Raw genomic sequence first — 72,089 nt, 5'->3', positions numbered from 1 at the left:
ATGGTCAAAGTGACACTGGATTAGTGCACTAGCTAGGTTTCCATCCAATTGGCGACAGATTTTCATGCGAATATTGTAAAATCTTCTTWAAAACAATATTTCAGAGTTTCGTTTAGGAAATTTTAGCGCCGGACGTGACAGGGAAGATTTTGGCCAAATGAGCCACATTTAAGTGTCGTTAAAAACAGCCTATAACAAATTACTATTCCTTGTGTTTCGATGTGCAGCATACGCAAAACGTTATAGCCTATTTGTTATTGTTTTTATGCTACTTTCCTAAAACAATAATTTTGCACCTCGCGGTTCAGCTGTTAGGGATTTGAGCACTACATGTATCAGGGCTTCGGTGTCCACTGTATAATATTACATTTTAATAAATGTTATATATATATGTATATATATATATATATATATAGCCTATTTGAAAGAAGATAAGCTTAGGCCTAACCCCAGAGAGCTAGATATAAATAAGCAGACATCGACATGCATTTCTTTATGTGAGATGGTCACTATTTCTGGTATACAGTTATAGACATTCAAGAGGCTAATTAGTTAATTTTCGATCATAATATTTTCTATAAAGATAAGCATTGTATTGTTAGGAGTAACTCTGGTTGGCCTGAAACAGTCTTCCTCATCTCAAATTCAACTGTTTGAGTCAGTTGGAACCCCTGTGCTCTTTCAATTCAATTTCAATTTAAGGCCTTTATTGGAATMGGAAACATTTGTTTACATTGCCTAAGCAAATGYAATAGATAAACAAACATAGGTTGTATTTACAATGGGGTTTGTTCTTCACTGGTTGTCCTTTTCTTGTGGCAACAGGTCACAAATCTTGCTGCTGTGATTGCACGCTGGTATTTCACACAATAGATATGGGAGTTTATCAAAATTAGATTTGTTTTCAAATTCTTTGTGGGTCTGTGTAATGAGGAATATAAGTGTCTCTTGCACATAATCAAAGATTTCCTTAATTTTGGATCAGTCACAGTGGTCAGGTATTATGCCACTGTGTATTCTCTGTTTAGGGCCAAAAAGCATTGTCATGTCTTCTCCCGCTCCCCCTCACCGGGCAGGTTTACTAATCACTGGCTTTGACATCCATCAGTACGCACACCTGGCACCATCGTTACGGTCACCTGCGCCTCATCATGAGACACACCTGGACTCCAGCACTTRACTGATTACCTCCCCTATAWCTGTCACTCCCTTAGTGTTGTTCCCCCAGGCACTATTGGTTATGTGTTTCATATCCTGATGGTATGCTTGGTTTGTATTGTGCAATGGTCATTGTGTTTTTGGACTCACCACCTGCTTCTTGACTCCCAGTGTCTCTGTTACAGAATACTGCCTCAACAAATGGAAGCAGCTGGAAATCAGTCCACCTTGCTGATGTTTGATTAACAATGATAACTTCTTTGTCAACACCATGACCAGRTGGTGCAACTGGGGACAGCTATGGATAAGGTTCTTTGTGGTCTTCAACATCTCAAACATACCTGAGGATACTAGCGGAGGATACTGTACCACCAGTTGAGCCAGCACACCAGCCCATCCAACAGTCTGCCCAGGTCAGCGACGCCTGTTTGTCCCTCCCTGACAAATGACAGAACCTCCATCTAAATGCTGTGGCTTCTACTCCAGTCTCCCTCTATTTTTGCGCACCAGATGGGAGCCCCCACCACAGAGGTGACGGTTGCCACTGTTATTTCTCTGCTTACTGGGTGAGTGTAGGCTACGGCCATCTGGGAGAGAAGTTGCGCTGGCTTCTTATGAGGGGTTCATGGCACTGTTCAGAGGAACCTTCGCTCATCCACTGGAGGGCAGAGGGGGTGAGTACCTACTCCAACTATGGTGGGATGCCCAGAACGCTGCTGAGTACACGCTCACCTTCCAGACAGTAGCAGCATTCAGCAGATGGAATGAGCCGGCGCTCCGTATGCTTTTCAGAAGAGGACTGTATGAGGAGGTCCAGATGGAACTTGCATGTCAGGAAGACAACCTCCTTGGATGCACTCCTTGCAATAGCCATCAGTCTGGATAGCTAACTTCGGGAGCATCGGTGCCATCGCTTCTGTCCTTCCTTCAGTGACCACTCTATCAGAGCCTGAACCCTTGGAGGTAGTGGTCACACGCCTCCCCCTTAGTGATGCAGACGGCAACCGCTTGGGCTCTGTCCCTATTGTCGTTAAGGGGAGCTTCAGCAGTGTCCGGTACGTCCCAACTCYGGATCCACGAGAGCAGAGGGACGAACGTGTGCTCTTCCACCTCCTGGGGCAGGTGTGAGTGTTCCATTTATCGCTTTCTACCAAACCCCTTCTTTTTGTGTCAATCCCACAAGTTGGCTGTCCCTCATGTACTGTTTCTAGAGGGCTCCCGAGTGGCGCAGCGGTCTAAGACACTGCATCTCAGTGCCAGAGGCTTGAATCCAGGCTGRATCTCAACCGGCCGTGATTGGGAGTCCCATAGGGTGGCACACAATTGGCCCAGTGTAGGTCGTCATTGAAAATAAGTATTTGTTCTGAACTGACTTTCCTAGTTAAATAAAAATGTATTTTAAAATGCAGTGCTAGTGGATTCCGGTGCCCCGGATCTTTATTGACTACAGTCCCTCTCTGAATGTCACCTCATAGCCGGTCTCCTCTGTTTCCAGTTCAAGACCTTGATGATCGGCGCATCTACTAGGATCTGGGACCCCTCACCGTGGAGTCCATCATGAGAACATTCCCTTCATTAGTGAAGGATGAGGATGACAATCACAGACTGGGCACTAGAATGCTGGAGGACCTGCTTTTCCGTTCCATGTCGGTTGAGTCCTGTGGTTGCCTTTTAGCCCAACATCCTGGAGGTATACCAGGACCTGTGGAAGTTTTTTTCCAAAACCCGCGCCACCTGTCTCCCTCATCGTSKCTGTGACTGTGCCATTGACTTGCTTGCGGACTCTGCGCAGACGCATCTATCCTGTCTGTGGCTTAGGCCATGGAGGATTACATCTGTGAAGCGATCCACCAAGGTTTCATCCACATGTCCACCTCTCCTGCTGCTGTGTGGTGGAGGATTACACCTGTGTATTGATTTGAGTACTGAATGAGATCACCAAGTACCAATACTATCCCGTTGGTGCRGGTAGCTATCGAACAGCTCTGCGGGGCCTGGTTCTTTACCAAATTGGACCTGCGGAGTGCATACAATCTCATCCGCATCCGGGAGGGGGATGAATGGAAGACGGCTTTCAGGCATTCGTCAACGAGGTGTTCCGGGACATGCTCGGACGCCAGGTGGTTGTCTATATCCACGACATCCTGGTCTGCTCGGCTACCTTGGCGGCTCACATCCGAGTAGTCCTGGAACGTCTCCTGGCCAACCAACTATATGTCAAGGAAGAGCATTGACAATTTCATCAGGAACTGTCTTTTCTAGGCAACCAGAACCACCCGCAAGGAGTGACGTTGTCGCTGGATATCCAGGTTTTACTCGTTCTACTCAATCCATCTCCAAGAAGTATTGGTGGTCAACCTTGGCGAGGGATGTGATTCACTATGTTAACTCCTGTCCCATGTAGTGATGCACTGATATTACATTTTTTTTACTGATATTTTCCTTGCCAAAAAACGATACCGATTTTAAAATTGGGCAGTTAAGTGTTCTAGTATAGTTAAAACACAGACGCAGCGGTCTGAGGCACTGCATCTCAGTGCAAGAGGCATCACTACAGTCCCTTGTTCGAATCCAGGCTGTATCACATCCGGCCGTGATTGGGAATCCCATAGGGCAACGAACAATTGGCCCAGCATCATCTGGGCTGTCATTGTAAATAAGAAATTGTTCTTAACTGAATTGCCTAGTTAAAGGTTACACACACCATACTAACCAAAAATGTATTTTTCTTGGCATTTGTATGTCCCCGTTACAAGTTAAACATAATCAAAACCTATTTTTTTCACTTACTTGCTGTGCTGTTTCGTAGTCGTTTCATCCTCAAACAGGACTTCTATGGGACGCTGTTTGGGTCTTTGGTCAACAAGTGTTATTTGACACGCAATCAGGATCTTGACTGACTGCACGTCACATAATTTAACACGTTCATTAGTGTAACTACGTAAATTATCACTTGTATTCTATGTCGCAACGATTCATCGATACGTATGCTATGATGCTGGGAAAGTTGTCTCGCGCACCTGCCCTTCCTCAAGCTCTGAACAGTGCTGGTCGTAAAAAAAGCTAGCAGCTGATGGATTTGATGCAAACAATGTTCTTTCCCAAAACACGCAAAACGACATCTGTTACAGTAGCTTTAGTTAGCAACTATATAGCTAGGTGTCATCTAAAATAACCCTAATTTACAATATATTTCTTATTTGATTAATGGTGGTCGGACCCATCTGTGAAGCTAGCCACAATAAGGATTAGACGCAATAGTGGACTTTGCGGTTAGCCTTCAAATTAAAAGTATGGCATAATTTACTTTTTCAATATCAAATCAAATCAAATTTTATTAGTCACATACACATGGTTAGCAGATGTTAATGCGAGTGTAGCGAAATGCTTGTGCTTCTAGTTCCGACAATGCAGTAATAACCAACAGTAATCTAACCTAACAATTCCACACTACTACCTTACACACACACACAAGTGTAAAGGGATAAAGAATATGTACATAAAGATATATGAATGATGGTGGTACAGAACGGCATGGCAGATGCAGTAGATGGTATAGAGTACGGTATATACGTATGAGATGAGTACTGTAGGGTATGTAAACATAAGTGGCATAGTTTAAAGTGGCTAGTGGTACATGTATTGCATAAAGATGGCAGATGCAGTAGATGATATAGAGTACAGTATATACATATGAGATGGGTAATGTAGGGTATGTAAACATTGTATTAAGTGGCATTGCTTAAAGTGGCTAGTGGTACATTTTTACATAATTTCCATCATTTCCCATTTTTAAAGTGGCTGGAGTTGAGTCAGTATGTTGGCAGCGGCCGCTAAATGTTAGTGGTGGCTGTTTACAAGTCTGATGGCCTTGAGATAGAAGCTGTTTTTCAGTCTCTCGGTCCCTGCTTTGATGCACTGTACTGACCTCGCCTTCTGGATGATAGCGGGGTGAACAGGCAGTGGCTTGGGTGGTTGTTGTCCTTGATGATCTTTATGGCCTTCCTGTGACATCGGGTGGTGTAGGTGTCCTGGAGGGCAGGTAGTTTGCCCCTGGTGATGTGTTCTGCAGACCTCACTACCCTCTGGAGAGCCTTACGGTTGTGGGCGGAGCAGTTGCCGTACCAGGCGGTGATACAGCCCGACAGGATGCTCTCGATTGTGCATCTGTAGAAGTTTGTGAGTGCTTTTGGTGACAAGCCGAATTTCTTCATATTTGCATTACTATTTGCATTATTGCATTAATTACATACTGTAATGAAACGGGCAGGGAGCAGGCCTCGAACCCTCGACCTTCTAGCCCGAAGTCCAGCGCGCCATCGACTGTGCCCCAAAAGCATGCTCCTGCGGCGGAGTCGATATCCGCGCTTGTAAACCCAGGGTCGTTACAATACCTTTAATTTGAAGGCATTAAGCAAATTCCACTTGTGCCTTATCCTTATTGTGGCTAGCTTCACAACCCGGTCAATCCTCACTAGCCAGATGAAACTAGCTAGGTACCAAGCAGTAGCGGACTGAGCCCCAGGAGAATTTATGGTGGACAAGTCAACCTCTGGGCCGGTGGGCCGCATAAAAKAWTTTTATACATTTTTTTATACTACTTGTCAAAAAGTTGTCAGAAGGTTGAGCGACACGGGCCAACCCTTTCCCCCAGGCCCGTTGGTCTATTCCAAACGAACGTCTATGCAAACTTTAGCCACGCCCCTTTTGTCTCGCTCACGTTGACACTGACAGCTCAAACTAGGTACGATTTGAAAATGGAAAAGCAGAGTGAAAAATGTGAGGGTGGGGCTGACAAGTTAAGAGACGAGTCAAGTCTTCACTCAAATGCAAGTGAATGGAAAAAAACGAGCCGACTTATTCGGTGGTAGTAGTACTATTGACACGGACGCTAACATTGAAGTGCTAGACCGGCAAGAGGAAGATGGCACAACCCGGTTTGCGGGCGAAAGAGTAGACTGAGAGGACAGCGAAGCCAAAGATGGGCACATATCTACCGTTTCGGCTGCACTAAATGTGTTCCAAATACAACATGTTATATCCGAATTTGAGTGAAATGCAAATACTATTGGTCAGCTACTGCTGTGTAAATGTACCAGAAGAAATTGAGMTAAAGACGTTCAGTAACTGGGTGTTAAAACCGGATAGCGGAAAAACTCAATTTGACGCCTAGCAACGCTCTGGATCCCTAGATTTCGCCGACTTTGGTTGCAAATAGTGTACATATTGTAAAACCAATCAAGTCCTTTCCCTCTCAAATTCATATTTTGTGCGGGAGAATATGGTAACAGTGATTTGCTAACTATGATCCTCATCGCCACCGGTTAATACCACTTCCCCTCTTTCTAGACAATGCATTGAAACTCACGGTGTGAATGGCGAGTGAAGTCACACAAAAAAATCGTGTGTTGTCATTCAATCACTTGATATGAAATAGTGGGGCGGTGTTTTTAGTTTTAAAAAATTGGGCCTTTTTTATATTATTTTATTCATATCCAGGTTGATGATAGGTCCGTTTCAGTGGAAGAGGGAGCCAGGGAASGTTAGACCAACTTTTGATTATTTCAAGAGACCAAAGTCAGATGACCTAAACATTGTTTCTACCCTATGCAGGAATCCAAAAATTCTGTGGTACAGAGGGTTTTCTGTTTTAAAGACGGTACCAATCGAAAATGGCTGTCATACAATCAAAGCTATGTGTAAACCTGTTCAATTTGTATGGCATTTGCGACGCCTACTAACAGCAGTATTTTTATGAGTGGAATGACGGATTGGAAACATGTTCCCCAAAGGGTAGAAGAGCTTGAGAAGAGCAACATCCACAGAAGTAGTGCTGAGGCATACTTTTTAAGGTCCTCCAAAGCAGACATTCAAAGTCTGCTCAGTGACAGTCAGGTGTCTGCCCACAGAGAGCAGGTACGCAGGGGAAGCAGTGCTGGAACTTGTCGTAGACATAGTGAAAGTCATTGGCAAGAGGGCGCTCAGTTACAGGGGGATGCAGTCTGAGGCTGCGTATGCATTAGAGGACACCAGTATCGATCACAGTAATTTCTTGGAGATGATAATACTGCTGGGAAAGTATGTGTTCTTGAAAGAACATCTCACCGAATTCATTGAGAAAAGCAAGAACCTACATCAGTCTGGGGCAAGAGGTTCTCTAGTCACACTCCTCTCAAAAAATACTGTCATTCACACAATTCAGAGCATTATCCAAGAGACCATGATAAGTGAAATTGAGCAAGCTGGAATGTTCTCTGCCCAGATCGACACAACTCAGGACATAACTTCTCAAGACCAGTGCTCTGTCATTGAGATGTGACAGATGTCGTACAAGAGAGGCTTGTGGCTGTTGTGAAGTGTGAGGCATCCACTGGACAGTACTTTGTCTGGTTGTTGACAGATGTRGTGGATAAAATCAAATTAGACATGAGCAAGTGCATTGGCAATGCTACGGATGGAGCATCAAATATGCAGGGCAAATATAAGAGTTTCTCTACTCTGTTATCCTCAAAGTCCCCCAATCAAGGGCATGTATGGTGCTATGCACATGTCCTGAATCTGATTTTGTCTGACACAACTGAAATTGTCTTAACTGGGTCACTGTTTGTGCTCCTTAATGACATTGCTGTGTTACTCGATGAATCCTACCAAAGGATGGATGTGTGGGAGAAGAGCCAGGACACGCGACACAGATGCCTATCTCCGATCGGAGAAACACGCTGGTGGACTAAGGATAGTGCTTTGATGAAGGTCTTTGGAAAACCAGACCAGGGTCTCTATGTTGAAGTACTCCTCACGCTATCAGCCATACAAGGACAGGCCAACATGAAGACAACTGTTTGGGTGAAGGAAAGCGGATTTACTGAGGCTCTTCTCCGGTATGAGACGACACTGACGGCTCAAATATTTCTTTGGATATTTGAGAACACGTCACCGCTGTCCAAATACCTGCAGACAAGTGGAATGGACATCCTGTCTGCCCATCGAATGGTTGTGGCTACACAGGAACCCTGAAAGGCATGTCAAGTGACTTTGACACCCTTAAGGCAGCCACAGACACATTTGTTCAGTTTGCAAATAAGAAGATCAAAGAACAGGATGAGGACAGAGCTGGAGGTGGAAGCCACTCTGCCACAGAAAAGGGCAAGAAAGAAGAAAATCATGTCCGGAGAGATGGCTCAAGATGAAAATTTGACAGAGGCAGATAGTACCTATAAAGTTCAGGTCCACAATCAAATTATGGATAAAGTCACAGATAGTATCCACAGGTGATTTCTGTCTCATGACACCCTTCTGGACCCTAGAAACCTCTCCCAAATAACATCCAATGGTCTTCAAGAGCTCAGTGTCACGATCGTCTTTCTGAGGAAGAGTGGACCAAGGCGCAGCGTGATATAAATACATCCTCTTTTTATTTACGAAGAAGATGAACACGAAACGAAACACTTTACAAACAAACAAAACAACAAACGACCGTGAAGCTACAAAACAAAAGTGCACACACAAGCTACTAACGTTTAGACATAGACAATTACCCACAACAGCCTAATGCCTATGGCTGCCTTAAATATGGCTCCCAATCAGAGACAATGAAAGACAGCTGTCTCTGATTGAGAACCACTCAGGCAACCATAGACATACCTAGACACCTACACTGAACACAACCCCATAAACTCTACAAAACCCCCTATACAATACAACCACCCAAGACGAGACAAATACACACAAACATCCCCCCTGTCACACCCTGACCTAACTAAAATAATACAGAAAACAAAGATAACTAAGGCCAGGGCGTGACACTCAGCAAATGTTTGCTTCGATATGATAGCCGAGCAACTGACAATTTGCAGTGTGAGCTGAGAAGCCTCGCTGTGCAGTGGAATAGACGACTGAAAAGTTCAGGATTTGAGGAATACATGACCAGGAACAGTGGAGGATGGCCCTAATGGAAATTAATATGTGGTGGAAATGAAGAATACATGCTGCTCATCCTGCAAATAATGTCCACTGTGTTACCAGATGCTGAGATTCCTACTCACCCTCTCAGTTGCCCAGGTAGCTTGTGAGTGGAGTTTCTCTACCTTAAAGTATATCAAGAGCAGACTCAGGAGCACTCTCTCACAAGAACACCTAGAGGCCTTCATGCTGATGGCCACTGAGAAGGACTTCCTAATGGCCCTGGATACTGACATGGTGATCGATAGAGTTGCAGAGAAAAGCGAGCTGTTGAGAAAATTGCTCCTCCAATAAGGAAGTTGAGACATGTCTTATAACTTGCTTACTTACCATTATTTTACTCCTATATTTCTAATGTCACTTTTTCCTGTCTAATGTTGCTGTCCAGTACTTTGACAGAGTGAAGCCAGCCAGCTGACCCTGAGCGGCAGTTAGACAGTTCTGTTTCAGTGAGTATTGTGGATATTATAGGATCTTTTTCTCAAGGCTTCAGGTGATGTAGATGACTCGTGATGGCTTGTGCTGCTCTCTTACAGGTTACTTTCTATTTTTGGAGAGGTGTTCAACCATTGTTTTTTTTTTTTAAAGGTGTACTCCCATGACTTAAAGCCAGCCAGCTGACCCCGAGCAGCAGTTGGACAGTTCTGTCTCAGTGAGTTTTGTGGATATTTTAGAATCTCTTTTTCACTCTAGCCTTCTTGTGAGGTAGTTCAATCATGACAAATTCAGTGTGTTCTGTAGAAGTTTTATAACAATGTGCAATGTTTGTGTTCTGCAGCCTTTTTAAAGTAGTACTGCAGTAGTGATCAATGGTTGTGATGCAGCTAGGTGGTTGTATTCGGGGCTGGTCGTGTGTGTATGTGCGTGCATTAGCAGTGCGGCCGTGGTGGAGTATACAGGGTGTTGTCACGTACCTACATTATATAGGTATGCATGTCAGATTTGATATCGGTTTTGCACATCGGCGTTAAACTAGACATCGGCCGATATTAATGTTGTCATTTTTAGCTAATCGGTCTATCGTGCATCCTTAGTTCCATGTTTGCATTAAACTCACCACCAGCTTCTCGACTCCCATCGTCTCCGTTCCAAGCATTTGATTAGACTTTATTTTTTTGAATTTTTTTTTATTCTTTCCAATCGGCCTCGTAATTCCCTTTGTTTTCTCATGATTTGTTTGGATTAATTGTCTTGCTGTCTTGGGACTGGTGTCTGTTTGTGAACATATGACCAGCTTGCTTAGGGGGATCTTCTGTAGGTGATGACTTTGTTATGCATGGTTTGGGAGTCGCTTCCTTCCTAGGTGGTTGTAGAATTTAACGGCTCTTTTCTGGATTTGGATAATTGGCGAGTATCGGCTGCATGCATTATTTGGTGTTTTTATGTTGTACACTGAGGATATTATTGCAAAATTCGGCATATAGTAAATTTTGTCCCATTTTTTAAATGAATTCTTGGTTGGTGAGCAGACCCCAGACCTCGCAACCATAAAGGGCAATGGGTTCTATAGCTGATTCAAGTATTTTTAGCCAGATCCTAATTGGTATATTGAATTTGATGTTCCTTTTGATGGCATAGAATGCCCTTCTTGCCTTGTTTCTCAGATTGTTCACAGTTTTGTGGAAGTTACCTGTGGCACTGATCTTTAGGCCAAGGTATGTATAGTTTTTTTTAATGTGTGTGTGTTCTAGGGCAACGGTGTCTAGATGGCATCTGTATTCGTGGTCCTGGCAACTGGACCTTTGGAACACCATTGTCTTACTGAGATTTACTGTCAGGTCTGACAMAATCTGTCATGGAAATACTTCTTAAAAACATCTGACACCAGAGCTTGTGAATTCAATAGACTTTATTACAAAGTAACAAGCCGAGCTGGTCCATGGAGCAACTGCCGCTACCAGACTCGGATCACTTTATATACAGTTTCAGTTTGAGACAACATACATATTCACTTCTCTTTGTAAATGATCCACATCTTTTGGTAGTCTGCCGCCACTGTTTCCTAATCTTACTTCTAGTCTGTCTGCGCCCAGCTTTACTTGGTCTCCTCCTCTTCTTGGCACATACTTCAGGGAATAGATTATATTGGTGGCGTAACCATAGCAACGATACAAAAGATAATAGACATTCATAATGCATGTCCAAGGACAATCACAGGACTAGGCAACGGCCTCCCTCAAGCCCACAATGGCTCAGTCACACAAACACACAATGGCCTCCCCCCAAGCCCACATTGATTGTGTTCACCACTCAGACGCACAACACATGCACTGGAAAATCCCCCATATCTGTGCAGAAGATCTAGGTGCTGCTGTAGGCCCTCCTTGGTTGGGGACAGAAGCCTCAAATCATCAGACATTTGACTTCAGATTCTAGTAGGGTGAGGCGGGGTGCTGCAGACGGTACTAGTGCCCTCGCCAATTCATTGATATATGTTGAGGGTGGGGCATAAGCTGCATCCATGTCTCTCTCCCACCCCCCCACCCCCCGGCCCTGTGGAAAGAAGTGCTTTTTTTGCCAATTGTAACCGTACACTTGTTTGTCTATATGGATTTGTGTTTAAGCCCCCAACAGCACTTTCCATCCATTTGTATAGCAGGCCCTCATACCAAATTGAGTTGAAATCAACAAATCATGAAGACTTTGCCTTTGTTTTCGTTTGTCAATTAGGGTGTGCAGGGTGAATACGTGTTCTGTCGTACGGTAATTTGGTAAAAAMCCTATTTGACATTTGCTCAGTAGATTGTTTACGCTGAGGAAATATACAAGTAATGTTAATGCATAGGATTTCCCACTAGCCAGATGAAGCTAGCTGGCTGATTATAATGTTAGCTTTGGGCAACAGGGTTAAGTAGCTGGCGAACAAATAAGTGGTCATCTAACTAATACTTACTCACAAGGATTCCTAAATCATTGTTAAGAATAWTGAAAATGACTGCAGTTTTTACTGGTCATTGTTTTCAGGCTTGTTGTATTGGTGCTAGCTAGGTACCAACGCGGTATTGATAACACGTCGTTCGTGGCCAGTGTGTGCTTGTTTACATACTTTTTTTGTACAGCTTTGACAGTGCTACTGATAGTAGTGGTGGCGCTTGGCTTGCACATGCAAATTCATCACACACAACATTCTATAATATAATTGTGTTATTTGACGTGTCAAATTAAAAGCTTATTTATTTGACGAGTCAAATAATGGGGATTGGTCAAGACTCCAGTAAAAAGTGTGATGTTACATACATGTTTTTTATGGAAGTCTAAAAGGTTGAAATCTATGGAAGGGCCTTCCATAGTTTTTTCATAATTCACCCGCCCCTTAATCTCTAGTTGCGAGCAAAGAACGAAGACTCGCTGGGGACGGCGTTTTCTAAACTACGTTGTGTGAACAGTTAGAATTGGAGGAAAAACAAACAATCAAACCTTACTCGTGTGGCGGCGGTTCGGCACAGCTGTGCTGTGACTGGGTTAGAGATGGTAGGAGATAGTGATGGAGAAGAAAGTGAAGCAAATATGGAGCATAGTGGTACAAATAAAGGAGGGAGTAAGAAAAAGAAAGCGGGAGAGTAGGGGAGCGAGCGGTCTATGGAGACAGAAAAGGAAGTTTGAGAAGAGCAACATAGTTTCTAACGCTGGGGGTAGAACGTGTAGAGTAAGGGGAAGATTAGACAGACGCGAGTGGAGCATGGAGGTGAGGAGGAGCATCAAGTGATTCTGAATTTAGGGAGGAAGGGGGAGTAGGGGCGATGAGTACGATAAAGGTTGACGGCTGTGATAAAGGAGTTGATAGGGGAAGTTGTAAATGCTAAAGTGTTAAGAGATAGGAGTTGGTGTTCTGTAACGACATGACGCAGAGGGAGAAAGSTCTCGGAGTGAAGCAAATAGGGAAGTGTAAAGTGGTGTCGAGCAGATGGAATGATCAAACAGGGAAGCAGTGGATTAAAGGGGTGATAACAGGAGTGCCTGTGAGCATTAGCATTCAAGAGGTAAGAGACCATTTGAGAGGATGCATTCTAGTGAATGTTCATAGATTGCAAGCAACAAGGGGTGGAGTTAGGGCAGATAGCCCGTATATTCTGTTACACTTCAAACCGAATGTGGAGTTTATAATACAGGGATATGTTGTGGTTCGTTTGGTCAGATGTGTGTGTGTGGGGGGGGGGGGGTGCCACCCTCATAAAGCAAGGACTTCCCTACAGGATGCTAGGCGAAGGTATTGAACAGGAATATGTGGTGGTGGAGGTGTGGTTGAGAGTAGGGATGATAGTGGTAGTGAACTACTATAATCCGTGTCAGGTATTGGACCGAGAAGAGTTGGAGAGGGTGGAGAGCCAGGATAGAAGTAAGGTCATGTGATGTGGGGATTTTAATGCCCACAACACGCTCTGGGGGGGACGGACGGACAACACGCTCTGGATGGATGGAAATGGCCAAGTGATGGAAAATCTGATCGAAGTTAAAGATCTGGTGTYCCTGAATGATGGCCGAGGGACTAGGATTGATGTAGTTACAGGGAAAGAGTCTGCATTGGGCCTCACTCTGGTATCTAGTGCGATGGCAGGAATCTGTGAGTGGGAGGTATGGGAGGAGTCGACAGTAGGAAGTGATCATTACCCCATAGTATGCACAGTAAGCCAGAGGGAGGAGGAGGTATCAGTGGATGGAGTAGTGTTTGAAAGGGCAAAGTGGGATCAGTTTCAGGAGTTAAGTGAGCGGGTGATGGCTTGGGTGGATTTGTGAGGGGAAGTGGATAGTATGAATAACTGGGTGAAAGCAGCTTTAGTGGGGGCAGCTACTGAGGTGATACCTAAGAGTTCAGGGAGGAGGAAAGCAGTCCCACGGTGGACGGAGGAGTGTGGGGCAATGGTGAGGAGTAGGAACAGGGCATTTAGAGCACTGAAAAGGACAACTTCCAACATCTGATTCAGTATAAGCAGGCCCAGGCTCTGAGGAGAACAATTCGTCAGGCAAAGAGGTCATGTTGGCGTCGGTTCTGTGACACCATTGGAAGGGCGACACCAGTGGTAGAAGTGTGGGGGATGATTTAAGAGGATGAGTGGGGTCAGAAGGGAGTGGGATTATCCAGTGTTGACGAGTGGGGAGGATGTGGCAGTAACAGATGAGAAGGCAGAGATGATGGCCAAAGCGTTTGTCCAAGTGCATATCTCGGCAAATTTGTCAGAGGGGCAGAGCGAGAACAAGAAAGAAGCATCCTTGAGTGCTGGATAGGAGGGAGGATGTAAATGATGCGTTGAATGCACCATTTACAATGGCAGAGGTGAAAAGGGCAATATGTAAGGCTGGGTTAACTTCACCTGGGAAAGATGAGGTGTGCTGTGTTATGCTGGCCCATCTTAGTGATGAGGTACTGGATAAGGTATTGGTGTTGTACAACAGTGTGGGAGGAGGGGAAACTACCAGGCAGCTGGAAGGAGGCAGTAGTGGTACCAATCCGGAAGCCGGGGAAGGACCCAACGAGGCATACAAGCTATCGGCCAAAAGCCTGAACATCACATGTATGTAAGATTATGGAGCGTATGATAACGGAGAGGCTAACTTACTTCCTGGAGAGCAGGGGGTTAGTATCGCCACATCAGAGCGGATTCAGGAAGGGTAGGGGAACAATGGACCCAGTGCTCTGCTGAGAAGCAGAGGTCAGGAAGGCTCAGGTGAACAAGGACTGTTGTAGCTGTKTTTTTTGATGTGTAGAAAGTGTATGATGTGGAAGGAGTGGTTGTTAATCAAGTTTGATATTATGGGGGTAGGAGGAAGAAKGTACAACTGGATAAAGGATTTCCTGTTTGGAAGGWCTATCCAGGTGAGGGTGGGGAAGTCTCTCAGGCAGCTACATGGTGGATAATGGTACAGCACAGGGGAGTGTGATTAGTCCTCTGTTGTTCTCAATCATGATCAATGGTGTTTACTCTCCGGCACAGCTGGATATTGGGAGGTCGTTATTTGCAGATGATGGGGCCTTATGGAAGAGAGGAAGAAATGTGCCATATKTAGTCAGGAAGGTACAGGAAGCAATTGATGAGGTCGAGCGGTGGGCATTAATGTGGGGATTCAGGTTTTCTGTAGAGAACTCGGACAGTGTTCTTTACCAGGAGAAAGGTYGGAGATGATGTATGCTTGAGGTTATATGGGAGAAACTTGGAGAGGGTGGGGGCCTTCAGGTTCCTTGGGGTATACTTTGATACTAGAATGACTTGGGCAGAACACATTGAGAGAGTGGTGGGAAGTGTAAGAAGATACTAAATGTGATTCGCTGTCTGACAGGGAAGGAGTGGGGGGCTGGGTGTGCCTCATTGAAGACCATATATGTTSTATTGATCCAATCTGTATTAGACTATGGAAGTATAGTGTATGGTTTGGCAGCCCGTACATCATTGGAAAGACTAGATGTCATACAGCGACAAGGACTCAGAATATGTAGTGGGGCGTTTCGGACGTCCCCAGTGGCTGCACTACAAGTGGAGATGGGGGAAATGCCATTGCAGATTAGGAGACAGCAGCTGGCAATGAATTATTGGGTCAGCCTACAGGGACATGGGGTATCTCATCCTGCGAAAGGGATTTCAGGCATGCTGGGAACATGAGCGAAGACAGAAAACGAGCTTTGGGTGGGTGGGTAATACCCAGGCGAAGGAGATMGGACTGTATGGAAGGGAGTTTAATCCAACGGTAGCTATCCCTGTGAATCCACCATGGCTACTCCCACCTCCAGTAGTAGATCTAGCAGTATTGGAGAGACTAGGGAAAGATGGGGASGGTGTTGATCCATTTGATTTGTTTAAGAGATGTCTGAATACTGTGTATCAGACTTTTGTGGCCATATACACAGATGGTTCAAAGGATCCAAGGACAGGACGTACTGGGTCAGCATTTGTAGTGCAGGAATGTGGGGTGAGAGTRAGGAWACGTATTACAGATCATCTGGCTGTATATACGGCAGAGATGATGGCCATACTGTTGGCCTTGCAGTGGGTGGAGGAAGTTAAGCCAGAAAGGGTAGTTATTTGCTCAGATTCATGTACAGTGCTAAGGAGTCTCCAGTCCTTTATATCATGTAGCAGACGACCTGCTTTATGAGGTGCTACAAACCCATGGCAGGAGTAAACAAATGGGTATACAGATAATATTTACATGGGTCCCAGCTCGTGGGAGTGGAGGGGAACGAGGCAGACGATGTACTGGCTTAACAAGCACTAAGTAGTGAGGATGTTGATGTGGTAGTTTCAATGAGCAAGGCAGAGGCAAAAAGAATGATATGGACAGTGATGGTGGCGAAATGGCAGAGCAGMGGAATAGAGATACTAATGGCAGGCATTTATTTCAAGTACAGAGAAAAGTTGGGGAGGGGAGAACGGCAGGAAGGGACAGAAGAGAGGAGGCTATATTTACAAGATTAAGGGTGGGACACAGCCAGTTTAATAAGACCTTGCATGTGATTGGAAAGCATCCAACATTGGAAAATGTGAGTATTGCCAGGAAACAGAGACCGTAGAGCATGTATTGATACAGTGTGGACATTATTGGAGGGAAAGGGAGAGCATGAGATATGAGGGAGAAGGGGATACAGGAAATTAGTTTAAAGAGTATATTGAGTAGGCACATCATTAGATATAGTCTAAAATATGTTGTCTTTTTTAAGAGCAACGGGGCTTGCAGGTAGGATTTCGTTTCTCCCTGTCTCTGGCCCACACTCCAGTACAGTAGGTGGCGGTAACGCACCATAACGTTGGATGCCAACCGCCGATAAACCCCACCGAAGAAGTTAATCTCTAGCTTGTTTGTGCCTACAACTCTATTCTGAATGGTTGTTTTATAGCTACAGTTTCTAACCGACCAGCCGTTGAAGATGAACTCCACTGTATTGCTATTATTGACACTGTTCGTTGTATTCGGCAAAGTTGTTGGAGACAGAAGACTGACATTTGTAACTGTGGTGAGTATGCTAGTTATCTAGCGTATATAGTTGAAATGCAAGTTGACTTGTCTAGATGAAGTTCGCCAGCAAGAGGAAATAACGTTAGCTAGCAAAACATGTTTTGCTGTTGGTTAGCCTTGGCTCTGTTAAACAATATCGAGTCTGGACAGTTAGTGCTTTGTATCTAGCTAACGTTAAGCTAATAAGGATTCACCGTTGRCTGTTTTAGGTCTGTACAATCTAACGTTAATTGTGTGACCCCAATGACTATTTCACGTAACGTTAACCAACTGACTAAAAAGGTCACAAATAAGATTCACTTTTTTTATTGGATGAACCACGATACTGGATTGTTACTATGTTGAGTTTGCTTTAGTAAGTGTGGCGATGTTAATGCAAGACAAAATACACATTTATTAAGTTTAGCCTAATTGTGGTGTGGGTTTCGCTGGACTTCTTTATGCTGCTTGTGCTGGAAATGGAACAGCTAGTCCAACCAGTTTGTCACTTGCCTAGAATATCATGTTTGGGTGACTTTAATAGATGTTAAATGTTGAACTATGTCTGTATCCTATTACATTTTGTACCTAGCTTTARCGTCATGGTGACCGATCGCCTGTCAAAGCCTACCCTACTGATCGCTACCAGGAGAGCTCTTGGCCTCAGGGCTTTGGACAGCTCTCGCAGGTAAAGGCCAAAAATGTATTTTGACTGAATAACACTAGCCTAAATTTCAGAACCTGTTTTGCTAACATTCCACTACTTGTACRCAGTGTCATGCTAATGCCATGTTTAGCTTTTCATCTTTTATATTTAACTGGGCAAGTCCATTAACCTTGATTTATTTATTTAACTAGGCAAGTCAGTTAAGAACAAATTCTTATTTTCAATGATGGCCTAGGAACAGTGGGTTAACTGCCTTGTTCAGGGGCAGAAGTACAGATTTGTACCTTGTCAGCTCGGGGATTTGATCCAGCAACCTTTCGGTTACTGGCCCAACGCTCTAACCACTAGGCTACCTGCCAACTTGATAAGGAGTGGAATGATACCTCTAACTTTTACCTAAGCTAGAATGAGTGTTGAAGGATCCTGATGCACTGACAGGTGTGGTTCCTGTTGTACTAATAGCACACCGTTTCTATGATCCCTACAGGAAGGAATGAGGCAGCACTTTGAGCTGGGACAGGCGCTGCAGAAACGCTATCAGGGTTTTCTTAATGATACCTATGACCGACGTGAGGTAATTTATGGTTTAGTMCCTTGTTGAAACTATGATGGTACTATCTCTGTCACACAATCATTTCAATGAGAAAAGTGAAGATAAAGATTTGCAAATTGTATTGTCTGTATCGCCCATGTTAAACAAACTGTGCACTCTGTCCAAATAATGGACTCTCTTCCAGTAATGCACTAGGTCTTGAAGTAAGTAAAACCAACTCTAGGCTGTAGCCACAACTGCAAAAATAAGTATCTTGTTTCAGTGATAACCACTACCCCTCCTATTGTTCATTGTCTAGATTTCTGTGAGAAGCACAGACTATGACCGGACCTTGATGAGTGCAGAGGCCAACTTGGCTGGATTGTACCCTCCCAATGGATCACAGGTCTTCAACCCAACACTGGAGTGGCAGCCTATTCCTGTTCACACTGTACCCCAGGCTGAGGAGAGGGTGAGCAGGGTGCTGAGGTCTTGGGTGACATCCAAAGATGGACAGCTGCCACAAAATACATTCTGAATATGATTCTGTTTTAAAGAGTAAGTTATTGACTACCTCCATACTAATGTTTCCATCTAAAATGTATTTATATTTCAGCTTTTGTCGTTTCCCATTCCGGGTTGCCCTCGTTATAAAATCCTCATGAATGAGACGGAACGCTCAGAAAAGTACCTCAACGTGACATTTCTATACAAAGTAAGTGTCACTGAAATTAAGGTGAAGACTGGCTAATGAGGCTAGAGACTTATTCCTATGAAAAGTGATTACCTTTTCGTTAACTGTCTATGGTTTGTGAGGCACAAACCGTTAGTACATTTGTATTTTCGTTCGTCACACGCAATATCAAAGGCAGCTCTGGGTCGATTTTGATGAAACTTCTGTGAATTATGCATCTTGCCAGAGATCTGCATTTACAAAATTAAACTGATTGGCCAGATGGTGGCGCTATAACAAGTGATTGAAAAATGCTAACTTTAAAAGGTCACGTCRCTAACCCCGTTTGACCTAAAGTCATGAAATTCTGGACATGGGTGCCTCTCCTCACAAGGATCAAATTTGCCTCAGGGACCTAAGATGAATTTTCTGCCACTAAGACATTTTTGAAAAACGCTACTCTTCTGGCACCGTTTGATCAGCACGAAACATGATATGTGGCCTCTATGGACAAAGGTCTCAACGCAATACTTTCCAGACTAGTACCTAAAACATGGCCGCTATTGCCCAGTAAACATTCATATGGGTGTGGTCTGGCACGTAAATTCATATAAATCAGTCAAGGATATTCGTGTTTTAACAAKATTTWGTACACGTTTCAAACACTGTCAAGACTCAACATATACAATAACATTCATATCGACCACAAGGTGYCGCTAGAATGGGCACGTTTACATCTCTTGATCTGTTTGACTCCGAGTGTTAATTTCGGTACACGTGCTCAGGGATACAAGTCTAGCTAACCCACGTGATATTTCAGAAACCACTTGCCCGATTTTGACGAGACTTGGGTGAATAATGCGTCTTGCCATAGAGATCCGTCATTTACAAAATTACATTGATTGGCCTAGGTGGCGCTGCATAATTTGTGGGGGACGGCATGTTTGCTGTTGCCTTGTTTTTACCTTGTTTTGAATTTCTTCTCCATCACTTGCCAACCACACATGTTGACACAGGTCATCAATCTTAACTTTGAATGCCCCTTGTCTAGATTATCATTGTTTGATCCTTTGCTCTTACAGGACTTAATAACAATGATACAGGAGAGAACTGGTCTGAAGAACACCAACATTGAGACTGTTTGGAGTGTCTATGACACCCTTTTCTGTGAGGTAAGCAGCTTGTATTAGCTAAAATAGCTATAATTCCTTACAGTTTTATCACTTTGCTTACTATCCATGCAGAATATATTTTGAGAAATGTTACAGAATTTCCACCGTACAGTTTGCCATAAATCATGCAGATTAAGTGAATGTTAAACTTTTAAGTTAGTATGTGAAATGTTACCACAGGCAAAAAATGTTGCTAGTGAGGAACCACAGTGGTTTATGAAAGTGAATACAGAACTGTGAGCTGGTGCTGTGGCTACTCAGCCTTAAGACTGTTGAGAGGTGCGGGAAGTCATATGTCCGTCTACTCTGGTCAGCTGAAATCAACCTGCCATGTAAAGACATTTGGAAATGGTTGGGGAGACAAATGCAGCAATGTGGTCATAGATTGTTTCCGGACAGATCAAAACAATTATTTGTATATCAAGAAATGTGTTCAATAAGAAATGTAGCTTCTACTTTCATTTTATTGGTGGTAACCTTGTTTTATTCGATGTTCTACACTGTAATGGTAGCAATATCATGCTATTTTACTTTAGAGACAACAGCATGTAGATTGAATTGTATTATCTTACAAACATTGTTGTGTAATTTCACCTTCATGCAATGTCATGATTATATTGGGCTTTTAGTTTTCATTCTCCATCCATGTAATTTCAGGCAAGGCACAACATGACCGCTCCTGACTGGGTGACCCCTAACATCATGGATGATCTGAGGAAGCTCAAGGACTTTGGCTTTGAAATCATGTTTGAGGTCTACAAGCATCAGGAGAAAAGCCGGCTCCAAGGAGGTAATGCCAACTGTCAGAATGGGAAGGGCAGAAACTTGTTTTAGCTTAGCTATCTACATTCCCTTTGTATGTGCTATTTAGTGATGGCCAAGGCTGCGGAGCTGTAGGTAACTGTCCTGTCCCACCTCTCTGGTTTCCTTTTCCCCACACCTGGGCCCAGTTTTTCAAAAGTTCTATCTGGATTTCACCTGTCGGATAGGTTTAAATGCATAGAAATGGAATGAATAGAACAGACATGTGGTGGAAATTCTATCTATAACTAATAATGAGGAGAGGCAAAGTCAATAATCAAAATWTCACTTTTTTATTAACTTATTATAATGAGGCTGGTTGCACCACCCACACAGGTGAAATGGAGTGAGAGCCTCCTGTACAAAGAGTACCCGGCCTTATATAGTCAAGTTATCCCATTCAAGCATCTGCAAAAACACGTGACCCTATGTACAGTGCCTTGCAAAGTATTCATCCCCCTTGGCATTTTTCTTATTTTATTGCATTACAACCTGTAATTTAAARAGATTTTTATTTGGATTTCATGTAATGGGCATATTGGTGAAGTGAAATGAAAAATATAACTTGTTATAAAAATTCTAAAATATAAAAAAAACGGAAAAGTGGTGCATGCATATGTATTCACCCCCTTTGCTATGAAGCCCCTAAATAAGATCTAGTGCAACCAATTACCTTCAGAAGTCATAATTAGTTAGGTTGCACACAGGTGGACTTTATTTAAGTGTCACATGTTCTCAGTGTGAAAATATACACCTGTTCTGAAAGGCCCCAGAGTCTGCAACACCACTAAGCAAGGGGCACCATGAAGACCAAGGAGCTCTCCAAACAGGTCAGGGACAAAGTTGTAGAGAAGTACAGATCAGGGTTGGGTTATAAAAAAATATCCAAAACTTTGAACAACCCACGGAGCACCATTTAAATCCATTATTAAGAAATGGAAAGAATACGGCACCACAACAAACCTGCCAAGAGAGCCGCCCACCAAAACTCAGACCAGGCAAGGAGGGCATTAACCAGAAAGGCAACAAAGAGACCAAAGATAACCCTGAAGGAGCTGCAAAGTTCCACAGTGGAGATTGGAGCCGTACACGCCGCAGAGCTGGGCTATACGGAAGAGTGGCCAGAAAGAAAAAGTAAGCAAACATGTTTGGTGTTCGCCAAAAGGCATGTGGCAGACMCCCCAAACATGTGGAAGAAGGTACTCTGGTCAAATGAGACTAAAATGTAGCTTTTTGGCCATCAAGGAAAACGCTATGTCTTGCGCAAACCCAACACCTCATCACCCTGAGAAAACCATCCCCACAGTGAAGCATGGTGGTGGCAGCATCATGCTGTGGGGATGTTTTTCCATCGGCAGGGACTGGGAAACTGGTCAGAATTGAAGGAATGATGGATGGCGCTAAATACAGGGAAATTCTTGAGGGAAACCTGTTTCAGTCTTCCAGAGATTTGAGACAGACAGAGATTCACCTTCCAGCAGGACAATGACCCTAAGCATACTGCTAAAGCAACACGAGTGGTTTAAGGGGAAACATTTAAATGTCTTGGAATGGCCTAGTCAAAGGCCAGACCTCAATCCAATTGAGAATCTGTGGTATGACAGATTACTGTACACCAGCAGAACCCATCCAACTTGAAGGAGCTGGAGCAGTTTTGCCTTGAAGAATGGGCAAAAATCCCAGTGGCTAGATGTGCCAAGCTTATAGAGACATACCCTAAGAGACACGCAGCTGTAATTGCTGCAAAAGGTGGCTCTACAAAGTATTGACTTTGGGGGGGTGAATAGTTATGCACGCTCAAGTTTGTTTCACAATTTAAAAAAAAAAAATGTCCATCTTCAAAGTGGTAGGCGTGTTGTGTAAATCAATTGATACAACCCCCCCKAAAAAAATCTATTTTCATTGCAGTTTAAGGCAACAAAATAGGAAAAATGCCAAGGGGGATGAATACTTTCACAAGCCACTATGTGTGTGTGAGGGGAGACAACTGGGTGAAAAGGTTGCCTCAGTCTGTTGCAACTGAGTGAGGACAATAGAGACCAGAATGACAGAGGAAGTATGTCTGGAGTTACTTCCTAACAGTAGCTCAACMGTTRCCCCAAATTGGGAAAGCATGTGCCTTTCACTTTACGGACAGTCTGTGCTCTACCCGTAGAGAACAGGCTACTCTGGCAAATGGTGCTTGTTTACTAAAGTAAGATCAAAGCTGAATCAATGTCTGCAAGAGCACAGAATGATAGTATTCTACATAACAATTTAATACCATTGTATTGAAGTTAATGTAAGACAAACAACCGGTCCAGATGGTCCAGATGATGTATGGTCGTACCGGTCACACACACACAAAACATTAATATTTCGCCCAGAAACAGGCTCCAAACAGAATAGCTTTATCATTGGTGTGCAGGATATAACCTTTACTGTCTCCAGTTAACTTAAGAGGAACCAGTCCGTTTCTGTCAATTCTTGGCTGAGTGCCCAGACATCCTGGGGTCAATCTACACACACACAGAACAGTTAGAACAGGCCTCTATTAATGCACACACTCTTTGCTATCTTATGAGTTTAAAGAAATGAACTCAAGCACAATGCCTAGGCTTAAAGACAGTTATTTTAGTACAAAAGCATTAGTAAGGTTTAACAGAAAATGCCCTCACACAAATCCTTGGCAACATGAGAGAAATGTGACCATTTGCACAATCATCCTAAAATCACAAAAGAAATGAGGTTGTATTTGCTGTCTTGCAGTAACTTCAATACAATGGTATTAAATTGTTATGTAGAATACTATCATTCTGTGCTCTTGCAGACATTGATTCAGCTTTGATCTTACTTTAGTTAACAAGCACCATTTGCCAGAGTAGCCTGTTCTCTARGGGTAGAGCACAGACTGTGCGTAAAGTAGAGGGTCCTGCACATGCGCAGAAGCTTCGGGACCTTTATCTGTCGGGAAYAGGGGTCCATAAAAGTTGGATCGGCAGCCACTCCGTTTAGTTATTGCAATTATTCGTATGGCCATCAAATATTTGGAYGAGTGACTAGAGATTTGAATATGCACTCATACATATTTGAGTTGAACATACTAAGCCAAACGGTTAAACTACTTTGCACATCATCGAGATAAGAGTAACCCCACACCCACCATTTGATGTCAGCTGATGTTTTATGTAATGCCAATAGCACTGAAGGAATGAGATAAGAGATGGTAAAATCTTCTCAAATTGTCTAGAAAACTGCTCACTTATATGCTTTTACTACTCCATCAAATAGGTGTCCTATTGGGTAGCATTGTAAATAACATCTCAGAGTCTGCACTTCCCGACTCTAATCGCCGTCTGAAGATGATGATGCTCTCTGCGGTAAGCTTTTAAATCTTGTGCATGATCTCCTTTTTATGTGGATGCTTTAGCCTGTTTGCTGGAAATTGTTAATCTAATGCAGGGACGGGTAACTGGTGGCCCATGCGACCGCTGTTTTGTAGGCCCGCGGATCAATTTCAATTTTGATGTAGGAGAACTCAATTGGGGTCTCATCTTACTGTTTAGAGTTAGAATAATAAAATACATGGTGGACTTTTGAAATTTGGTTATGCATCAGCGGTCACTCAATTAGCCCATGTTAGCYAATTTTTTTTGTGGTAATTTAGTCTAGTGGCCAGTCATCTAAACTTGTAGTAAGCATGGCCGAATTATCGACCGTGGTGGGGCCATTGCTCTGCCCCATGGCAAAATGTGTAGAATTGCAGGGGGGGCAGTGTAAATGTGGGTACTCATACCGACGAGCCACTGTGGCCCCTCATGATTTTTTGTTGTTGTGTGTGTGTGTGTGTGTGTGTGTGTGGCCCCCACCCCCATCAAAGTTGCCTATCCCTAATCGAATGCATGAGTCTTTTGTGTTACTTTTCAGCATGACACCACCATTGTGGCTTTGCAGTCGAGTTTGAGTGTCTTCAATGGAAAGCAGCCGCCCTATGCCTCCTGCCACATATTTGAACTCTATCAGGAAGACAACGGGTAGGTTGTAATGTGATGGAATAAGACCCAAATAGCTATTCCAAGCTGTGTGTAGTTATACTGTATTATCTGGGATAAGCTAAATTCAGTCAAAATAAATATATATCCGATTTTGAGATCTGCTGTCAGTCTGATATAGAAAGTTTAACTCCTCTTTAGATCATTCACAGTGGCCATGTTTTACCGCAATGACACCAGAAGAGCGCCTTACCAACTGGCTGTACCTAGCTGTGACCTCTTCTGCCCCCTGGAGGACTTTGTACGCCTCACCAAACCATCCATCCCAGAGGATTGGGACAAGGAGTGCATGGTGGAGTCTCCTACAAAGGATACAGGTATGATGGTAGTATCAAGGTCCGTTTGATAAAGAGCCTTGAAGCCATAGAATGTGTTGAAGGGTCATTCCACTTTAAAGGGATACTTCAGGATTTTGGCAGAAGCCGTTTATCTACTTCCCCAGTGTAAGATGAACTTGTGGATACTATTTTTTTGCCTCTGTGTGTAGTTTGAAGAAAGTTGCTAACTAGCGTTACCCATAGACTTCCATTCATTGCACTAACGCTGGTTAGCATTGGCTTGCGAAACTACCTCCTACTTCCTTCATACTAGACACACAAAATAGTATCCACGAGTTCATCTGACTCTGGGGAAATAGATAAAGGGACAAAATCTCAAAGTATCCCTTTAATTAAAAAGATGTAAGAAAGAAGATTTTGACACCCACTGTCTCAGATTGTTCTGAAATGGTTTCTGTAGTTAGAAATGGAAAAGATAAACATTCAGTCAACATTATTTTGTTGAAATGTCATTCGATCTCTGAGAAATTAGCCTAATTAAATTGCACCTAAATTGGCAATTTTAATTTATAGGGTTCATATAATATTCAATATAGTACCCAACATCCAACTTGGACCAAACTTCTTCCTRCCAATGAGTAAGGAATTCAAAACAATTGTCTAAAGCCACCTATAGACCCCCCTTCCCCCCCCAACAACCAGAATGCATTTTTCTTTGGGATGTATTAATGCAGGGGTTCCCAAACTCTTTCACTCAGGCCCCCCTTCCAGCATTGGGGAACATTCAAGCCCCCCCCCTGCACACGCCTCGTTTATTTCTATCTGCTTAAGCACGATTCATGACACACTGTTCACACCCCTCTTGTTGGTGGAGAGAACATTTTGCAGGTTAAACGCTCATTTTTTTTGCAATTCTATACATTTTGCCATGTGTGTATTCATGGGATATTRCAGTGACTCAAACATTACAAAATCTATGGGTTAAAAAACCTAGCTAAAAAACYTTAGCTGGCATGAGCTAGTTGATTTTTACATTTCTGACAAGTTATAAATGGCTCTCTAAGGTATGTAATGACTGACACGAGAAACAGATGATGCACTACCCATTTTTGGAATTGCACCTTTTGCGTTCTACTATTACAACTTTAAAGAGCAAGTTCAAAGCTGCAATAAATTCCTGTTAATACCAGTATGTATGATGGGACATATATTAAACGGGCCTATTTATATAATGAATATGAATTCTGAGGGCAGAAATTATTAAATATTAAAGCATTAGACCTCTCACTAAAGGCATCAGTCATGCAAAAGTTATTCTTAAATCAAAACTGGTTCTCTAGCAAATTAGTAAGTATGTCTCACCCCATGTTCAAGAATGACCTTTTTTCCCTTTATTCAGATTATAACCGCTCACTTTCGATTATTTGAAAACGAAATAATCTCCAAAATGGCGTTTTTTTAATTTTTTAACAAGCCATAGAAAGTTGCAATTTCAGTTTAATCCCCTCTGAAAAGAGAACAAATAATACAACAAATATTGTGGTTAAACTCAAATATACTAATTGATTTTTGAAAAACTATATTTTTTTATAAAATGTTGTTGTTTTTGGGGGGGGGGAGTATCTTTGTAAAATTATTATCATAAATAGGACTGGTGGAGTTACGTCACACATGCAGCTAACACAGATATATGGAAATGTCTGCTCTTCCCAAAATTACAACCTACTAATTGCAGCATTACCGCAAAAATGGAAGAGGCAAGTGGAAGGGGGGAAAAGTAAGGAATTTCTGTCGGCCCTGCATTAAAGACCAAAATTGGTTAAAGAAAATGGTGATACATTTAAATATACCAGTTTCATTTAAGGACCAAAAAATGGACAGCTATGTCATATAAATTGCTAAATAGTTGGTGAGAGATTTTATGTAAAGTGGCTTGCGAATGTATTCACCCCCCTTGGCATTTTTCCTATTTTGTTGCCTTACAACCTAGAATTAAAATTGATTTTTTGGGGGGTTTGTTTCAATTGATTTACACAACACGCCTACCACTTTGAAGATGCTAAATATTTTTTATTGTGAAACGAACAAGAATTAAGACAAAAGAACAGAACTTGAGAGCCACCTTTTGCAGCAATTACAGCTGTAAGTCTCTTGGGGTATGTCTCTATAAGCTTGGCACATCCAGCCACTGGGATTTTTGCCCATTCTTCAAGGCAAAACTGCTCCAGCTCCTTCAAGTTGGATGGGTTCTGCTGGTGTACAGTAATCTTTGTCATACCACAGATTCTCAATTGGATTGAGGTCTGGCCTTTGACTAGGCCATTCCAAGACATTGAAATGTTTCCCCTTAAACCACTCAAGTGTTGCTTTAGCAGTATGCTTAGGGTCATTGTCCTGCTGGAAGGTGAATCTGTCTGTCTCAAATCTCTGGAAGACTGAAACAGGTTTCCCTCAAGAATTTCCCTGTATTTAGTGCCATCCATCATTCCTTCAATTCTGACCAGTTTCCCAGTCCCTGCCAATGGAAAAACATCCCCACAGCATGATGCTACGACCACCATGCTTCACTGTGGGGATGATGTTCTCGGGGTGATGAGAGGTGTTTGGATGGCACCAGACATAGTGTTTTCCTTGATGGTCAAAAATATCAATTTTAGTGTCATCTGACCAGAGTACCTTCTTCCACATGTTTGGGGAGTCTGCCACATGCCTTTTGGTGAACACCAAACGTGTTTGCTAAATTTTTTCTTTGAACAATGGCTTTTTCTGGCCACTCTTCATTAAAGCCCAGCTCTGCGGAGTGTACGGCTTAAAGTGATCCTATGCACAGGTACTCCAATCTCCGCTGTGGAGCTTTGCAGCTCCTTCAGGGTTATCTTTGGTCTCTTTGTTTCCTCAATGATTAAAGCCCTCCTTGCCTGGTCTGTGAGTTTTGGTGGGCGGCCCTTTCTTGGCAGGTTTGTTGTGGTGCCATAAACTTTCCATTTTTTAATAATGGATTTAATGGTGCTCCGTGGGATGGTCAAAGTTTTGGATTTTTTTTTTATAACCCAACCCTGATCTGTACTTCTCCACAACTTTGTCCCTGACCTGTTTGGAGAGCTCCTTGGTCTTCATGGTGCCACTTGATTGGTGGTACCCCTTGCTTAGTGGTGTTGCAGACTCTGGGGCCTTTCAGAACAGGTGTGTGTGTGTATATATATATATATATTGCACACAGATAATTAATTGTGACTTCTGAAGGAAAAACACCAAGGGGGATGAATACTTTTGCAAGGCACTGTACCGATTCCATGGTTTATGAATTGACATGCAAAACGACACCGGATTCATTTTTTAAATTTATTTTACAAACATTTTGTAACCAGTAGAATGTTATATACTACCGCTCAAAAGTTTGGGGTCACTTGTTTTCCATGAAAACACACAGGAAATTAGTTGCAAAATAAATAGGAAATTTATGGTTTTTAATAGAAATAGTAATTGTGTCCTTCAAACTTTGGCTTCGTCAAAGAATCCTCCATTTGCAGCAGTTATAGCCTTGCAGATCTTTGGCATTCTAGTTGTCAATTTGTTGAGGTAGTTTGAAGAGATTTCGCCCCATGCTTCCTGAAGCACCTCCCACAAGTTGACCATACGGTCAAGCTGCTCCCACAACAGCTCAATAGGGTTGAGATCTGGTGACTGCTGCCCACTCCATTATAGACAGAATACCAGCTGACTGCTTCTTCCCTAAATAGTTGTTGTATAGTTTGGAGCCATACTTTGGGCCATTGTCCTGTTGTAGGAGGAAATTGGCTCCAATTAAGTGCCGTCCACAGTATATGGCATGGCGTTGCAAAATGGAGTGATAGCCTTCCTTCTTCAAGATCCCTTTTACCCTGTACAAAATCCCCCACTTTACCACCACCAAAGCACCCCCAGACCATCACATTGCCTCCACCATGCTTGACAGATGGCGTCAAGCATTCCTCCAGCATCTTAATTTTTTTCTGCGTCTCACGAATATTCTTCTTTGTGATCCGAACACCTCAAACTTAGATTTGTCTGTCAATAACACTTTTTTCCAAGCTTCCACTGTCTGTTCTTCTGCCCATCTTAAAATTGTATTTTTTGGGGCCAGTCTGAGATATGGCTTTTTCTTTGCAACTCTGCCTAGGTCAGTCGCCTCTTCACTCTTGACGTTGAGACTGGTGTTTTGCGGGTACTATTAAATGAAGCTGCCAGTTGAGGACTTGTGAGACGACTGTTTCTCAAACTAGACACTCAAAAGTACTTGTGCTCTTGCTCAGTTGTGCCCTGGGGCCTCCCAGTCCTCTTTCTATTCTGGTTGGAGCCAGTTTGCGCTGTTCTGTGAAGGGAGTAGTACACAGCGTTGAACGAGATCTTCAGTTTCTTGGCAATTTCTCGCATGGAATAGCCTTCATTTCTCAGAACAAGAATAGACTGACGAGTGTCAGAAGAAAGGTCTTTGTTTCTGGCCATTTTGAGCCTGTAATCGAATCCACAAATGCTGATGCTCCAGATACTCAACTAGTCTAAAGAAGGCCAGTTATATTATTCTTTAAATCAGGACAACAGTTTTCAGCTGTGGTAACATAATTGCAAAAAGGTTTTCAAATGATCAATTTGAAATTATAAACTTGGATTAGCTAACACAACGTGCCATTGGAACACAGGAGTGATGGTTGCTGATAATTTGCCTCTGTACGCCTATGTAGATATCCCATAAAAATCAGCTGTTTCCAGCTACACTAGTAATTTACAACATTAACAATGTCTACATTGTATTTCTGATCAATTTGATATTTTAATGGAACAAAAAAAATGTTTTTCTTTAAAAAACAAGGACAATTCTAAGTGACTCAACTTTTGAACAAATGTATGTATATTATTATTTTATTTTTTTACCCCTAAAAAATAATATATGGGGGATTGGAAATGATGCAGACAATTACATTGATGGAAGCTACAATCTATCTGCAATGTGAAAGCTGAGCCACCACCTAGAAAATATTTTTTWAAAGAGGACAATATATTTATTAAATATGAATTCTATAAAAAAATTAAATGGCTAATTTTGGGTGCAATTAGCTGAATTTTTTTCAGAGAAATTATATTTCAACAAAATAAAGTTGCAAGAATGCTTATGTTTCTAGCTGCAGGAACTATTTCAGAACACTCTGAGATGGTGGGTGTCATGGCTTGCTGAAATGACATGGAACGACTAATATTGTGTGTTTGTCATATCTACTGTCTTCTCTGGTCTCATCAGAGGTGGTCATCGGACTAGCAGTTTGTGGCTGTTTGCTCTTCCTCCTTATCGTCCTCCTGCTCGCTGTGCTTTGTCGGCAACGTGATCCCTCCAACGGCTACAGTCAGATTCACAATGAGATTGAGTCTTGACAAATGTACAAACTCCACCATAGGCAGGATTCATGGGATAGTGAAGATGTTTGAATGCCTCAGTTCTGCCCTCTGGTGGGGATGCAGGAAAAGGGAACACTAGACTGCTTTTAGTGCAACTTTTATTTTTTTWAATTTTTCCTTCAAAGTGGACTGTGGCCTTTTACCAAAAATGCACAGAAACTTACTAAAGAGGACAAAGATTATCTAGTCCTCTAGTCAACTGTTGTCATGGTAAGTATTCCTAAGCTTGTAAATGAAGTCGGCTACTGGATTCGGACAATTGCCTTTTTAATGTTTTCAAATACTACTTGTACTCATTTTACTCACGGGTCCAAGTCACCTGACCAGCGTTCTTACAAAATGTGGATCACTGGATGCTTCATGCTTGTTTGATTCTGCCCTTGGAGAATGATCATTGTGACACTGAACCTGAGGACTGCTTGTGCTTCATTCTCTCCAAGGAACAGATTTTGTACAACACTGTACTGAGCATTCTTCTAGCAAGTAATTTTATAAAGAATGCTATTTATTTCCCCTGGTGGGGACTTTCATGGTACTTGGAGAAGCCTTCACATCACGGTACTCTTGGTAAAGGCTTTGCTCTATATGTCAGAGGAACCTACTAACAAGCCTGTCATGCTTTGTGCCTTGGGCTGTTAGATTCCATTTAAGGCACAGCAATTCATTTATTTGCTGAAAGTGCTACATGTATCTGTCACTGCCCTCTTTCTGCTCTTTTAAAACTGCCTCTGAGGTTGTTTAGTTTAAGCACAAGTGATTACTTTTTAATCTGCATCAGTTTTTTCACCCCCCCCCAAAAAGTAAAACAAATAAATACATTGTAATTATTACAGTAATATACCTTTCTAAGTTAGAGTGCAGAGTTCACAACCTGAGGAGGCTCTCCATCATACAAGTCAGTGTATTTCAAGCAGCTGCCAGCTGTAATTAGTGCTGAGCGATTAGTGCTTTTTGAGGTCGTTTTGGTTCTTTTTTTTTTAAACCTTAAATGCATTGTGGGTTGAATGCTGTAACACAAAATAAACAATTAATAAAAGGCCAATGTTGGTAGTGACTGCTTATCACTTATTAGCCATTTATTTACATGACTTTACTATAAAATATTTCAGGTCTGTATATTACATTAGATTTTATTTGACTTTAATTCTGTCATCTCAGCTCTATACAAAATAAAACAAAAGTCCAGTGTTGGTAGTGACTGTAGATTACTGCTTATCACTTATTAACCATCATTCCTTCTAAAATGATACTATAATAAAATATTTAAATTCTGTTTATTTATTTGACTATTTAATTTCTATAGAGCTGCTGCTTATGCTGTCTGACAATCACTTTTAGTAGTTAAGTAAATAAGGTATACTTTTATGACTGAATACCAACTATCAATCACTTACATCTATTTTCAGGTAGAGATACCTTGAAGCAACTGCTCGCAATCCCTCTCGAGCGTCCATTCTTCTGTCTTCTCTCTCTCCATGTCTTCCCCACACAAACCTAATGCAGCAGGTGTAAAAGAAACACAGACCATAGAAGTTGGCTTTATCTCCAGAGAAACAGCGCAATGTGCATGTTGAGCTCAGGGGGAAAAAGCACAATTGAACTGAGATCAATTAGTTAAAAATAACCGACATGTCGGTTAATCGCTTAGCGCTGGCTGTAGTCTAATATGCATGTGTTCATCCCATTGTGTTTTCATGGGTAATTACTAATTATAATGGTGCCTATTGTTGAACCAGATGTCTGGTTAAAGTTGTCCAACTGATTTTTGCATACGTCATGGGTCCAATCATCATGTCTCAATTTTAACACATCGCTGCAGTCGAGCTGTACATCATTTATTTAGATTGACGGACTGGAGTAATTCTGATCTGTAATCTTTTGTGCTAACAGTCATAAATAGTTGGTTTCACCGTAGTGCTTGAATTATTGCAACAATCCTTTGAGATTGTTTGCCTTTACGTTTGCAATGCTGTTTAACATTAATGCTTTTATGTCCTGATATGCTGGAAATTAGTTGTAAGCATTTTATGCGCTGGGAATTCGCAAGGCTTTATTTTAGTCACTGTTGATGTTTGGATTGCTTAAACTGCGTTTTGAGTATTTTTATCTATCAGTCTTGTCTTGTTACACATTTTTAAAATAAGTTCATAATTAAAATGATTTGGGCTAGTACTTGTTCCGAGAGGTAGCGGAATATACAGGTGACTGACAAAATAAAGTGTCGTAATAGGGCGTTGGGTCACCACGAGGCGACAGAATCGGCTCAAAGCGTCTTGGCATAGATTCTACAAGGGGGGAATTTACCCAAGTGGAGACCGAGTAAATGGAACGTAGAGTAATTCCCTTTTCATGCACATTTCTCTCTGCGTGTTCTGACCTTGACTTTAAGCATGAAAATAGCATGCGATTCACCCGCTATTCGTTTTGGGTGGAGATCAAAGAAATGAACGTGTGCAGGAGGTGTCTACAGATACTGTATTCTTACATTGACTTAATTACCCTCATTCCACCACCTTCACACGCGATGAATAAAGTCGAGCAACCTGTCGGTTCCAACTGGAACAACATGCTTTTTCCCGATGGAATTAACACCATTCTACATGCACTGTAATTTACAAATTGATAAGAGCTGCGTAAATTAGTAAACTGTTTGGTAAAGGGGTTTGTAAATATAAATGACAATTGTTTTACATCTATTTTACCTGGATACAAATGTGACTATCAACAAACTGTAACACCTTTTCCACAGTGGAGTTTGTGAAATGCTGGCCTTATAACCTTTCAGGGATGAAATTTGGAGACCCAAGTTGTAGGCTTCTGTAGCCATGCGCAAATAACCGTATAGGGACAAACCTACAAGAGTTGATGATTATTAGGGTAGATTTGTAGGACTACTGTTCAACACCTATTGTACACTTCTCACCTTCCAATATTTCATGGGTGGATCAATTGAATATGGCAACTTTCAGGATGAATCCAACCACTATTTTTGATCCACCAATACATGTTGTGCATAAAAGCTCTCCAACCCGTTTTTAAAAAGTATTCATAAGTACTTTCCTAACCCTAAATAATATAAAGTATCAGATTTTTAAAGCTTCCAATGGGTGCTGAAAAGGGTGTGTATATACATGACTTTCTTATATTGATACCTAATATTCTGAACTGTTCTCTATATTTTAGTGAGTCTGTGGAGACAATTCAAATTATAGGTAAGGTGATTTTGGAATAAATGGGAAACTTTTTGCATTTCCATATTCTGTAACCTCTTTCGACATCTATCCAACATATTAGCCCAACACATGATACATTAATAACATGCTCAAGATGTTTCCTAATGTCACTGATTTTACCGTGTCCTTTGCGGGGTGAGCTTCCTGTTTGAAGCTTAATCTATCGCACTCTGTCACACCAATGAAGTMATGTATTTTTGATAATGTGGTTTCTCTGCAGGGGATTAGTAACAATAGTTATGATTTTTCTCATGTCAGAACAATAAATAAATACGGCAGTATTAAACTGTCCCAGTTTATGTCCCACTCTTTCTGAATTCACATTACACCAAATTTAAAAGGATGGCTTTTGATAAATGTGCTGAACCCCCTATTGAATGAACTCCACGAGAAAATCTGTTGACCAGCAAGTGGCGGGGTTTTCAGCAGTTTAATTAAATGTTTTCAACTCATGCAAGGGAACCACACCTGCAAACAGTGTTGTCATGTTCGGATTTTCCGGACAAATTGGGCTACTTTGAAACCGCGGGTGAAAATGTATTGGCCGCGTGTTGCAGGTTTTTGGGCGTTTTCTAAATTGCACCGCGGTCACCATGGCATTTTTCTTAATATATATATTTCACTGTGACCTACTGCTGACTGTCGGGTAGTGTCGCGTACTGTTAGTGAGTGGGGTGTGTTTGTTTTTTGAGAGAACACTACAGTTATTGGCTGAGTCACGTTAGCGAGAGGAGAGAAAGCAGCATAATTTAAATTTTCGGTAGGCTGTTTGTCATTATGGAGAGACCTATTTCCAACCCTTTTTCCATACAACATAATGATATGCAATAATTGATGCACAATAAATAATGTAGACAAAGCACTGGAACAGGACTTTGGCGCGCATTACATAAATTATCTCAAAGGTGGTTTAAACGGTATTCTACTGTTGACTGCTTAAAGAAAACGGTATCAAGCGAAGGGCTTTATGCATGCTCAGTTCTTGGGTCTCGGGGGAAGCCCGAATGAACATTTGAAATGGAAGTTATGACAGTCTTTCGCGTGTTTTTTTGTATGGGGAAAATTACTCAACGAAACTGACAGGCTAAATGTGGAGAATAATACATTTGTCTCTGTTGGCCATCAAGTAGCCTATTAATGTAACGTTATATGTCATTGTAGGCTACCATTTCATAAAATAAATATGTTGAAATGACGATATCACTGGAGTCACTGCAAATCAATTTGTGCAACTTGTGTAGCCTACCTGGATCTGGCAAACCAGTTTAATAAATAGCCAATGACTTCAGTTAGTTGTAGTAGCCTTGTTATTATGAACGCATTATGTTGACGGTAACAGTAGTCAGATTAGACTACAGGTAAAGCTTTTTTTTTTTAAATAAAGTATATTCAGTTCATATACATATTATTTAATTCAGTGATTGGAATTATGACCCCTATCCTCAGTAGCCTATTCCAGCAGGCTATTGGGAAACAATCTCTTATTACCCCGTGGGTTTGTGGTATATGGCCAGGCACTCCGCGGTGCGTTATGSTTAAGAACAGCTCTAAGCCATGGTTTGTACCTTATGACGTAATAAAGGAATTTGAATGTGACGAGAAAATTATAATTTGCCCTTARTAAACTTTCCAGATAATTTTCAATCAATGGCTGTCGATTCAACTCATTTGACTGCTATGATTAAGCAATGTCATAGCTTGCAATAATTATTTTGAGGAAACCCACATTTTGCTTCTAACGTTGTTACAAGTTACTATGATATTCTTTCTTAATTGGCTCTATAACGTCACGGAAAAAGAGTTTGTGTGTATATATGGCAACTCCCCTCTTGCTGTAAAAAAAAAAAAAAAAAATTGGGCAAGTTTTCAGACCTTCTGGCATGTTTTGAGTGGTCATTGGCTAGAGATTTGCTTGATCTGGCAACCCTGCCTGCAAAGCCTGTTACGCAGCTCCATAAGGTATGTCTGAATACCAACTACTGAAGTGCGCAGGAAAGGTGTACAGTTGCTGCTTCTAGCCCCAAGTGCCAGGAACACTTTGAGGGATGCTAAGCCATTCTAAGACAGGGAATTCTTCTTGTTTTTTGTGTGTAAACCCCATCTCAGGTACTGCTCATAGGGGTATCCTACAATGCTGTTCGAGGAGTTAGCAAGGTAAATTTTAAACAATATATTTGATTAATAAAATATGGAATCAGTCATCTTTCCCAAACGAAGGGATCTTATTTAATTGGTCCTCAACTTGAGGCACATTCATTTAATTCAGGCTAAATGGAGTTAGCCGTGAGTTAGCCAGCCCTGGAGCAGGTTAATTCTGAAGGATTAATTGTCATAGAAATTGACCTTGCTAAAAGGTGAGCTACTTTCATATGACCGGTTATCCTGAATTGAACTCCGAGTTGACCAAAGTTGCCTGCTAACTCTTCAAACCTGCTTCGCATGATACCCCTCTGCTCCAGAACAGTGTTATCCAGCATAAAGTACGGATGAAGCCTGAACGGGAATGTGAAACTAACTGAATCTTATTTCGTAGGATACCCCTCTGAATATCCCATAAGCACAGATAGAACAATGAGACAAATATTTCACCAGATGTATGTGAAGCATCCGCTTGGCGGTTCCAAATATGGTAGTGAGGTAGCCCACTGGCTGGCAGTGGATGAAGATAAAAGGTGATGGATTTTGACCTACATTCTGCTAGTTCTCATCGATGAAACATTTGATCTCGATACAGTTTTTTGTTCCCAGAACTAGAATCGGCTATAAACAGAGTGGACCCAGTTTTTCAGACTTGACGCTTTGCCAAAGTAGGAAAAAATCACATTGTTTAGGACTGCAAAGGTGAATTGAGTTATTGCACACATCACAAAGTAGGTGTTCTCTAACGGAAATATGCAGATGTATGCTAGAACGGGCCTATAGGATCTTGCTAGCTCATGCTTAGCTCTGCCCACCTCCTTGCTTGTTCTGCCCACTATGATTAATTTGTTCCCATAGACCACAGCCTGTCGTTTTCAATCTTGGTTTAGTTCTAAAAATCTTTGCCATAAGTGTTCATTTGGGTTAAAGACAATCCGGATATTTTCAGGAAATCCTGAATTTGTTAAACCATCTTTCTGGAATACTCCTCTGATCTTGAGTATCGGACCCTTTTTTCAATTTTCACCTAAAATGACATACCCAACTAACTGCCTGTAGCTCAGGACCTGAAGCAAGGATATGCATATTCTTGATTCCATTTGAAAGGAAACACTTTAAAAAGTTTGTGGAAATGTGAAATTAATGTAGGAGAATATAACACATTAGCTCTGGTAAAAGATAATACAAAGAGAGAAAAAAATGTTGTATTTTTCTTGTACCATCATCTTTGAAATGCAAGAGAAAGGCCATAATGTATTATTCCAGGTTAGGTGCAATTTGGCGATTTTGGCTACTAGATGGCAGCAGTGTATGTGCAAAGTTTTAGACTGATCCAATGAACCATTGCATTTCTGCTCAAAATGTTGTATTAAGTCTGCCCAAATATGCCTAATAGGTTTATTGATAAATTTAAGTTCATAACTGTGCACTCTCCTCAAACAATAGCATGGTATTATTTCACTGTAATAGCTACTGTAAATTGGACAGCGCAGTTAGATTGACAAGAATTTATGCTTTCTGCCCATATCAGAATGTCCTGGGAAATGTTCTTGTTACTTACATCCTCATGCTAATCACATTAACCTACGTTAGCTCAATTGTCCCGCGGGGGGGACACCAATCCTGTAGAGGTTTAACCAGATGAGGGAGTCTAGGATTTCTTGGTTCCAGAACAGCTGCTTCTCGTTTAAAGTATTAAGCTAAGCGAAGCGCAGATTGGTTCATCTGACAACTGGCGCGTGCAGCAACAATCAAAAAGGTCTAAATGTCTGACAGAGAAAACAATAGATATGGACTCAAAAGATAGAGCCCAATATTTCACAAGCCTTGAACAAGAAACAATATACATAGAATATGTTCACATTTGTACCAAAAAAAGTAATACATCTGCAGCCGCAAAAGCCAGAGAGGGAGCCTGGCAGAAAATTGCAGACAGAATAAATAAGCAACTCATCATACCCAGTGCCAGAACGAATCAGTTGGATGGGCATTTGCTTTCCATAGGTGGGCCCATTTTTTCACGGGGCCTCCTGTGTGTTCACACGCCTGCATGCATTTTTTAAATGGGTGTAATTGTAAAGACCATAGGCAGCTCATTAGTTTCAAGTTTGGGGAAGCTTACAATTGGTCCTACCATTTCTACCAATCAGCGTGCCTCTTATTAATATTTATACAGTTGAAGTCGGAAGTTTACATACACTTAGGTTGGAGTCATTTAAACTTGTTTTTCAACCAGTCCACAAATGTCTTGTTAACAAACTATAGTTTTGACAAGTCGGTTAGGACATCCACTTTGTGCATGACACAAGTAAGTTTTCCAACAATTGTTTACAGACAGGTTATTTCACTGTATCACAATTCCAGTGGGTCAGAAGTTTACATACAAAGTTGACCGTGCCTTCAAACAGCTTGGAAAATTCCAGAACATTATGTAATGGCTTTAGAAGCTTCTGATAGGCTAATTGACATCATTMGAGTCAATTGGAGGTGTACCTGTGGATGTATTTCAAGGCCTACCTTCAAACTCAGTGCCTCTTTGCTTGACATCATGGGAAAATCTAAAGAAATGAGCCAAGACCTCATAAAAAAAATGTAGACCTCCACAATTCTGGTTCATCCTTGGGACCAATTTCCAAACGCCTGAAGGTACCACATTCATCTGTACAAACAATAATGCATATTCGTTTGTCTCCACATTAACATATTCCTCTCAACTGTACATTTTTTGCATGATTCGTTATGCCGTTATAATTACATACATTTGCTTCCATTTTAGTAAAGTCTCCAGCCTTGGGTCGCATAGCATCAAATTCGGCATGGGAACCACTCGATATGATTGGTCATCGCCCAGCCGTTGCCGCTGGTGATTTGCATAAAGTTGGGAAATGTTGAACTTTTTCACCACGTCCCATGCCACGTTTGCACCGCTCAACGGTCCCAGCCCTCTCCGCTTCTCACTTCTTTCAATCCATCAAATGAATGGGTAGCGGTGTTTCACCACGGGGCATTAGATGTTGGAAATCTGCCACTTCGCTTGCGCCAGAGGGCCTGGCCCGCCCTACCGTACCTCCTTGCCAGTCCAAATGGTCAAGATTTCAATATTTTATTTATTTGACCGAGATGCGCAATGACAGAAAGACGTATTAATTTCAGTTAAAGCATTCGGGCGAGCGACACAGCGGCCCTCTGTCTCATTATATGTAGACCATGTATCTGATGCTGTCTGGACCAAAAGAGTATGGCATGTCATACTATTTCTGTCGAGACAGCATCATATACATATAGAGGGGCACTGTTTTGTTTGCACAGATGCTTTCTCCGGTGATAGTTTCAGCAGAGAGGAAGAGGATAAGCGAGAGGGCTCACTCTCTGCAAAATCTGTCCAGTATAAGCCCAATGCGTTTCTATAGGAATAATATGCATACCTACCCTTGTCGCCTGCATTCCTGCCTTTGGGACAAAGACTCCTATTGTTAGGGAGGAGACATGAGCATCTCATCATTATATAGAAATCTCTGGTTTCAGCCTCTTGGAAATTTGAAAGGAAAGTTGGCGAGTGCACTGTTAGGATGCTGGATAGTCCTGAAGTCAATTGATGTTTTGCCAAAATTATATAATTACTCCTGTCTAAATAAAAGCATTCAAAAGACTTCAACGGGGAGCATGACTAACATACTGACTACACCGGGCCCGTCCACGTGCGCATGTTGATTTTGTCCACCAACACCAGACATGATCAGGACATGCAGGTTGAAATATCAAAAGGAACTATCAAAAGGAACCAACTGTATTCATTTGGGGACAGGTCAAAATAATTAAATATTTATGGCAATTTTGCTAGCTAGCTTGTGTTGCTAGCTAATTTTACCTGAAATGCACAAGGTCCTCTACTCCGACAATTAATCCACACATAAAAGGGCAAACCAAATTTGTTTCTAGTAATCTCTCCTCCTTCAGGCTTCTTTTTTGGARTTTATATGGCGGTTGGCAACCAACTTTAAGGTGCATTACCACCACCATCTGAACTGGAGTGTGGACCTCAGTTAATCTTCAATCACCCACATGGGTACTGTACATGCTCCTAAAAACCAATGAGGAGATGGGAGAGGCGGGACTTCAATGCGTCAAGCTTCACTGTCACAGCCGGCCGCGAACCGGAGACCCATGAGGTGACGCACAATTGGCCCAGCGTCGTCCGGGTTAGGGGAGGGTTTGGCCAGCCGGGATGTCCTTGTCCCATCGCGCTCTAGCGACTCCTGTGGTGGGCCAGGCGCATGCACGCTGACACGTTCACCAGTTGTACGGTGTTTCCTCCAACACGTTGGTGTGGTTGGCTTCTGGGTTAAGCGAGCAGTATGTCAAGAAGCAGGGTGGATTGGCAAGTTCGTGTTTCGAAGGACGCATGGCTCTTGACCTTCGCCTCTCGACCTTCGCCTCTCCAGTCCATACAGGAGATGCAGCGATGGGACAAGACTAACTACCAATTGGGGAGAAAAAGGGGAGGGGGGGAAATATATACAAATAAAAAAATGTTGCATCAAGAAGAAGGGAAGGGGTGTGTGGCGACAATATGGTGCGTCTCCAGAATGCATGCATATGTAGGAAAGTGCCCATTTGGCAATGTCTTATTTCTGATTGTCTTAACAAAACACGTACACCACACATTTTTGTTCACCTCACACAAGTCAACAAAGTCTGTTATTCTAACATCCATTGCGAATGATAGTTCCTCAGTATTTAAAAATCTTTCCAACACTCCCGCCCTTGATAATCACCAAGCCTCGGTGTGAAAGAGAAAAATATCTTTATCATGATCTGATGATCCCATATATCCATTGGAAATGCCATAAAAAAAATTATCTTTCTGTCCCGAGCTCACCATCGCCATAAACTGAGGGCCTGGAATAGGCTAGTTGATACATTGCAAGTTCGTAAATGAAACAACCAGAATTTCACAATTTTGTTTTTGTCGGCTTTAGGATATTTCACTTAATTGATGTAAGATATACGCCAACTGCTGCATTTAGCCACCAATGGATCACAGTGTACCAATGTGTCCATATGGCAGAGTCTAGTGCTCTAGCCATAGTTGAATTTTAACTTTTTTGAATTTACTTAAGATTTTTGATTAACCACGTGACAATGATTGAGAAACTAAAACTTTATCGAAACACAATTCCTGACATTTAATCCTAGTAAAAATTCCCTGTCTTAGGTCAGTTAGGATCACCACTTTATTTTAAGAATGTGAAATGTCAGAATAATAGAAAGAATTATTTATTTCAGCTTTTATTTCTTTCATCACATTCCCAGTGGGTCAGAAGTTTACATACACTCAATTAGTATTTGGTAGCATTGCCTTTAAATTGTTTAACTTGGGTCAAACGTTTCGGGTAGACTTCCACAAGCTTCCCACAATAAGTTGGGTTTGTAGGCCTCCTTGCTCGCACACGCTTTTTCAGTTCTGCACACAAATGATCTATAGGATTGAGGTCAGGGCTTTGTGATGGCCACTCCAATATCCTGACTTTGTTGTCCTTAAGCCATTTTGCCACAACTTTGGAAGTATCCTTGGGGTCATTGTCCATTTGGAAGTGTCACAACTTCCACCGAAGTCGGCTCCTCTCCTTGTTCGGGCGATGTTCGACGTCACCGGCTTTCTAGCCATCGCCGCTACATTTTTCATATTTATTTGTTTTGTCTAGTTTCCATACACACCTGGTTTTCATTATCTAATCACACTGCATGTATTTAGTCCTCTGTTCCCCTCCATGTCTTTGTGTNAACAATTTAAAGGCAATGCTACCAAATACTAATTGAGTGTATGTAAACTTCTGACCCACTGGGAATGTGATGAAAGAAATAAAAGCTGAAATAAATAATTCTTTCTATTATTCTGACATTTCACATTCTTAAAATAAAGTGGTGATCCTAACTGACCTAAGACAGGGAATTTTTACTAGGATTAAATGTCAGGAATTGTGTTTCGATAAAGTTTTAGTTTCTCAATCATTGTCACGTGGTTAATCAAAAATCTTAAGTAAATTCAAAAAAGTTAAAATTCAACTATGGCTAGAGCACTAGACTCTGCCATATGGACACATTGGTACACTGTGATCCATTGGTGGCTAAATGCAGCAGTTGGCGTATATCTTACATCAATTAAGTGAAATATCCTAAAGCCGACAAAAACAAAATTGTGAAATTCTGGTTGTTTCATTTACGAACTTGCAATGTATCAACTAGCCTATTCCAGGCCCTCAGTTTATGGCGATGGTGAGCTCGGGACAGAAAGATAATTTTTTTTATGGCATTTCCAATGGATATATGGGATCATCAGATCATGATAAAGATATTTTTCTCTTTCACACCGAGGCTTGGTGATTATCAAGGGCGGGAGTGTTGGAAAGATTTTTAAATACTGAGGAACTATCATTCGCAATGGATGTTAGAATAACAGACTTTGTTGACTTGTGTGAGGTGAACAAAAATGTGTGGTGTACGTGTTTTGTTAAGACAATCAGAAATAAGACATTGCCAAATGGGCACTTTCCTACATATGCATGCATTCTGGAGACGCACCATATTGTCGCCACACACCCCTTCCCTTCTTCTTGATGCAACATTTTTTTATTTGTATATATTTCCCCCCCTCCCCTTTTTCTCCCCAATTGGTAGTTAGTCTTGTCCCATCGCTGCATCTCCTGTATGGACTGGAGAGGCGAAGGTCGAGAGGCGAAGGTCAAGAGCCATGCGTCCTTCGAAACACGAACTTGCCAATCCACCCTGCTTCTTGACATACTGCTCGCTTAACCCAGAAGCCAACCACACCAACGTGTTGGAGGAAACACCGTACAACTGGTGAACGTGTCAGCGTGCATGCGCCTGGCCCACCACAGGAGTCGCTAGAGCGCGATGGGACAAGGACATCCCGGCTGGCCAAACCCTCCCCTAACCCGGACGACGCTGGGCCAATTGTGCGTCACCTCATGGGTCTCCGGTTCGCGGCCGGCTGTGACAGTGAAGCTTGACGCATTGAAGTCCCGCCTCTCCCATCTCCTCATTGGTTTTTAGGAGCATGTACAGTACCCATGTGGGTGATTGAAGATTAACTGAGGTCCACACTCCAGTTCAGATGGTGGTGGTAATGCACCTTAAAGTTGGTTGCCAACCGCCATATAAAATCCAAAAAAGAAGCCTGAAGGAGGAGAGATTACTAGAAACAAATTTGGTTTGCCCTTTTATGTGTGGATTAATTGTCGGAGTAGAGGACCTTGTGCATTTCAGGTAAAATTAGCTAGCAACACAAGCTAGCTAGCAAAATTGCCATAAATATTTAATTATTTTGACCTGTCCCCAAATGAATACAGTTGGTTCCTTTTGATAGTTCCTTTTGATATTTCAACCTGCATGTCCTGATCATGTCTGGTGTTGGTGGACAAAATCAACATGCGCACGTGGACGGGCCCGGTGTAGTCAGTATGTTAGTCATGCTCCCCGTTGAAGTCTTTTGAATGCTTTTATTTAGACAGGAGTAATTATATAATTTTGGCAAAACATCAATTGACTTCAGGACTATCCAGCATCCTAACAGTGCACTCGCCAACTTTCCTTTCAAATTTCCAAGAGGCTGAAACCAGAGATTTCTATATAATGATGAGATGCTCATGTCTCCTCCCTAACAATAGGAGTCTTTGTCCCAAAGGCAGGAATGCAGGCGACAAGGGTAGGTATGCATATTATTCCTATAGAAACGCATTGGGCTTATACTGGACAGATTTTGCAGAGAGTGAGCCCTCTCGCTTATCCTCTTCCTCTCTGCTGAAACTATCACCGGAGAAAGCATCTGTGCAAACAAAACAGTGCCCCTCTATATGTATATGATGCTGTCTCGACAGAAATAGTATGACATGCCATACTCTTTTGGTCCAGACAGCATCAGATACATGGTCTACATATAATGAGACAGAGGGCCGCTGTGTCGCTCGCCCGAATGCTTTAACTGAAATTAATACGTCTTTCTGTCATTGCGCATCTCGGTCAAATAAATAAAATATTGAAATCTTGACCATTTGGACTGGCAAGGAGGTACGGTAGGGCGGGCCAGGCCCTCTGGCGCAAGCGAAGTGGCAGATTTCCAACATCTAATGCCCCGTGGTGAAACACCGCTACCCATTCATTTGATGGATTGAAAGAAGTGAGAAGCGGAGAGGGCTGGGACCGTTGAGCGGTGCAAACGTGGCATGGGACGTGGTGAAAAAGTTCAACATTTCCCAACTTTATGCAAATCACCAGCGGCAACGGCTGGGCGATGACCAATCATATCGAGTGGTTCCCATGCCGAATTTGATGCTATGCGACCCAAGGCTGGAGACTTTACTAAAATGGAAGCAAATGTATGTAATTATAACGGCATAACGAATCATGCAAAAAATGTACAGTTGAGAGGAATATGTTAATGTGGAGACAAACGAATATGCATTATTGTTTGTACAGATGAATGTGGTACCTTCAGGCGTTTGGAAATTGGTCCCAAGGATGAACCAGAATTGTGGAGGTCTACATTTTTTTTATGAGGTCTTGGCTCATTTCTTTAGATTTTCCCATGATGTCAAGCAAAGAGGCACTGAGTTTGAAGGTAGGCCTTGAAATACATCCACAGGTACACCTCCAATTGACTCCAATGATGTCAATTAGCCTATCAGAAGCTTCTAAAGCCATGACATCTTTTTCTGGAATTTCCAAGCTGTTTAAAGGCACAGTCAATGTAGTGTATGCAAACTTCTGACCAACTGGAATTGTGATACAGTGAAATAATCTGTCTAAACAATTGTTGGAAAAATACCTTGTGTCATGCACAAAGTAGATGTCCTAACCAACTTGCCAAAACTATAGTTTGTTAACAAGAAATTTGTGGAGTGGTTGAAYAACGAGTTTTAATGACMCCAACATAAGTGTATGTAACTTCAGACTTCAAATGTAGCTAAGTAAATGGAATAATACTCTTATTGCAATGTGGATGGCTCGTAAAATAGCCTTTCGTTGTGCATAGTGTAGTTTACGGTGTTGCCAGGGAACAGCACCCTCTTCGAAGAAGTAGGAGGTGAAGATCTCCCGAACACAGATTGCCGCTCTTGCTGTTTTGTTGGACGCCATCCTTGAAATATCCTGCAGAGCAGCAGACTTCCCCTCTGACACACGGCGGCAGATCCCCTCCTGGTCCTCGTGTCTATCCCAGGGTTCCAACACCTTCTTAAGTCATCAAATTCAAGGACTTTCCAGGCCCAATTCCTTCAAATTCAAGGACCCAACATGGCATAGTTTGAGACACGAATCAAGGTTAATTACTGTTACAACACTGAGAATGTTTATAAATGAGAACTAGCAGGCTTTGCAGAAGCTCAAAGACAACAATAAAAAAAGAGAGGCTTGAATGTGTGAACACTTTTCAATTGTGCTGTGTTACAGTGATGGCAGACTACGTGGTCTCTTGCCATCTCGAACACAGCAAAACAATATATTGTGTAAGTTGAGCGAAAGATACTTATTCACGAGTTGAAGAGCTAAGTAACTCCTTGTTTATTTCATTAGCACCAGCTTAACACAAAACATGTCGCAGACATTTTTTCATGAACATGACCAAATGAATAGATAAACAAAAGCATATGACCATAAATAAAATGTTTTGCGACAATAAAAGATTAGATAAATGAATTGGATAAAAATAAATAAAACATTTCCCCAACCATTGTTCTGGGGTTGTTGGCCTTTTTGGTATATTTGCTTTTCTATTTATTTTTTTATCACTTACTCATTGAATAGTGTTTTGCCCTTTCTCAAACTTACAGTGCCCAACCCTTGCTTTTTGCTGCTATGCCCCTTTTGCTTTTCAGGTCATTCACTTTTTTGTTGAGTAGTGTTTCTATTTCAGCTATTTGTGCTCTTATCTTTTGCACCCTTTCTCAGGCTACTGAACTTGGCAATAAGAGTGAGGTTGCCTGTGCCCTTTGCTTCGTGTGCAAATTTGTCTGCTGAGGTCTCGAGAGCATTTGTCATCGGTAAGTCTTCTTTTCTTCCCTTTAAGTTGATCTATTTCATCTATAAGGTCTTTTCTCCTTTGTTTTTTTTTGCTCATCCATTCTTCTGTCTCTGTTCTTCTTGATGTGTCACATACCTCTGCCTTCCAGATGCCACTGACATCAGCAGCGGTCTGTCAATGCACACATTATGTATGCCACCCACAGCTCTTATGTGGTCAACAATACATCTCTGTGCTATGTATGAATCTTCCTTCAAGTTCTCCACTTCAATCTGCCAATTGATGGAGAATCCACGCTCTACTAAGACTTGCTCGTGTGACAGTAAAAGGAGTTGCTGGCAAATCTCCATAGATTTCTGAGCTCTTTGTCCTTTGACATATACTCATGTAAAAATGTGTGCACGCTGTCTTGTACAGGATCAAAGTTTACAAACTGAGTGTTGGGCCTGGACAATGTCATCAATAAAAAGTGAGTATTGTTGTATGATGTCATCACAATCTTCTTCCTTCAACCGATGACTATTTACAAGGTAGGTAGGTGCCTTCTTTCCATTTGTGCCTGCCATTTCCCTTGGATCCAAGAAAGAAAGATGCGAGACCAGAGAGTAATTCAATGGAGATTCCTCAATGAGTTTGTTAACAGTTGTGAGCGATTTTCACGTCCATCAATGTTTTCTGTCCAATTTTCTTCCCTGCGGTCAAGTCTCTCACAATTCTTCGAGTAACAAAGCCCAAGTCGACCTGTGAGGAGTCCATGTGATTGGATGACTGGTTCACCTCGACATCAAAAAGTGTTTGAGCTTTCTTCGCTTCTTTCATGAGGTCTGGCTTAATGAATCTGCTCCTCGCTCTTAAGCAGCTTCAACAAGTCTGTAGAGAGAAATGGCACCATGGGCTTTTCGGTCTGGTAGCGTGTGAGGAATGGTGTCACTTCTTTGCTCACTGACAAGATGAAATTCTGTTTTGCTGTCATGAGAGGGTCCTTAACTTCTTATGTGTCACGCCCTGACCATAGTTTGCTTTTTATGTTTTATGTTTTGTTTGGTCAGGGTGTGATCTGAGTGGGCATTCTATGTTGTATGTCTGGTTTGTCTATTTCTATGTGTTTGGCCTGATATGGTTCTCAATCAGAGACTGGTGTTTTGCGTTGTCTCATTGGGAACCATATTTAGGTAGCCTGTTTTGTATTGTGGGTTATTGTCTATGTGTAAGTTGCCTGTGTCTGCACTTGTTTATTATATAGCGTCACGTTCGTTTGTTGTTTTGTAAGTGTTCTTTGTTTCATTAAATAAGAGAATGTATTCGTATCACGCTGAGCCTTGGTCCTCCTCTCTTCCACCATACAACGAGCGTGACATTATGGCTGCAATCCCGGTAACGGGATGATATGACAACAGCCAGTGAAAGTGCAGTGCGCCAAATTCAAAACAGAAATCTCATAATTAAAATTCCTCAGACATACATGTTTCTTATACCATTTTAAAGGTAATCTTGTTGTTAATCCCACCAAAGTGTCCGATTTCAAATATGCTTTTCAGCGAAAGCACTACAAACGATTATGTTAGGTCACACCAAACCACAATAAGCACAGCCATTTTTCCAGCGAAATATAGCAGTCACAAAAAGCAGAAATATAGCTAAAATTAATCACTAACCTTTGATGATCTTCATCAGATGGCACTCATAGGACTTCATGTTACACAATACATTCATGTTTTGTTTGATAAAGTTCATATTTATATAAAAAAAATCGGAGTTTACATTGGCGTGTTACATTCACTAGTTCCAAAAACATCCAGTGATAGTGCATAGCCACATCGTTTCAACAGAAATACTCATCATAAATGTAGATGATAATACAAGTTATACACATGGAATTATAGATATACCTCTCCTTAATGTAACCGCTGTGTCAGATTTCAAAATAACTTTACAGAAAAAGCAAACCATGCAATAATCTGAGACGGTGCTCAGAACAAGAGTCAAATTAGCCGCCATGTTGGAGTCAACAGAAACCAGAAATTACATGATAAATATTCCCTTACCTTTGATGATCTTCATCAGAATGCACTCCCAGGAATCCCAGGTCCACAATAAATGCTTGATTTGTTCGATAATGTCCGTTATTTATGTCCAATTAGCTACTTTGGTTAGCTCGTTTGGTAAACAATTCCAAAGTCACAAAGCGCGTTCACTAAAACGTGACTAAATGTCCAAAAGTTCCGTAACAGTCAGTAGAAACATGTCAAACGATGTATTGTGTTAACATACATCTTGAATAACGTTCCAACCGGAGAATTACATTGACTTCAGATGAGCGATGGAACGGAGCTGCCTCTCACGTGAACGCGTGTGGTCAAAGCATGGTCACCTCATGGCAGTGGTGACTCATTCCTGTCTCCTTCGGCCCCCCTTCACAGTAGAGTCATCAGACAAAGTTCTATTGACTGTTGACATCTAGTGGAAGCCGTAGGAAGTGAAAACTCATCCATATCTCGCTGTAATTTCATTGGGAGCTTGGTTGAAAATCAAGCAGCCTCAGAAAAAATCCAAACAGGAAGTGGAATTTCTCACCTTTTTGCCTGCCATATGAGTTCTGTTATAGTCAGACATAATTCAAACCGTTTTAGAAACTTCAGAGTGTTTTCTATCCAATACTAATAATAATATGCATATATTAGCAACTATGACTGAGTGCTTGAATGTGTATTTTTTTTAATTATTTTTTTAGTGGTGTGTGTGAATGTGTGTTGATTTTAAGAAAGGCATTGATGTTTATGGTTAGGTACATGTTGGAGCAACAACAGTCCTTTTTCGCGAATGTGCACTGCATCGATTATATGCAACGCAGGACACGCTAGATAAACTAGTAATATCATCAACCATGTGTAGTTAACTAGTGATTATGATTGATTGATTGTTTTTTATAAGATAAGTTTAATGCTAGCAAGCAACTTACCTTGGCTTCTTACTGCATTCGTGTAACAGGCAGGCTCCTCGTGGAGGGCAATGAGAGGCAGGTGGTTAGAGCGTTGGACTAGTTAACCGTAAGGTTGCAAGATTGAATCCCTGAGCTGACAAGGTAAAAATCTGTCGTTCTGCCCCTGAACAAGGCAGTTAACCCACCGTTCCTAGGCCGTCATTGAAAATAAGAATGTGTTCTTAAATGACTTGCCTAGTTAAATAAAGAATATAACAAAAAATAAAAAATTGGCGTCCAAAAATACAGATTGTTATGAAAACTTGAAATCCGCCATAATTAATCGGCCATTCCGATTAATCGGTCTACCTCTACTTCACACACCTGAATTTCTCCAGGAGGCAGTCCCACATGGCACTGGTCACCCAACATTGCAGTGCCCTACACGGTAACTGTAGGCAATCGTTTTGAAGGAAACTCCAGTTACAAGGTATCTGTAGGAATATGAAAGATGTCATTATTAGACTTTTACATCACCAGGTCATTGTGAATTACTAAAGTATAATATCCCTTATAACAAATCATGATAACATTGGATTGGAAGATCCATGTGACAATAGCAGGATCATATCAAGGATAGCATCACAAATGAATACATGAATACCACTTGAGGCTTGATGAGTCGATCATTTGAATCAGCTGTGTAGTGCCAAGGAAAAAACAAAAATGTGCACCCCTTTGAGTCCCCAGGACCTGGACTGAGAACCACTGCTCTTAATTGGGACCTCTTCATCTGCAGACAAGTCTTCACAGCTCTCTTTATCTGAGGACAGAAAACCTCACGAGAAACAGACTTCATTATACAAAAATTAGAGCACACTGAATATTATGTTACTATTCTCTCCGTCCTCACTTCTAGGGACTGGAACTACACAAATGTGCCTGCCTTATCCAGATTCGCATACTCTCTCACCTCAACAGTTGGGGATGCTATCCTTTCACCCTCCTCCATAGCTGTTAGCTAGCTACCTAAAAATGCATTTTTACAGTGATAAATATATCAAGATAGCTAGCTAATATGAAGTTAGGTAGCTGGTGATATTTAATTAACTTAGCTAGCTATCTATACATACATTATATAAAGTTGGCTAGATAGCTAGAGACCAGTTAGCAACTCATTTGAGTTAGCCTGCACAATCTACAGAATAGGTTCTCCCAGCCATGTGGGCTATTGGAAACTGTAAAAGGTTGCGTCAATCGAATCTGGTATCAGGATAAAATGTGATTCAAAGTCACCGAATATACTTTAAGTATTTTTATTTAACATAAGCTCAGAATGGTAAATGCAATTTTCGTATATACGGGTTCACTGTATCACCACGCAGGGTAAAGCAGGGAACTGACTGAAATAGTACAGACATGTTCTTTTATACTGTGACAAGGTAAGTTCCCGCTTCTGAGCTGGCCTGTCACAGTAGAGGCTGAGCGTGGTTTAAACTTGCTAGCCCATCGTTGGCGCACAGACTGGTCCCAGCCCCCAGGCGCTCCCGTTGGCAGGTGTAGTTGTTGCTGGGCAGATTACCTTCTGGGCCCACACCCTGGATACAGTTATCACACATCTGGCTCCTGTTATTGTCTAACAAAAGACAGTTTGTTCTCGCAACACTATGCTCTGTATGTGTCTCCCACAACTCATGATAACTGCCTACACCCAAGGTTAGCCACAGCCTTCCCGCTAGTAACACCATATGTTGCAAAATGTTACTTCCAGCACACGCACACACACACACACACACACCCCCATGATAGGCCAAGCATATTTTCAAACCTCACAAAACGGGGAAGCGAAGTTTGTTTGTCATAAGAGCGTTTTAGAGCATATTACTATTTAACGATTTACTCATTTAATAACCAGACTAAGCGACACACGGCAATTTACCGCGTGCAAGTGAACACGAGCCGTAATAGGCTTACTAAACACTTAAAAGACAAAACCATATTGCCTCAGCCCTCAAATAAAGTGGACACTTCTGATGACGTATCATGACGTATCATGACGTCTAACGAGTATACACTTGTAGGGCAACTGTAGCTAATTAATTAGATAACTAACGTTAGCCTGCCCAGCTGGAACTTTGAAGAAGTAAAATGTTTGTACATAATTGTACACTCGCAAAGTCGATAAAAAAAATTGGCCTGAGGGGCTTAAGTTGCGAACTTCCCTTGTTTGGCCCGATGTCCAAGATGGTGACGTGGATTCCCAAGGGCATGAGGCTTGTGTAAGTAGACGAGGGTGTGTCTTTATTAGCCGAAGTTTACACATGGGTGATTAGCAGCGCTTCATTTGTAAATCGGGAGGTGTCGAAACAAAAAGCCAGCGCTAGAGTGGGTTGACCTGGGGAGTTCTGATGTACCCGAACGCATTAAAAAAACACCTTTATAATAAAGCATTGCATGCATATCATCCAATTTGTTAATGGCTTTTTTATAAATGCATCTCATGCTATTCTACTTAATTTTGCATGACTGGAGACTTGGGCAGAATCATTTTTGTATACCGCACAAATTATCGAAATGGAGGGTTACTTTGACACTGACAAACAGAGAATCTGAGATAAATAAAAACGACTTTGTCTTGAATCCATCAATAGCCTCGGCCTATGTGTGTGGAGACATATTGTAGGCTACAATATGAGGAGGAAATTATAGTCCTAAAAATGCGTTCCAGTTGCACTAACTCACCCAATGATGCGCAGCTCACTTGCTGTTCATGCCAAAAGCCTATCTCTCTCTCTCTTGTAAAACAATATTTGGAAGTTGATCAAATATTTTGGTAGTGTACCGCATAGTCTTCTCTTTTCAGCAGGAGCAATTTGTTTTACAACCTGTGTTTTCCCTCGATTGTGTTTGAAATATTGCGAAAAGCCTGTTTTGTCACTGACAGATTTGACGCGCGCTCCTGAATGTAGGCTATTCCTTGTTATTGGGCTACAATCTACAGCTAGGCTATTTAAAAATAAAAAAAGATATTAATACTCTGTGGCTAAATTATAGACCTCATGGTGTAGTAGGCTATTCTAAATTATTTCATTTATTTTAGAACAGACAGCAGTAATTCTAAAACTTTGGAAAATGTATTTCAATTTATCAGGGATGCTGCAGTTCCTTCAGAACCCTTCGCGCGTCTATGATTCTATAAGGAATAATGTCTATCATAGAAAGTGAATCTCATTCTCGTTATGTGAGAGATACTGGCGCGCTTCTCACACTGTCACGGCCACACGTTGGTCTCAAACATAGGTTACAATGTTGCGCAAACTGTTGTGCCGAAAATCTCCCCCCTGCCTTTCGCGTGAACGCGCACGCACTCAATTCTTCATTGCTGCGGCTTGCTTGCTAATTGAGATTTCTGTTCTTCACCCCGTTATCAGTTCAGTCTGTTTAATATAACACACATGCAATAATTATTAATTTCGGTTGCCTATCCGGACGTGAAGTTGGTTCTATAGAAAGTATTTGACTCTTGTGACAAAATTAAGGAAATTAGAAGGGGGGGATTCGGCAAGGCCATTTTCTTGCCTTTGGTCCAGATGGTGTTTGAATTGGGGATATGTGTCCCATCTGTAGCACCAATGACGTTTGGAAAATCTGCGGGATGAATTAGGCTATCATGTTGCCTAGGTTTATTCATTTGAGATTAGTAAAGCATTGCTAGCAGTCAATTTAGCGCAGCCTACTGTACCTGCAATTCTGTAAAAGTCCTCCTTGATTATATGGACAGTTWGAAGGCCAGGGAATGCAACAAATAGCCTACATTAAAACATGTATTCAATGCGAGGTAAGCTCTACACACAGTTGCCTTGCCAAATATACTGAACAAAAATATAAACGCAACATGCAACAATTTCAAAGATTTMATTGAGTTACAGTTCATATAAGGAACTCAGTCAATTYAATAAATGCATTATGCCCTAATTTATGGATTTCACAAGACTGAGAATACASATATGCATATGTTGGTCACWGATACCTTAAAAAAGGTAGAGTAGTGGATCAGAACAKCAGTCAGTATCTGGTGTGACCACCATTTCTTTGCCTCATGCAACAGYACACATCTCCCACACATAGAGTTGCTCAGGCTGTTGATTGTGGCCTGAGGAATGTTGTCCACTCCTCTTCAATGGCTGTGAGAAGTTGCTGGATATTGMCATGAACTGGAACACGCTGTCAACACATCAATCCAGAGCATCCAAAACATGCTCAATGGTTGACATGTCTGGTGAGTATGCAGGCCATGGAAGAACTGGGACATTTTCAGCTTCCAGGAATTGTGTACAGATCCTTGCGACATGGGCCTGTGCATGAGGTGATGGCAGCTGATGAAGGCCAAGAAATTTGGCCTCAGGATCTCTTCACATTAAAATGACCATGATAAAATTCAAATGTGTTCATTGTCAGTAGCTTATGCCTGCCCATACCATAACCCCACTGCCACCATGGGGCACTCTGTTCACAATGTTGACATCAGCAAACCGCTTGTCCACAGGACTCCATACATGTGGTCTGCGGTTGTGAGACCTGGATGTACTCCCAAATTCTCTAAARGACATTGGAGGCGGCTTATGGTTGAGAAATGAACATTCAATTCTTTGGCAACAGCTCTGGTGGACATTCCTGCAATCAGCATGCCAGTTGCACACTCCCTCAACTTGAGACATCTGTGGCATTGTGTTGTGACAAAACTGCACATTTTAGAGTGGCCTTTTATTGTCCCCAGCACAAGTTGCACCTGTGTAATGTTCATGCTGTTTTATCCGCTTCTTGATATGCTACACCTGTCAGTTGGATGTATTATCTTGGAAAAGAGTCATGCTCACTACCTGGGATGTAAACAACTTTTTGTACAAATTTGGTGCATATGGAACATTTCTGGGATCTTTTATTTCAGCTCATGAAACATGGGACCAACACTTTACATGTTGTGTTTATATTTTTGTTCAGTGTAGTTCTGCATCGCCCACATTGTAGTGGAAATTTCCAGCGGCAAAAAATCACAAAGCAATACAGAGTTTGTATAGCAGTCAAAGTGAAACCGCAATGGGTTACACTTGCTATATACAGTGCATTCGGAAAGTATTCAGACCCCTTCACATTTTACACATTTTGTTACATTACAGCCTTATTCTAAAAAAGTTTTTAATAATCCGCATCAATCTACACACAATACCCTATAAGGATAGAGCGAAAACAGGTTTTTCGAAATTTTTGCAAATGTATAATAAAAAACAAATATCTTATTTACATAGGTATTCAGACCCTTTGCTATGAGACTCGAAATGGAGCTCAGGTGCATCCTGTTTACATTGAACATCCTTGAGATGTTTCTACAACTTGAGTGGAGTCCACCTGTGGTAAATTCAATTGATTGGAGATAATTTGGAAAGGCACACATCTGTCTATATAAGGTCCCACAGTTTTTTAAATTTCTGTATAATTTTTTATTGATATATACACTGCTCAAAAAATAAAGGAACACTAAAATAACACATCCTAGATCTGAATAATAAAATATTCTTATTAAATACTTTTTTCTTTACATGTTGAATGTGCTGACAACAAAATCACAAAAAATGATCAATGGAAATCAAATTTATCAACCCATGGAGGTCTGGATTTGGAGTCACACTCAAATTAAAGTGGAAAACCACACTACAGGCTGATCCAACTTTGATGTAATGTCCTTAAAACAAGTCAAAATGAGGCTCAGTAGTGTGTGTGCCCTCACGTGCCTGTATGACTCCCTACAACGCCTGGGCATGCTCCTGATGAGTGGGCGGATGGTCTCCTGAGGGATCTCCTCCCAGACCTGGACTAAAGCATCCGCCAACTCCTGGACAGTCTGTGGTGCAACGTGGCGTTGGTGGATGGAGCGAGACATGATGTCCCAGATGTGCTCAATTGGATTCAGGTCTGGGGAACGGGCGGGCCAGTCCATAGCATACATGCCTTCCTCTTGCAGGAACTGCTGACACACTCCAGCCACATGAGGTCTAGCATTGTCTTGCATTAGGAGGAACCCAGGGCAACCGCACCAGATATGGTCTCACAAGGGGTCTGAGGATCTCATCTCGGTACCTAATGGCAGTCAGGCTACCTCTGGCGAGCACACGGAGGGCTGTGCGGCCCCCCAAAGAAATGCCACCCCACACCATGACTGACCCACCACCAAACCGGTCATGCTGGAGGATGTTGCAGGCAGCAGAACGTTCTCCACGCGTCTCCAGACTCTGTCACGTCTGTCACGTGCTCAGTTGAACCTGCTTTCATCTGTGAAGAGCACAGGGCGGCAGTGGCGAATTTCCAATCTTGGTGTTCTCTGGCAAATGCAAACGTTCTGCACGGTGTTGGGCTGTAAGCACAACCCCCACCTGTGGACGTCGGGCCCTCATACCACCCCATGGAGTCTGTTTCTGACCGTTTGAGCAGACACATGCACATTTGTGGCCTGCTGGAGGTCATTTTGCAGGGCTCTGGCAGTGCTCCTCCGCTCCTCCTGCCAAAGGCGGAGGTACGGTCCTGCTGCTGGGTTGTGCCCTCCTACGGCCTCCTCCACGTCTCCTGATGTACTGGCCTGTCTCCTGGTAGCGCCTCCATGCTCTGGACACTACGCTGACAGACACAGCAAACCTTCTTGCCACAGCTTGCATTGATTGCCATCCTGGATGAGCTGCACTACCTGAGCCACTTGTGTGGGTTGTAGACTCCGTTCCATGCTACCACTAGAGTGAAAGCACTGCCAGCATTCAAAAGTGACCAAAACATCAGCCAGGAAGCATAGGAATGAGAAGTGTCTGTGGTCACCACCCGCAGAACCACTCCTTTATTGGGGGTGTCTTGCTAATTGCCTATAATTTCCACCTGTTGTCTATTCCATTTGCACAACAGCATGTGAAATTTATTGTCAATCAGTGTTGCTTCCTAAGTGGACAGTTTGATTTCACAGAATGTGATTGACTTGGAGTTACATTGTGTTGTTTAAGTGTTCCCTTTTTTTTTGTTGAGCAGTGTATATATTTTTTAAACCTTTTTAATTGAATTTAAGATATCATCTCTATTGTTCCCTATAAAATGTCTAATCTTCTTTTATTTATTGAATATCCAAAACATGCAATATAATTGCAGTGAAGCTGCTCAACAACTACACCACACCAATCATCCAACAGACTACAATTCAGAGCGACACACAGAAGCATCCCTGCTCAAGGGCATGTCGACAGATCTCCACAAGGCCAAAAACCGGGACCTGAACCCTCCAAGATCCCCCCCCACAGTTCCCCAATAGCTGCCCCTCAACCATCCGAGACCCCTCCCACAGTCCCAACCCCCGCCACACCAATAAATAAATAAATTTATTCCATACCCCCCCAAAAAACAAAGGACATAAAGGACAACTAAAATCATAACAGCAAGGTCATTGTAATGTTTGAGTGGATGTCTGGCACTATTTACATGTGTGTGTCCGTGTATGTGTATATTTGAATGTGTGTATGTGTAACATATGTATAATGTACTCTCCATGCGTTGTGTTTTCTCAAAATAAATCACTTCGGCAGTGGTCCCAGTTGAGCATAATTTATTTATGTTGTTAAATGGGAAACAGCACGTTAGTTGTGCAGGGCTTAACAGTATTGATGGCTGTCGATGGCAAAACCCTTGCGTCACATTTTCCTACTGGGCGAACAAAATACAAAAATACAATACAAAATATAACATGTTAAATACCTGTTGTTAAATGGGAAACAGCACGTTAGTTGTGCAGGGCTTAACGGTATTGATGGCTGTCGATGGACAAATCTGTAGCATGGAAAAAGACAACTGTGTTAGCAGTGGATTATGTGACCATGACATCAAGGTGTATGCTAGCTAACACACTTATTTACAGCAATCATATGCCAAAGCACATCCCAGAAAGCCCCTCAATCCCTAACAGGTACCATATACCCACACATGTATAAATCAGTAACGTACAGCAAACTTGTACACATTGTAAAATAGAAAATAGAAAACAGTATTCAGAACGTGACCTACCCCTTGCATCACATTTTCCTACTGGGAAGACCTGACGTTCGCGATCTCCCCCTATCTGCAAGCGGGGCCAATCACAACACACCTTATTGTTATCAGAGTTGAACTAACCAATAAGAATGCTTGAACATTAAATACACATTTCTTTAGAGGCAAGTGGAAACATAACCAACCCTGTTACATATGTGTGTATTTGAATGTGTGTATATGTACAAACACCTGCACGGCATCAGACCTCAGGCAAACCGGCATTAGCTGCAAAACACCAGGCTCAACGTCAACAGTAGAGGCGACTCCGGGATGCTGGCCTTCTAGACAGAGTTCCTTTGTCCAGTGTCTGTGTTCTTTTTCCCATCTTAATCTTTTATTTTTATTGGCCAGTCTGAGATGTGGCTTTTTCTTTGCAACTCTGCCTAGAAGGCATTGAGACTGGTGCTTTGCGGGTACTATTTAATGAAGCTGCCAGTTCTCAAACTAGAAACTAATGTACTTGTCCTCTTGCTCAGTTGTGCACCGGGGCCTCCCACTCCTCTTTCTATTCTGGTTAGAGCCAGCTTGCMCTGTTCTGTGAAGGGAGTAGTACACAGTGTTGTACGAGATCTTTCGTTTCTTGGCAATTTCTCGCATYAAATAGCCTTCATTTCTCAGAATAAGAATTGACTGACAAGGGCCTCCCGGGTGGCGCAGTGGTCTAGTGCACTGCATCGCAGCGCTAGCTGTGCCACCAGTGACTCTGGGTTRGCGCCCAGGCTCTGTCGCAGCCGGCCGTGACAGGGAGGTCCGTGGGGCGACGCACAATTGGCCTAGCGTCGTCCGGGTTAGGGAGAGTTTGGCCGGTAGGGATATCCTTGTCTCATCGCGCACCAGTGACTCCTGTGGCGGGCCGGGCGCAGTGCGGCTAACCAAGTAGCCAGGTGCACGGTTGTTTCCTCCGACACATTGGTGCGGCTGGCTTCCGGTTGGAGGCGCGCTGTGTTAAGAAGCAGTGAGCTTGGTTGGGTGTGTTTCGGAGGACGCATGGCTTTTGACCTTCGTCGTCTCCCGAGCCCGTACGGAGTTTGTAGCGATGAGACAAGATAGTAATTACTAACAATTGATACCACGAAAAGGGGGTAAAATTTATTTAAAAAAATAAAATTGACTGACGAGTTCTTTCTTAGAAGCCATTTTGAGCCTGTAATCGAAACCACAAATTCTGATGCTCCAGATACTCAACTAGTCTAAAGAAGGCCAGTTTTATTATTCTTTAAATCAGGACAACAGTTTTCAGATGTGCTAACATAATTGCAAAAAGGTTTCAAATGACCAATTAGCCTTTGAAGTGATAAACTTGGATTAGCTAACACAACGTGCCATTGGAACACAGGAGTGATGGTTGCTGATAACGTGCCTCTGTACGCCTACTGTATGTAGATATTCCTAAAAGAATCAGTCGTTTACAACATTAACAATGTCTACACTGTATTTCTGATCAATTTGATGTTATTTTAATGGACAAAAAATGTTGCTTTCTTTCAAAAACAAGGACATTTCTAAGTGACCACAAACTTTTGAACGGTAGTGTATATCTTTCAACTATGCTGTGATGTTTAACATACAATTTCAATCTATCTAAGTACTATTTCTAGTAGAGGTCGACCGATTATGATTTTCAACGCCGATACCGATTATTGGAGGACCCCAAAAAAGCCGATACCGATTAATCAGCCGATTAAAAAAAATGTATTTGTAATAATGACAATTACAACAATACTGAATGAACACTTATTTTTACTTAATATAATACATCAATAAAATCAATTTAGCCTCAAATAAATAATGAAACATGTTCAATTGTTTTTAAATAATGCAAAAACAAAGTGTTGGAGAAGAAAGTAGAAGTGCAATATGTGCCATTAAGAAAGCTAACTTTAAGTTCCTTGCTCAGAACATGAGAACATATGAAAGCTGGTGGTTCCTTTTAACATGAGTCTTCAATATTCCCAGGTAAAAAGTTTTAGTTGTAGTTATTATAGGACTATTTCTCTCAATACGATTTGTATTTCATATACCTTTGACTATTGGATGTTCTTATAGGCACTTTATATTGCCAGTGTAGCTTCCATCCCTCTCCTCGCCGCTACCTGGGCTCGAACCAGGAACACATCGACAACAGCCACCCTCGAAGCAGCGTTACCCATGCAGAGCAAGGGAACAACTAATCCACGACTGGTTCTATCGACGTCACCGCACGAAGAGGCAAAAATAGACGCGACGTCCCCCAAAGGCCCTTCTGCTAACTTGCTAGCCCCGGTCTGCTAACTGCTAGCTGTGTAGCCCCGTTGCTAACTGCTAGCTTGTTAGCCCCGGCCTGCTAACTGCTAGCTTGTTAGCCCCGGCCTGCTAACTGCTAGCTTATTAGCCCCAGCCTGCTAACTGTCTGAATCGCCGTGTCCCCAGCCAGCCCAACCACTATTCTGAATGATCTAAAGCCCGGAAACTCAACTCTGGACCTAAAAGTCAGTTCCACTGTATTTTCTTTTAATTGTCCCATCTAATCAGGGACTGATTAGACATGGGACACCAGGTGTTTGCAATTAATTATCAGAACAGAATACCAGCAGGCTCCGGACCTCGTGGGGTAAGAGTTGATACCCCTTATCTAAAGGATGTAGTCGAGGTCCAATCATTTGTTCCCTTTGTAAAGCACGGCGAACAATGCAGGTGCCAATGTCAAGTGGGTTTCCAAGAATGGACAGCCATAGTGACGAACAGTATCTGATTGGCGGAGAAGTCACGTATTTATTCACCAGGACACGCTAAGATCAAGTTAACCTAGCAGGTAGGTTTGCTTCAGAACATTTGTTACTATGGTTTCTGATCAGGCTCTCTTTCTGGAGCCGTACATTCTGAGTTTGCACAATTCTTTTTTTTCTTTTTTTTCACCTTTATTTAACCAGGTAGGCTAGTTGAGAACAAGTTCTCATTTGCAACTGCGACCTGGCCAAGATAAAGCATAGCAGTGTGAACAGACAACAACACAGAGTTACACATGAGTAAACAATAAACAAGTCAAAACATGGTAGAAAAAAAGCGAATCTATATACAATGTGTGCAAAAGGCATGAGAGGTAGGCAATAAATCGAATAATTACAATTTAGCAGATTAACACTTGAGTGAAATCATCAAGATATCATGTGCAAGTAGAGATACTGGTGTGCAAAAGAGCAGAAAAGTAAATAAATAAAAGCAGTATGGGGGGTGAGGTAGGTAAATTGGTGGGCGATATACCGATGGACTATGTACAGCTGCAGCGATCGGTTAGCTGCTCGGATAGCAGATGTTTAAAGTTGTTGAGGGAGATAAAAGCTCCAACTCAGAGATTTTTGCAATTCGTTCCAGCGCAGGCAGCAGAGAACTGGAAGGAAAGGCGTCCAAATGAGGTTTTGGCTTTAGGGATGATCAGTGAGATACACCTCTGGAGCGCGTGCTACGGGTGGTGTAGCCATCGTGACCAGTAACTGAGATAAGCGGCACTTACCTAGCATAGCCTTGTAGATGACCTGGAGCCAGTGGTCTGACGACGAACATGTAGCGAGGGCCAGCCGACTAGGGCATACAGGTCGCAGTGTGGGTCGTATAAGGTGCTTTAGTAACAAAACGGATGGCACTGTGATAAACTGCATCCAGTTTGCTGAGTAGAGTATTGGAAGCTATTTTGTAGATGACATCGGAGGATCGGTAGGATAGTCAGTTTTACTAGGGTAAGTTTGGCGGCGTGAGTGAAGGAGGCTTTGTTGCGAAATAGAAAGCCGACTCTAGATTTATTTTGGATTGGAGATGTTTGATATGAGTCTGGAAGGAGAGTTGCAGTCTAGCCAGACACCTAGGTACTATAGATGTCCACCATATTCTAGGTCGGAACCGTCCAGGGTGGTGATGCTAGTCGGGCGTGCGGGTGCAGGCAGCGAACGGTTGAAAAGCATGCATTTGGTTTTACTAGCGTTTAAGAGCAGTGTGAGGCCACGGAAGGATGTTGTATAGCATTGAAGCTCGTTTGGAGGTTAGATAGCACAGTGTCCAAGGAAGGGCCAGAAGGATACAGAATGGTGTCTGTCTGCGTAGAGGTGATCAGGGAATCGCCCGCAGCAAGAGCAACATCATTGATATATACAGAGAAAAAGATCGCCGAGAATTGAACCCTGTGGTACCCCCATAGAGACTGCCAGAGGACCGGACAACATGCCCTCCGATTTGACACACTGAACTCTGTCTGCAAAGTAGTTGGTGAACCAGGCAAGGCAGTCATTAGAAAAACRGAGGCTACTGAGTCTGCCGATAAGAATATGGTGATTGACAGAGTCGAAAGCCTTGGCCAGGTCGATGAAGACGGCTGCACAGTACTGTCTTTTATCGATGCCGGTTATGATATCGTTTAGTACCTTGAGCGTGGCTGAGGTGCACCCGTGACCGGCTCGGAAACCGGATTGCACAGCGAAGAAGGTACATTCTGAGTTTGACATATCTCGCTAAATCACTAATCCGGCTTTCTGGAATACCCCGCTGGTGATTGAGACGGGCATGGCATATGGTTTACATCGTTTTCATGCTCATTCAACCATTCAGTGACCACTTGTGGAATGGGCATTGTCATCCTGGAAGAGACCACTCCCATCAGGATATAAATTATTCACCATAGGTTGAAGGTGATCACTCAGAATGGCTGTGTATTTATTGGCACTAACCTTGCCCTCTAAGGGGTTGAGTGGACCTAAACCATGCCAGGAAAATGCACCCCACAGGTCACACCATAAGAGTTGCCAGAACCCTCATTTACTCAAGTGTTTCCTTTATTTMGGTAGTTACGTGTACATGTAGGCCTACACAAGATGCAATAAGGCAAAATCTGTTCAGAAGCATTATACTCAGGATCACACAATCATGTAATGTTATCATGGATAAAGATTTACTTTGGACAGATTACCAACTTCATTTAACATACCTATAATAAAACATGTTTTCTTGTGGTTGCTTAAAAAAATACAATATTTAACTTTAAACAGAATGGTTTCTGGATATTGTATTAAGACAATGCGTACAATTATTTAATGTTTTTGACAACAGTGGTCAACATATCAACTCTGAATATATAGCATTTTCAGAAATATCACATCAATGACATTGGCTGCTTTGTGGTGTATGGTAGGGTGAGCAATCTGACCATGGGAAACCACTTGTAGTCAGTTTTTGGCCTCCCCTGTGATTTAGGGAATGTGCTCTCGTGTGGCTTGACCTTTGAGCCTGCATTGAAGCCAATAGGCCAGCTCACTCAAAAAATTATCCCACAATTTTGTCCTGGAATAGTCCGATCACCCCCCCACTTGTCACTCATACTAGAAACTATTATCTGTTACCTGGTTTACAGCCATTGTATTGTAGTTATACAGCCATTGTATTGTAGTTACATGGATTTGGAAAGTTCTTTAAGGCCCTTCAAAATCTATATTCTCAAAGTAGTATCTTTAAAGATAGTCCTAGATGTGGAGATAACATTAACATATGATCTATGCAATGTATAGTTTCAGTATTTGACCTGATGGTATGGAGCGCTAATGTACTGTAAGTGGTTGCCTTTTAAATGGAATGAACCACAATGGGTGGTGTCTTTCTATATATATATGTAACAGTTTAACTTTATGGCGTCCCCTCGCCCCGGGCGCGAACCAGGGACCCTCTGCACACATCAACAACAGTTACCCACGAAGCGTCGTTACCCATCGCTCCACCTTGCTCTGCAAGAGGCGCGGCTTTTGTGGAGCGATGGGTAACGATGCTTCGTGGATGACTGTTGTTGATGTGTGCAGAGGGTCCCTGGTTCGCGCCCAGGTCGGGGCGAGGGGAGGGACGTAAAGTTATACTGTTACATTGATGCTGTTGACCCGGATAACTGGTTGCTGCGGAAAAGGAGGAGGTCGAAAGGGGGGTGAATGTAACCGATGTGAAATGGCTAGCTAGTTAGCCATTTCACATATATATACAGTACCAGTCAAAAGTTTGGACACACCAACTCATTCAAAGATTTTTTAAACTATTTTCTACATTGTAGAATAATAGTGAACACATCAAAACTATGAAATAACACGATGGAATCATGTAGTAACCAAAAAAGTGTTAAACAAATCAAAATATATTTTACATTTGAGATTCTTCAAAGTAGCCACCCTTTTCCTTGATGACAGCTTTGCACACTCTTGGCATTCTCTCAACCAGCTTCACCTGGAAAGCTTTTCCAAAAGTCTTGCAGGAGTTCCCACATATGGGCCCACCCACTTGGGAGCCAGGCCCAGCCAATCAGAAGTTTTTCCACACAAAAGGGCTTTATTATAGATGGAAATACATCTGTTTCTTCAGTTTGTCGGGTGGAGGTGAAGAAGCAGGTGAAGAAGCCGGATGTTGAGGTCCTGGGCTGGCGTGGTTACATGTGGTCTGCAGTTGTGAATCCGGTTAGATGTACTGATAAATTATCTAAAACAACATTGAAAGTTTATGGTAGAGAAATGAACATTCAATTATCTGGCAACAGCTCTGGTGGACATTCCTGCAGTCAGCATGTCAATTGCAGACTCCTTAACTTGAGACATCTGTGGCGTTGTGTTGCGTGACAACTGCACATTTTAAGTGGCCTTTTATTTCCCCAGCACAAGGTGCACCTGTGTAATAATCATGCTGTTTAATCAGCTTCTTGACATGCGACACCTATCAGGTGGATGGATTATCTTGGCAAAGGAGAAATGCTCACTAACAGGAATGTAAACACATTTGTGCTAGATAATTTGAGAGAAATAAGCATTTTGGGCGTAGGGAACATTTCTGGGCTCTTTTATTTCAGCTCATGAAACATGAGACCACCACTTTACATGTTGCGTTTTATATTTTTGTTCAGTGTATATAAAAAACCTTAATCACAAAACAGTCCAGCTTTCTTCTCATAGAACAACCACTGTTATGGTTTCCTCTTTTTCTTCATTACCCTACAGTTGCTCGGGGACCTTGAAGACCCACCAACCATGTGTCTCTCATATAACTTCTCAGATCCATCTGATAGAAGTTAATATTTCTGAGAAGTTATATGAGAGACACATGGTTGATTGTGCCTTTTAATGTCCCCCAGCATCTGTAGGCTATAGTAGGTCAACTGGTGAGCAGATCTGTCAGATTAAGAGCTGTGGGAGTGGTGTTTCTAGAATAGTCTCTCTGCTCTAACATTATTTATCACTACAGCCAAAGATACCAGCATGTAATACCTTAATGACTCCTCAAAGTCCCTCAGGGTGAATTAAACATGTCAGAAGAGAGGAACATACAACATTGCTCTTCAGCAGATTTCCAAGAGTGAGGTCAAATAATAGTTATACTGTATGTAGCCTACAGTTTAGGTCAATATCATCTATTTGTTTTTCCTTACTCATTGATCACARCCAACCTCAAATCATCTCACACTATTAGCCGTGGTTTGTCGAAGATGATTGTATTGAAAAAAGTATTGGCATTTGGCTACAGTAGGCTACTTTCAACAGGAATCAGACGAAATATTAATATTGTGTGATTTACCTGATGACCTATAGATGGTGCTGTTCACAAGTAATTGAATAAGGCAGTGGACCAAGCAACAATTGTTTGGCATAATTCAATTAAATCTATTAATTCCACAGACAATTATGTTATGTCACGTAGAGTTGTAGCCTATGTGTTGAGTGATAATTAATGAAAAAGATTTGATTCACATGGCCTGACCATAATTATCACTGTGAGCTAGAGACTCGTGTCTAGTCAGTAAAGGGTTAACGCCTGTAATTGGATGAATGGATATTGTGGTTCGCCACAACATCCGATTACACAGCGTTGGAGACCTCTCCAGAATAACCGGGAGGATTGCCTTTGTACCTTCCTGCCGGTCAGATAGCACACATTTTGGYGCTTTTGTTGCACTGTTTCTGACTAAAGTACATTTAACCAAWTTACCGCCGATGATATTAGGCCTACCTCGTGAATTTGAAGGGGCAGGAAATATAATAATTATATCTTCGTTGCAATGGCAGAGTGTTATCTACGATGTCCTTCGCTGTCTTCGGGAAAGTTCTTGAGRGAAATTGTTGATGCACTTGGTTTGATCAAGGGATTGCTTTGGGAATTTTCGTTCCGGCGTTGGTAAACTCCTCGAGAGACGAGGGATTTGAAGCTGCAACAGGTAGGTCGCAAACTGGATGSAAACAAAGTAGACACGTTATGGTTGCCAAATGGTTACAATTTTGTAACAGTTCGACTTGTGTTTGCGTCTGTTCCATTGTGTCGATAATGACCTYGATATCAGCCAGGGTAGGTTTAACCATAGGCGTAACTACGACTCCATGAATGTAAGATCAAACATGCATGGTGAMTTATGTTGAGTGACTATCTCCTGGCACATTATTAAATTGTGTTTGGATTCACATGTGATTTAAATACCCTTTGTAATGTGTATTTAAGGCCGTGGAACAATCCATTTATCCATGGGCTACTGTAGACTACACTCCTCTTCATTGGATATAATCTATTAGGCTACTGCTATTCGACAGCAAGCTATTTGGCAAACATTCACGGTTCGTGTAAAACTGTAAAGTGAATTTGAGATTAACGTTGAGTAGGCCAACTGAGCAAGTGCTTTGTCTGTCAATCTTTTTCAATAACTCAACTTTATGGCTATTAGTTGTATTGTGAGCAGAACTGCTAATACCCATAGGCTAAATTACACACAGGATAGATTGGAGAACCTCCAATTGAAGATGCATTGCTCTGTTGTAATATGAGAACAACCCCACCCTTTTTTAAAAGCATGTGTAATTTCATGGAAATATAGATTTTCAGAACCATTAAGCACGATCACTCATATGCCTGATCCTAGCATACTTTGACTAAGCAAGGAATTGGTACACAATATCTTGCTTAGTCAGACTATGGCTAGTCTGATACTTGAGCTGGTTATTGTTCAACGAAACTGCTTTCTTTATTCAACAGATTGGGACTTGTTCTGGTCTCATTTATTGCAGTGTAGCCTATATGCACAGCCATTCTCTAAGGACTGGTTTGGGAAACAATGGCTTGGACATGGTACACTATGTTAATGTGTGACACATCACCTTGAAACAATGCCCATAAGGCACACTGCATTAGACCCTGTGTGTCTTATACTGTAGTCTGTGGTGGTCTCACACTTGCTGCCAAGCTTTCTCATTGCTTAAATAACCCTTCCTGCTGTATTCTATCTTGAGCCTGGAGTGCAGGATTTTTCTCAATGCCAGCTCTATGAGAACTGTGGTTTAGAAATGAGAGATTCAGTCCGTCTGCAAGTAGCTAAAACGGTCAGCCTTTCCTTAGGCTTGTTTTGTGTAGGCCAGTACTAACTGCACTCTGTCCATTGATAGTTGACATTGCTTTTCACTCCTTCCTACATTAGTTTCAAGGATTGTACGAGGGAATCATCTGAAGTACAGAGATATTCAACACCAGTCCTTCAGGGCCTCAGTACTGCTGGTTCTTTTTTTTTCTTCATTGTTGTTGAAGACAACCTGTATTGATTGACACCTCCAGAGATTTTAGCACAGAGCAGACTACAGTGTGTTTTTATTCCTTTGTTCTAAGTAGTTATTGGACATAGGTTGTGGAACAAACAAACATGTCTTTGTTTCTCATTACCAACACTGGGATTTGAGGTTCACTTGGCCCTCTAGGGTAGGGTACATGGKGCTGTGCTGTTGCCAAACAGTGTATCATTTTACTGGGGTAAGTGCTCCATGGAAGATTTGCAGCAATGCCAACCATTGGGCTTGAATTCTGGATGTTTCACTTTAGACTTGAGGTGGCATTTTTAGTTATATTATTGCGTGTGCAACTGCAATCGACCAGCCACTAAATATTCTTTAATCTTTTAAACAATTAATCAAATGTTCAACTTGGAAAAAAAGTAAAGTATGAGATTCACCTCAGGAACTGTATACACAACATTTATGTAAACATTCCTGTGTTGGTTGGTGACAGTGGAGAACACTTTGCACCACTGTCCTATTCACAGGGTTTTCCAAAATCTACCCCCCCCCCCTACACAGCTTATGAAAATAATCAAAGCTTGATAATGAGTTGGTTATTTGAATCAGCTCTATAGTGCTAGGGCAAAAACCAAAGTGTGCCCCCAGGACTGAGTTTGGGGAAACCCTGATATCCAAATCCATTAGCCTGCCTTTGTCAGCATTGGACTGCTTATGTAATTAAAACAGGTCTTAATTGAAATAATCCATGACTGATATGCCTGATCACTGAAGCCATGTGCTTCAGTGGAGTGTCATTTGGATCTGTTAATTCAAAGGGATGGGCTAGTTCAACCAATGTACTAATTTACTCCATGACGGGCTACCTAGAACTTCAACCGACAGGTCACATACTCAACATGTGGGTTTGGTTTAGTGTTAGCATCCTTGAGTGCAAAACAATTTGAGTGGTTGGATCCCTGTTTGCGTGCCCCAAACATGTGTATCAACTCAAAGTAACTTGTTATCAATGAATGGATATAAGGAATGATTTAATTTAGGAAATGCAGTTTTTTGACAGGGAGGATGTCTCAGTTCTGGTAAGCGGCCATATGCTACAGCTAGTGAGAGAAGCATGATTAATGTTAGCCTGATGTAGCGAAGGAATGTCTAAAATGCAATGGGGGATTGTCACCTGCCTTCAGTTTCTTTGGTTGTCTACACTTGATACTTACATGCGAATTCTGCTATCAGAGTACGAAGATCGCTTTGGCCTGATTTTGTGTGTAGATCTGGTTGACCACTTCAGAAGGTGGTCAGAGGTGCGTTGTGTGTGCATTTGTCCTCTGTCTGGATGGAATCCGGATACCAAAAGTGCATTCAGTGGGTGACGTCATCAGCACTCCTCCCACAAGTCTCCAGAAAACTTGTGTTTTGGGACCGAGAGGCACCTTTTCATTACAACTTTGGCGGAAATATGTTCCTTGTGTGTGAGGAATGTGTTTGCTGGCCTTATGCTAGCCAGCTAGTAAATATTTAGAATTTTTTTTTTTTTTTTTTTTAGCTAGTTATGCAATCCCTTTAGTGTTGCTTGCTGGCTAGATAGCTACAGTAGTTACTAGTGCCATCAGTTGTTAAAATAATTTATTCTAACCCCTGGTTGAAATTGAGAATGTTTGGTGTATTTGTTTGAATTACAACTGCAAAAGACAATGTAATGACATTTTAAGATTTTTCACTTCAATGTTACTTTTTGTTATTTTTATGAAGGCCTGGACTAAATTATTCAAAGTCCATTTGGTTGAATCAAGTGATTCTCATTTGTATAATTTCTCACCTCTGGTAAGTTGCAGGTGTGTACAGGGTAAAAATAGCCGTTGAACCAGTTTTGAAAAGAGAACCYAACATTCTGCTACATTTTAAAGTGCACGGGTGCCAATATATTTGACCACACCTGTAAATAACCTTGTCTAACCCAGGGTTGGTAACATAACATTGGGGCTGAAGTTCCAACATTTCTATGGCGTTCAAACGGATTCCTTCTCTTTGATTCTTTGCAGGTTATTTTAGATGTGATCCTGACCTTCCATAGTTGGAGGGTCTCTTCCAAGACCACCACACTGTGTAGTTTTCCAGCACACCCATGACTGGTTTTCCAATGGCATTTCACTCTCTAATTCAGAATCTGCCACCTTTTGGAGCCAGGACTTATTATAACCATCTGACTGCCAGCCTCATACTCTGACTGTGAGTGGTTCTTCTCCACTGCTCATGCTGTGCTCCTCTATACTCTATCTCTCCCTGTTCTCCTCAGTTAGTTCTCACACTCTGCCCCTCTCTTCCAGTGCCACAGAGAAAGCCAAGTTCCTCAACAGGGACCTCTCTTCCAGTGCCACAGAGAAAGCCAAGTTCCTCAACGGGGACCTCATCTTTGACCTCATCTTATCTCAATTAATTTAATCTTGGGTAAGTCCTCTTCGGGTTCCACTCCTATGCAATTTGTGGATAATGCATTTTTATGTTTTATTTTTTTGCTCTGCTATATTTGTCTGACTGAATATTATTGGGTAGGTTGTCTGACCTTTTGTGGATGGACTGTTTCCCCATTGCTATGAGGTTTATGTCATCTCCCTCAGTTATTCTTCACCTCTACCATGATTCATACAAGAATGCCTGGCCTCTTAATCCAATAATTAGAATGTGTGAAGTTTTTCTCCTCGAAACAAGTGTTACTCAGTCACTATTGATGGTAATCAATGAAATAATATTAATAGTAATATTCTGAGTTCTTATGCCATACATTTTAAGGCTTTAATAGTATTCAGCACAAGTATTTCCTTTGCTGTGTTAATGTCTATTCCATGTTGTAGCAACACAATTGTTTGCTTTGGTTTGTGAAACACTGAGTATCACCTTGTGTTCTTCAGTGCAGGACTGATCTATATTTAGGAGTTGTGCATTCGGAAAGTATTCAGACCCCTTGACTTTTCCACATTTTGTTACGTTACAGCCTTATTCTAAAATGTATTAAATAACACGTTTTCCTCATCAATACCCCACAAAGACAAAGTATTGCATTTTAATTTTGAAATTGTATTTAAAATGACAAACTGAATTACCTTATTTACATAAGTATTCGAGAAGATGGCGCCGAAGAACATTGTGTACATAATGTTGCTGCTACCGTCTCTTATGACCGAAAAAAACCCTCTGGACATCAGAAAAGCGATTACTCACCGCGGACTGGAAGAAACTTTTTCCTTTAACGAGTCTGACTAGAAGGATATCCTGCTTTCACTGGAACAGGCCCAGATCCACACCTTGTGCGTGAATAAAAGATGCCAGAAAAGGGGACGCAAATCGGGGATCCTTCTGAGAAGCCGGAGGCYAGCGAGTYAACTCCCAATGCCTTCCGTTCTTCTTGTTTGATGACATACTAAGATTATCCTACCAATGGGACATTAAAAACTGTAACATTTTATGTTTCACCGAGATGTGGCTGAACGAAGAAATTGACAATACTGAGCTGGCGGGATTTTCCATGCATCGGCAGAACAGAGACGCTACCTCTGGTAAGACGAGGGATGGGAGTGTCTTTTTGTCAATAACAGCTGGAGAGATGTCTAATATTAAAGAAGTCTCGAGGTATTGCTTGCCTGAGAATACCTCATGATAAGCTGTCGACCACACTATCTACCATGAGTTCTCATCAGTATTATTCATAGCCGTTTATTTACCACCACAAAGCGAAGCTGGCACTAAGACCGTTCTCATCCAACTCTGTAAGGCCATAAGCAAAGAAGAAAATGCTCACCCAGAAGCGGCACTCCTAGTGGCCGGGGACTTTAATGCAGGCWAACTTTAATCAGTTTTACCACATTTTTACCAACATGTCACATGTGCAACCAGGGGGGGAAAATCCTAGTCCACCTTTACTCCACACACAGATGCATACAAAGCTCTCCCCCGCCCTCCATTTGGAAAATCTGACCACAATTCTATCCTGATTCCTGCTTACAAGCAAAAACTAAAGCAGGAAGTACCAGTGACTCACTCAATACAGAAGTGGTCAGATGARGCGGATGCTACACTACAGGACTGTTTTGCTAGCACAGACTGGACTATGTTCTGGGATATATCCAATGGCATTGAGGAATACACCTCAGTCATCGACTTAATCAATAAGTACATCAATGACATCATCCCCACAGTGACTGTATGTACATATCCCAACCAGAAGCCATGGATTACAGGCAACATCCGCATCTAGCTAAAGGTTAGAGCTGCCACTTTCAAGGAGCGGGAGACAAATCCGGACGCTTATAAGAAATCCCGCTATGCCCTCAGACGAACGATCAAACAAGCAAAGTGTCAATACAGGATTAAGATTGTATCATACTGCTCTGAAGCTGGTCGAATGTGGCAGGGCTTAAAAACTATTAGGGGCTATGAAGGGAAACCCAGACGCAAGCTGCCCAGTGACGCAAGCCTAGCAGACGAGCTAAATGCCTTATTATGCTCGCTTTGAGGCGAGRAACACTGAAGCATGCACGAGACCACCAGCTGTCCTGGATGACTATGATAACGCTCTTGGTAGCCGACGTGAACAAAACCTTTAAACAGGTCATTCACATTTAAACAGTCAACATTCACAAAGCCGCTGGGCCAGACAGATTACCAGACCAACTGGGAAGTGACTTCACTGACATTTTCAACCGCTCTCTGACCGAGTCTGTAATACCTACATGTTTCAAGCAGACCACCATAGTCCCTGTGCCCACTCACAGCGGTAGCCATGAAGTGCTTTGAAAGGCTGGTCATGGCTCACATCAACAGCATCCTCCCGGACACCCTAGACCCACTCCAATTCGCATACCACCCCAACAGATCCACAGATGACGCAATCTCAATCGCACTCCACACCACCCTTTCTCACCTGGACAAAAGGAACACCTATGAGCTGTAGCCTATGAACAGCACTATCAACAGAGTTTAACACCATAGTGCCCTTAAAGCTCATTACTAAGCTAAGGACCCAGGGACTAAACACCTCCCTCTGTAACTGGATCCTGGACTTCCGGATGGGCTGCCCCAGGAAGTAAGGGTAGGTAACAACACATCTGCCACGCTGATCCTCAACACTGGTGCCCCTCAGGGGTGTGTACTTAGTCTCCTCCTGTATTCCCTGTTCACCCACGASTGCGTGGCCAAGCACAACTCCAACACCATCAAGTTTGCTGACGACACAACAGTGGTAGGCCTGATCACTGACAACGAGACGGCCTATAGGGAAGAGGTCAGAGACCTGGCAGTGTGGTGCCAGGACAACAACCGTTCCCTCAATGTGAGCAAGACAAAGMAGCTGATCGTGGACTACAGGAAAAGGTGGTCCGAACGGGCCCCCATTAACGTCGACGGGGCTGTGGTGGAGCTGGTCGAGAACTTGAAGTTCTCGACCAGAACTTGAAATATACCAAGACAGTCGTTAAGAGGGCACAACAAAACCTTTC

At 42.1% G+C, this 72,089-nt stretch overlaps 2 protein-coding genes across 8 annotated transcripts in view; both read left to right on the top strand.

The window, feature by feature from the left end:
* The first annotated feature begins 16,886 nt into the window (after positions 1 to 16,886).
* Positions 16,887 to 46,053, top strand: LOC111974183 (lysosomal acid phosphatase-like). Of its 2 annotated transcripts, none has more exon segments than XM_024001821.3 (11): positions 16,887 to 17,059; positions 17,633 to 17,728; positions 18,195 to 18,281; positions 18,559 to 18,711; positions 18,856 to 18,954; positions 19,995 to 20,084; positions 20,742 to 20,874; positions 24,156 to 24,244; positions 24,792 to 24,898; positions 25,058 to 25,233; positions 45,963 to 46,053. In XM_024001821.3, coding segments are annotated over 11 exon segments (1,125 nt in total). In that variant the 5' UTR covers positions 16,887 to 16,972; the 3' UTR covers positions 45,971 to 46,053.
* An 18,832-nt stretch (positions 46,054 to 64,885) lies between these two features.
* Positions 64,886 to 72,089, top strand: part of LOC111973991 (protein kinase C and casein kinase II substrate protein 3) — a 34,142-nt gene continuing 26,938 nt past the window's right edge. Inside the window, exons 1-3 of one of the 6 annotated variants that reach the window (XM_024001477.2) lie at positions 64,887 to 65,267; positions 68,640 to 68,826; positions 68,970 to 69,045. The gene's annotated coding sequence lies outside the window, so the exon portion shown is untranslated. Of the gene's footprint in view, positions 65,268 to 68,639; positions 68,827 to 68,924; positions 69,046 to 72,089 lie in introns of all 6 variants that reach the window. The other 5 variants (XM_024001476.2, XM_024001481.2, XM_024001479.2 and 2 more) reach the window with 5 other exon arrangements.

This window comes from Salvelinus sp. IW2-2015, linkage group LG15, assembly GCF_002910315.2.
Source record: "Salvelinus sp. IW2-2015 linkage group LG15, ASM291031v2, whole genome shotgun sequence".
NCBI lineage: Eukaryota > Metazoa > Chordata > Actinopteri > Salmoniformes > Salmonidae > Salvelinus > Salvelinus sp. IW2-2015.
The sequence above is the reverse complement of the archived record's forward strand: the minus strand, read 5'-3'. Positions and strand labels throughout refer to the sequence as shown.